This window comes from Camellia sinensis, chromosome 3 (genome assembly GCF_055761805.1).
Source record: "Camellia sinensis isolate YWXY chromosome 3, ASM5576180v1, whole genome shotgun sequence".
NCBI classification, from domain to species: Eukaryota; Viridiplantae; Streptophyta; class Magnoliopsida; order Ericales; family Theaceae; genus Camellia; species Camellia sinensis.
The window spans coordinates 29,257,955-29,330,043 of record NC_138963.1 but is presented as its reverse complement, the minus strand read 5'-3'; the positions used below and the strand labels follow the sequence as shown (position 1 = coordinate 29,330,043).

Sequence of the window (72,089 nt, the reverse complement as noted above, 5' to 3'; positions counted from 1 at the left end):
TTATATGTTTTTTAATATCAGACATCTTATGTTTTTAATTTATTTTTATTTTCCACAACCTATTAATATAGTGGCTTGATTTTTTGATTATTTTAATCTGGAGATAAAAAGTTCGTTTGAGTTGATTTTTTTTATTTTTTTATTTATTTTTATGAGAGAAAAAGTGAAAGGGAAATGTTAATTTATAGAAAAAAGGAATCGAGGCCTCTATTTGCTATAAATGATTTTCCCATTTTTCATTTCGAGACAGCCGGTGGAAGCAAAATCAAGGCCAACTATGTCATCATCAGGCACTGCACTTGTTGAAATTGTGAGAACTAGACACAACACTCAATAGAGGAAAAAGAATAAGAAGATGAAGAAAGAGAAAAGAGAGGCACCTGATACCTTAGCAATGGAATAAGGAAGAAAAGAAAATAAAGAAAATACGGAAAAAAAAGGAAAAATGAAAAAGAAAAAGATATGTTCAATGTTAATTCTTGAAGCAAAATGTGTTTTACTTCCAATCTTTGTATAATCTTGATCAAACATAATTATACAAAAAGAGACAACTGTTGATATTCCATTTTGCCCCAAGTCAAAGGAATTTATATAAATGGAAGTCACCGTTGGATCTGAAATGCCCAAAATTATTTGGACACAAATTTATGGTGTTTTTCATCAAAGCAAATCTCAACTACTAATTTGAGTTGTCATATGTCTCCATCACACATGATTATTCTTCATCAACAACTTGCCACTAGAGGTAAATGGGTTTTTATTCCATGTGTTTGAAGATTCCTCCCATTCATGTCCAACCAATGGAGAATTGCCACATGGCGTCCATCAAATCAACATTTATTTTAACTACCCAGATCAAGGAATTCGTGTGCCTCCGCTACACTGAATAAATTCTACAAAGCTTTATAATATATATATATATATATATAATAAAAAAAATAATGAAAACGATGAGATAATTTCCACCCGACATCATCATCATTATTCCATTTTTATTTTTATTTTTTTTGTAGCCAACATCATCATCATCATTTCATTTTTAATTTTTTTTATACCCAAAATCATCATCATCATCATTTCATTTATTTTTTTTATTCCATTCAAGTTAATATACTTTATTTCATTTTTTTTTACGTTTACATTATTACTATATTATTTATACATATGTGTATATATTTTGGGTGAAATTGACCTCTATATATATATATATATATAAATAAAAAATAAATAAATGATCTTTACCATAACATTCGTGTATATATATATATATATATTTTGACAGAATTGATCTCTATATCTATATATACATGTATGTGTAAAATAAATATTATTATCATAATATGTATATATATGTTTTGGTGAAATTGATCCTTACATATATATACATATACTTATACACATACATATGTAAAAATAATATCTGAATAAATATACATTTGATGGAATTAATCCAATATATATATATATATATATATATGTATGTATTTATTCATTTACATGTAATCACTTTACTAGGGCTTGTTTGGTAACCATTCTATTTTCAATTTTTAGTTTATATTTACAAAAAATTTTAAAACTGTCACAAAAACTTGTTTGATAATTTTTTTGGTTTATAAATGGTTGTCTCGGTTTATAAATGGTTGTTTCAGTTTATGAATTTAAGGAAAAAACGTAAAATCAAAAAATGAGTTTACGTTTTCAGTTTTCAATTTTTTTTTTCAATTAATTTTTTTTTTCAAATATTTTTTTCCCAATTAAAGTTTTTTTCAATTATTTTTTTTATTAATTTTTTTTTCAATTAATTTTTTTTTCAATTAATCTTTTTTTCAATTATTTTTTTTTCAAATATTTTTTTCCTAATTAAATTTGTTTTCGATTATTTTTTTAATTAATTTTTTTTTCAATTATAATGTGTGTGATCTCATTGTCATAAATAATAAAAATAAATATAAAAATTTTATGCATGAGCAAACATATTTTTTAGTTTATTTTGTTAAAATTTTTTAAACATTTTATTCAAACCAAACGCGTTTGTAATTTATGTTTTTCTAAAAATAAACAAAAATCAGTTTATAAATTTTTGTAAACATAAACAAAAAACATAAACATTACCAAACGCTACCTTAAATTTTACTTTTACCGTTATAAATATTTTTCAAAGGTGGATCCCTCAGCAAAGAAATCAATAGATTTGGAAACACAGTACCATAAAGGCGATGTAGGGTGCCTAACACCTATCCTACCCGTAACAATAAACCCCCAAGCTCATCACTAATTTTTCTAAGACCAAAATGGAAGTTACTATCAAATTCAATTTTTTATAAAAACATGTTTTACAAAATAAGATTGAGAAATTTTGACAGTTTTAGGAGACCTAGCACACATGAATTTTATGTTAGGTGGCAACTCCAAATTTTTCTTTAAAATCCTACAGTTTGAGTTCCACCTATTGATCGTATTCCTTTCACTACATAAAGTCCTAATTCATTTTGAATAGGATGGACAAAATCCGAGTGCGACAGTTGGCAACTCCGCTGGGGACTATAGAGGGTTTTGGCTGTATCCAATTTCCTCTATTGATTTGTGGAGTGGATCTACCTTGATTTCTAGATAGCATATCTATTTTTTTTTTTAATGGATGATAAATTCTTTTACGCATGATTCATTCGTTTGAGCTACCCAGCCACCCACAGGCAACATCGGTCCCGAATGCAAGAAGAAGCAACTAGCCAATCCTCCACCACAGAGGATGATCATAACCTGATCCATATCCCGCTTGCAAGAGATGGATCATGATCCAATCGAATCACATTTTCAAGCAGATCCAGATATGATCTCACAATTCGAGTTCAATGAACTAAAGCACCAAATTAAGGATCTCCGTTCGATGATACAACTTTTCATATCCTTGCAAGCTTCATTAGCTCTCTGTGTTCCTCCAACAATTACTCATTCCAACAACCATGCTCAAGCCAGATCCACAGTGCTCCCAATTGGATAACCACCTGTTGTTCCGCCTATCACTACAACTCAAGTCATTTCTGCTGCACAATTTAACATTCCAACAATACCTCATCAAGTTTTCCATACGGTCCCACCGATGCAAGGCCATCCCCTTCATGGCGATATGAAAGCAACGATCCCAAGCCACCTCATCCTCATAATGTACCAACTCTTACCCTAGTCATCGACTGAACTGTTACCTATAAAATCCAAAATATAAAGGAAGCATTGAAAACCCTCTTAGGCACCGACGTATATGGAAGCACTGACTTCAGCGAATTATGCTTCTTTTCAGATTTCTAGCTCTCATCTAAATTCAAGATACCACGGGAAATCCAATCACTCATTTGCAGCTCTATGTCGGGTCGCTTTGTGGCTATGCAAGTAATGATAAAATTCTCATCCAATCGTTCTAACACAGTTTAACGGGGCTTGCACTTCAATGGTTCGCAAGGCCGGAAATGCACTGAATTTGGTCTTGGATAGAATTGGCTCATGCCTTTATTAAGCAATATAAGCACAATTGTGATTTGTGCATTGATCAAAGCTTATTGACGAGAATGACTAAGAAATCGAAAGAATCTTTCAAAGATCATGCCCTCAAATGGAGAGAAGCAGCTACACAAGTGAACCCACCATTATCAGATTCAGAATCTGTCTCACTTTTTATCCAAACATGCAAAGGGATCTATTTTGATAAACTTTGTGCCAGTATTGGTAAAAGCTTTGCGGACGTCATGATTCAAGGTGAGTTAATCGAAGATGGAATAAAGATAGGATGCCTTATAGATCCTTACACCAAGAATGAAGAAGCATCTTTATCCAACAAAAGACCCTCGGTAAAAAAAACCCGAAAGAAAAGATAGAGAATTCGCATATCGAAACAAAAACACGAACATATATTTCTACCATGAACAAATAGACTCAAATAACGCGTAGAATGCAAAAGTAATTCGCAATTTCATCTTAATTCCTTTTTAAGCATTCTTAATTAAGGATTATAGGTTAATCACAGGTCGGGATTGTTACACTTACGTCATTACTATATTATTTATACATATGTGTATGTTTATCATAATATATATGTGTATATGTTTTGGATGGAATTGACCCCTATATATATATATATATATACATACATATAAAAAAAATGAATAAATGATATTTATCATAACATACATGTATATATTCTTTGGTGGAATTGACCTCTCAATGTATATATATACATATATGTATAGAATAAATATTATTTATCATAATATGTATATATATGTTTTGGTGAAATTGACCCTTACATATATATATATATATATATACATATACTTATATACACACATATGTAAAAATAATATATGAATATATATATTTGATGGAATACCCCAATATATGTATATATATGTACATGAGTATGTATACATATATATATATATATATATATATATATATATATTTATTTACATGTAAACACTTTACCACTAATAACACTAATCATTTATCATATTAAATTCTTAAATTTTACTTTTACCATTATAAATATTTTTCAAAGGTAAATCCCTCAGCAAAAAATCAACAGATTTGGAAACACAGTACCGTAAGGGCGGTGTATGGTACCTAACACCTTCCCTACCCATAACAATAAACCCTCGAGCTCATCTTTGATTTTTCTAATACCAAAATGGAAGTCACTATCAAATTCAAATTTTTATAAAAGCATGTTTTCCAAAATAAGATTAAGAAATTTTGACAGTTTTAGGTGACCTAGCACACCTGAATTTTATGTTAGATGGCGACTCAAATTTTTCTTTAAAATCTTACAGTTTGAGTTTCAACTATTGGTCATATTCCTTTCGCTGCATAAAGTCCTAATTCATTTTGAATAGAATAGACAAAATTCGGGTGCGACAATAATCTAATTTCATTAATAACATGCAGAGGTTATATACATTAACGTCCACGGATAAATGGAAATTCTCTCATTCATATATACTAAGGGTGCTTGTGGTTCGGTTGCGGCCTAAGAACATTCAATCTATCATTCATCAAAAACTAGGCAAATTAGAGAAAATCAATCTCCAATCGTCTGCCGGATTAGCAGATGTGGATTGAGAGATTGGCAGATTGGCAAAATGGATGCGAATTGGTTTATCGGTTTATATCTTACAAACTTTCAACATAGTAAAACCTATAATTTTTTATTTTTTATTTTTTGGAATAACAATCAAATTTGTCTATTAATAATGACTACAAACATAGATAATAATCCAATAAACCTCTATCTTAACAATGACTACAAACTAGGGGTGTTCGCGGTTCAGTTCCGGCTTGGAAACCTCTAATCTGCCATCCATCCAAAACTAGGTGGATTGGAGAAAATCAATCTGTATTCATCCGCTTGTCATCGCACATCCGTCCAAAATGCAGTGGATCAGATCAGATCGGTTCGGTCAATTTGGGTGGATCGGTATATCCACTGAGCACCTCTAGTATATACATTGAAGGCAAAATGAATTATAATTAAAAGAAATGCCTGCAGGCTTACATTAATTCAATAAAAAAAAAAGGGATTAACCCTTTTACAACAATGGTGTTTTGCCAACAAGTATAAGGCCCATTGGCTAACAATTAAAAAAAAAGATCCTTCGACCTTGAACCACTTCTCAACGAATACTTGAAAAATGATTAACAACATGTGATGAACATAAAATCCGTTAAAGATCCAAAATGATCCTAGACAATAATAATATACAGATAGTTATGATCATGAATGCACTATATCATACTATATACATAATGTGACAATTGTATATCAAAAAAAACATATATATATACAGTTTCGTATCAAAAATTCATCTTTTCACCTCACCAATTATGATTCAAAAGAAATTCTTTGGATTATCTTTACTCAAGAGAAAAGTTTTAAAACAATCAATCATTCACTCATTCTAATCTTCATCTAAAATGATAATCACACGCTCTAGTCATAATCTAGTCTTACACCATAACTCATTACACATACAAACCCATCATCACGTCCACCACCTTCCCTCGCCTTAGGCATAAGGGCAAAAGAACACCTCCAACAACATAACACAACACATCTATGTGCATACAAATATATAAACATGAATAACGGAAAGCAATAGATACTTGCATTTTTACAGGCCTAAAGCAAGAATGCCTAAGTACACTATTGAGATGGAGGGAGTAAGTTTTTTTTTTTTTTGTAATGTTGTAATTATGGCAGTAACTTCATTAGGTCAAGAAAAAAAAACTAGTAGGTATTTTTGGAGTAATACTCTATACCAATGGTCAATTAATATATATTGATATTGATGGGCACCCAAGAGGGCCCAGCCCACAGCTCAAGGCCCAAGTGTTAAAGCCCAGTCAACCCAATAACTCTAAAAAGCCAATGTTGACCCAGGACCAATAGTATTCAAACACTTGTTAGGTAGGGAATCAACCACGTAAGCAGACAAAGATCTTGTAAAGTTATTGCACCCACGCATCAACCATTTAATCAGGCGACTGTAGAATTAAATGCAGCAAGACCCCTCACGCCGAAATATATAGAATCACCATGAATGATGTTAACTAGGCCATAGACTTTCAGCCAACAAGACAGCTTAGAATGGACAAGGAAATGATAAGCAAAGAATATAAGGAAGCTTTCGAAATACATTAGAGATTAAGTCTTCACCCCCTTGTTTCTCTCTTTCTCTCTCTCTAAAATCAATCTATCCTATCCTAACTTGATCGTCGGAGTGTCCATCGAGGGTCTATCTCCCCCTTTGGACCTTTTTTACAGGCACATTTTGAGGACACCAAGGCTAGCAGACCCGTTAGAAGTGTAGATTAGTCCGACCCGTCCTCCATTAAAGTTATTGCTTTATCAGTTGGCGCCATCTGTGGGAATTTTCCTCTAGTCAACAGTTGTGTTCATTGTCGCTAGAAGGAACCCCATTAACACCCATCTTCTACGTCAGGGTGAATGGTCACGACCAGGTCCATGGCCTCACAACACAATGCTGGTAACCTGGAAGCCAAGTCCTCTAACCCAAATAACCCACCTCCATATTTCACAGAACTCACCAACAGCATCAACCAGCTGACCAAACAAAACCAAACCCTGATCAACACTTTGCTCCAGCGCGACTTACCTATCCCTCCTCTACCACCACCGTGAATAGTCCCCTTAACCCAGAACAAACCCATAATCATCACCAATTCCAGCCACATGTGTACCAAGGAATATTCCCTCTTTTGTCCCACTACCTTAGCCGTTGCACCTTGACGATCTATGCACCCCTCCTCTAGGCTCGTAGCCCCATCAGGAGGGACCACTGTTGTTCCATAACTAACTGCCACTACACCACGCCACCATCCATAAAGGCGAGGCTAGCAGTGTTCAACCCCCAGTTCATGCTTGTGAAGATAATGCCCCCATTTGGGATGAAGAATTACGGGCTATGAAGCTTCAGCTATAAGGGGTTATGCAGAACATGCAACATAAACCTTCTTCCATCATTGACTCCCCTTTTATCGTTTCCATCAGAGATAAAGCTCTACCCTCTAAGTTCAAAATGCCATCGATTAACACCTTCGATGGTACCATGAATCTGGTCAACCATGTGGAAGCATATTAGACACTTATGATCCTCCACGCCTTTTCAGACAAAATCATGTGTTGTGCTTTCCCTGTCACGTTGAAGGGGTCGGCACAACTCTAGTTCGGCTAACTTCCCCCAAACTCTGTCACTTCCTTTCACCAGCTCAGCGAGTCTTTGCTGAGCCATTTCATCGGTGTGCAACGTTAACGACACCCGGCGACTCAACTGCTAAACATCCGGCAGACCGAAAGGGAATCGCTATGCAGCTTTGTCACCTACTTCAACACAGAGGCCTTACAAGTGGAGAAAAACAATGACAAAGTCATTCTCACAGCCTTCATGGTCAGTTTGTGCCCATCGAATTTTCTCTTTTCCTTCTCCAAAAACCCTCAATCGCAATAGCCACTATTCTCACCAAAACTCAAAAATACATAAATGCTGAAGACTCCTTGGCGGCTCGCCAAGACTCCAAATTCAAAAAGCCCAAGGAAAATAGAAAATAACTTGAACCTAGGCACTCGCAATACACTCACCAACCTTCGCAGCATACAGACTGACCCCCACACTTAGACCGACCAGCTCCTACTCGACCACCTAGTTGGTTTAAATGATACAAACCTCTCAACTCACCTATAGAGCAAGTCTTGCACCAAATCTAGCGTGACTATGACCTCAAGTGGCCCCAACACTCGAAATCTCCCTCCACCAAGTGAGACCAGACCAAGTATTTGCTTTTCAATTGTGACCACGACCATACCACTAAAGAATGTATTAACCTCAAGGACCAAGTCGAGGGTTTGATCCACTAAGGGTGCCTCAACAGGTTCACAGCAGCCCGCCCCCACCATAAACCTAGGACTGACCCCCCGAGGTGCAACGACTGACACACTCCTCCTAGACAGCCTGAACCACCTAGGCGGTATGACGACCAGACGCCACAACAACTCCACGTGCAAGGCGCTCATGCCCCCTTAGTCAGCAAAATCAGGGTCATCGCCAGAGGGCTCGCGTGCGGTAGACCATCTCGGTAGGCACAGCGAGTTGAGCTTCGAAAAATCAGGCAAGACTCTGATAAGGCCGTCACGACAGTGAACTGCCCATGCAAACAGCCCAAGCAATGGTCTGAACCGATCACCTTTACGGAGGCAAACTGCACAGGCGTCTGCTACCCCCATGACGACCCTTTGGTCATTTCTACTCTCTTATCGAACTACAAAGTCAGACGAGTACTTGTCGATAATGGCAACTCCTCAGACATCATCTTCCTCAACGCCTACCGATAACTCAAAGTTGAGAAGAAAAGTTGTCTCCTCTGCAAACCCCTCTGGTCAGCTTCACTAGAGATCGGGTGACGTCCATAGTCTCCATTGACCTCCCAATCACCATCGGAGAATATCCATGGCAGTCCACGAAACTACTCACTTTTCTTGTCGTCGATTGCCCTTCCACCTAAAACATCATACTTGGATGCCATGAACCATTTGGCCATAAAATTTCAGATCAATCAGGGGGTCGGCACGATAAGGGGCGAACAGACAGTGGCCAAAGAATGCTATGTCGCCTCATTAAAGGAGGTTAGAATAAGGGAAACCATGATCATAAAAGGCCTCAATGTCAAAGATGAGGAGGAGTTAATCAGAGGAGAACTAGTTAAAGTACCCATTGACCCCACCGACCCGATGAAGACAACCAAAATTGGTAACCAGCTGCCCCCAAGCCAAAGCCAACCTTACAGCCTTCTTAGTCGAGCATAACGATGTCTTTGCTTGAACTCACTCCGACATGCCAGGTATTGATCCCTCTCTCATTACCCATCTCCTCAGTATTAAGCCCCAATTCCAGTCTTTCCGCTAATGGCAGCGCATTTTTCATCCAGAGCACAATAATCTCATCGCTACTAAGGTAGACAAGTTGTTAAAGGCCCAATTCATTAGAAATGTAGACTATCCCAAATGGCTATCCAATGTGGTCTTGGTCCATAAAAACAATGGCAAGTGGAGACTTTGCGTCGACTACTCCAACCTCAACTGAGCTTGTCCTAAAAATAGCTATGCACTACCCAAGATCGATCTATTGGTTGACGCAATGACGGGACACCAGATGCTCAGCTTCATGGATGCATTCTCAGGCTATAATCAGATTTAATGCATGCAGCTGACCATGAGCACATCTCTTTCATTATTGACAGAGGAACTTATCATTACCTTGTGATGTCATTCAGTTTGAAGAATGCGGGAACCACTTAACAACACCTAGTCAATTCCATTTTCAAAAACCAAATAGGTATGAATATGGAAGTCTACATCGACGACATGCTCATCAAAAGCAAGCTCTCCTCTGATCACCTGGCCGACCTGCGGGAGACCTTCCAGGCCCTACCCAAGTATAAGATGAAGCTAAACCTAGAGAAGTGCGCCTTCGGTGTTAGGTCTAGTAAGTTTTTGGGGTTCATGGTCAGCCACAAAGGTATTAAGGCCAATCTAGAGAAGATCAAGGCCTTAATCGAAATGTAATATCCCTGAATAGTAAAGGAAGTCTAACGGCTCACTGACAAAGTTCTGCCCTCAACCGCTTCATTTCACGAGCGACCGACAAATGCCTTCCATTCTTCAAATTTCTTAGACAGGCTTTTGAATGAAACACCAAATCCAAGAAGGCCTTCCAACAACTAAAATGGTGCATGACCAAACCCCCTCTCCTCTCTCAAGTAATGCCAGGAAAGACCCTCTTCCTCTACTTAGCTGTCTCCAACACTGCGGTCAGTGCTGCCCTCATCAGAGAAGAAGACTCAGTCCAACTCCCAGTTTACTACATCAGCCGCGCACTTCGGGGGAAAAACAGAATTACCCCTTGTTAGAAAAGATGGCCCTAGCTCTGGTCATCGCCTCCAGAGTCGTCAGGCAGGCTCATGCAATGGTCCATTTAACTAAGCTAATACAAGATCTCCTACCGATCCCAAACAGCCATCAAAGGCCAGGCTGTTGCAGATTTTATCTTAGAGTTTACTAACCTCACTCCAATAAATGTCATTCCTGACACAGAAGACCCCCATTCCTGGGCTCTTAGCGTTAATGGTTCATCCCATAGAGAAAGTAGTGGAGCTGGCTTGATCTTTACCACCCCCAATGGTGAATCCTTCAAGTGTGCTCTCTAATTTCTGTTCCCCGCAAGTAACAACGAGGCCGAATATAAGGCCCTAATAGCAAGCCCTCGACTGGCCTGGGACATTACGGTCAACCATCTCTATGTGTCTAGTGATTCTCGATTGGTTGTCAGACAGATAACTGGCAAATTCGATGTAAGAGGAAACAATGCGATCATACAGGGACATCACTATTCCCCTCACCCGTCTCTTTAATAGTTTTCATATCAAACATGTCCCCAGGTCAGAGAATTCCCAAGTAGATGAAATGGGCCAATTAGCCCCAGTAAACCAATCCGACCTCAGCCACGGTGTCCACATTGAATACCTGACCCACCTAGCGGTTTCACCAACCCAACGGGAGGTTCACCTGCTCCAAGACAAGCCTATCCCATGGGCCCAAGACATCATCCCATACTTAGAACAGGGCGTCCTACCAGAGAATAAACATGAGACCGACAAGATCAGAGCTTAGTCATCTAATTATGTCTTTATCGATGGGATCTTATACAAACGATTATTCTCAAGCCTATTCCTCAAATGTCTAAATGCTGACCAAACTACCTATGTAATGAAAGAAGTCCACAAAGGGGTTTATGGTAACCATTCTAGAAGACGGTCCTTAGCTCATAAAATCCTTGGCATAACCTACTTTTCGCCCACACTCCACTAGGACGCCACCGACTTTGTACTCAAGTGTGACAAATGCCAATGCTTCGCCAATATCCGCTACGCCCCTCCAGCAAAACTGATCACGCTCAACAACCCATATCCTTTCACCAAGTGGGGTATCGATCTTGTTGGTCCATTGTCGACCGGTAAAGGTCAAATAAAGTTCACTGTGTTCGCCATCGATTATTTTACCAAGTGGGTGGAAGGGGAGCCTCTTGCCAAGATTACCGAGTGGAATACCACCAAGTTCATTTGGCAGTCCATTGTGTGTCGTTTCGGGGTCCCTCAAGCCATCGTCTCCGACAATGGCAAGCAGTGTGACAATGCCAAATTCAGAGAATTCTACACTGGGCTTAACATCAAGACCTGTTTCTCCTCTCCTGGCCACCTCCAAGCTAACGGGCAAGTTGAAGTCACCAATCGCTCCCTGTCAAAAATAATTAAGACCAAGTTAGAAGTCGCCAAAGGACTCTGGGCAGACGAACACCCAAATATGCTCTGGGCCTACCGAACGACAGTAAGAACTCCCATTGGCGAGACCCCTTTCCGCCTAACATACGATGCCGAAGCGTTCATCCCCGTGGAAATCAGTCTTCCAACCCCTCGGATGATACGCCCAAACATAGAACTACACAACGAGTTACAATGGGTCGAACTAGACTTGATTGAAGAACTACGAGAGTCAGCTACTGTTAGGCTAGCCTCTTATCAACAGAGAATGCGAAAACATTATAACCGCAGAGTCAGACCCCAAGAATTTGTAGTGGGAGACCTAGTCTTACGAGAAGCTACTCTCACCACCAAAAACCCGATCGAGGGCAAGCTAGCAGCTAAGTGGGAAGGGACATACATCGTCAAAACTAGACCCCACCCAGGCACTTACCATCTCGAAGATATGGCGGGTAGAGACCTCTCTCATCCATGCAATGCCAAGCACTTGAAGCAATATTTCCAATAAAACGATGTCTTCTATTTGTTGTATGATCCAATTGTTGTATGTTTCACTTTGCTATTCAGAATACTTGTTCATTTTTGCCTTTACCATACAATGTGTAAATTTTTGATCGCAAGGCTGTGCCTTAATGACAAAAATTTTCAATTTGCATTTGTTATGTTGTACCCCTTTTTCTTGAAGAGCTCAACCAGACTGAGTCAAGCAAGTCTCAGCTAGACTGAGCTTAAAGAGCTCAGCCAGGCTAGGTCAAACGAGCCTCAGCCAGACTGAGCATTACAAGTCGTAGCCAGACTGAACCTGAAAAGCTCAGCCAAACTGAATCAAGCAAGTCTCAACCAGACTGAGCCTGAAGAGCTCAGCCAGACTGGATCAAGCAAGCCTCAACTAGACTAAGCATTACAAGTCTCAGCCAGACTAAGCCTGAAGAGCTCAACCAGACTGAGTCAAGCAAGTCTCAGCCAAATTGAGCCTAAAGAGCTTAGCCAGACTAAAGTCGAGCAATTCTCAACCAGACTGAGCCTGAAAAGCTTAGCCAGACTGAGTTAAGCAAGTCTCAGCCAGACTAAGCCTGAAGAGCTTAGCCTAACTGAGTCAAGCAAGCCTCAGCCAAACTGAGCATTACAAGTCTCTGCCAGATTGGGCCTAAAGAGCTCAGCTAGACTAAGTCAAGCAAGTCCCAGCCAGACTGAGTGTCATGACCCGATCCCACCCCTAAGGATTAAGGTCATAACCGACCAATAATCATGAGATTATCTACAGCCTCAAACAATGTCAGAAATATTAAAGGGGCAAAAACAGAAGCAGATTTAAAAACTCTGTCCAATGAGTTGTGCTTACATGGTATAGTAAAATCATTCCAAAGGTATTTCATAAGAACTCACACATATAAATAGAGTTAACATCTTATATACATCCAGGAACATTCAGATATGTAGCCAGCCAAACAAAACTTATATACATAGGTGATCCAATGTGATCACCAAAATAGCAAAGAGTAATAAAAGGGAAAAAAGGACAAAAACAAAGTCTCATGCGTGAGACATTCAGGCTGGCTCCTTAAAAACTTGACTTCCTCTCATAATCTTCACCAAGGCTGGGTTTGATTATCTCTTTGCTCACCTACATATACATGAATGAGAGTGAGCGAAAGCCTAGTGAATAATATCAAATAAGGAAGTTACATGAATGAAAATTTGTTAACAAATATATCAAATGGCCTTAGGCCCATCATGTTTCTATCTAATACATCAAATGGCCTTAGGCCCAAACGTATCAAACGGCCTTAGGCCCAAACGTATCAAACGGCCATAGGCCCAATTCGCTCCTGTCAAACAGCCTTTGGTCCAATCATTCATGTCAAACGGCCTTTGGTCCAATCATTTCTATCAAACGACCTTTGGCCCAATCATTCATGTCAAACAACCTTTGGCCCAATCATTTCTATCAAACGGCCTTTGGCCCAATCATTCGTGTCAAATGGCCTTTGGCCCAATCATTTCTATCAAATGGCCTTTGGCCCAATCATTCTTGTTAAACGGCCTCTGGCCCAATCATTCATGTCAAACGGCCTTTGACCCAATTATTTCTATCAAAAGGCCTTTGGCCCAATCATTCATATGATGCATATCTAATTCAATTTAATAACTCTGTAGAACTCATACATAAGTGAGCATTTGGAAGTATCATATTTCAATACATTCTTATTAAGGTATTACTCATAGTGTTCTGCCGGTGGATTTGCCCTTGTGCTTGGCCCTACACAATATACAACATATCGGGGTCACAAGCGATTCAAGTCGTTCTCAAATTGTTTATTTCTCTTAGGCCTCTTTCTTATCCCTTTAACTCATTTAAAATGTTCAATGTATGCCTAAGAGTGTTTAGAAGTGAAAGAGAACGGAAAACAAAACATAAAGCAACTTTTCAAAATTTCTGAAACAGGGCTCTCCGCTCGAGCGTAACTTTGGTCGCTCAAGCGGACCCCTTTGGTCTGCAAAAGTTCTAGTTGCTTGCAATTTATGCCCGAGCGAGACTATTGATGCCCGAGCAAGGAGTCATGCAAAGCAGGGTATGCTCGAGCGCAGATTCGGCCACTCAAGCCATCGTGCAACCTCTACAAAACTTCTGGGAGTTACAATTTCATGCTCAAGCGAGGCTTTTCTCGCTTAAGTGGACAAGTCGAATTCTGGGTTTTCCAGAATTCTGTTTGAGGCTCAAACTTGATATTCAAAGGTCCAAAGGTCGTGTTTTTGGTACAAAAACATTGGAAGACATTACATAACTTGAGAACATAAGCAATATGAGACCAATTGTTCAAAATCATAGTCCATTTCCAAAATCATTCCCAATTCTCCTCGTCAATTTCAAAACTCATGCATTCAACCTCATATAAACTTCATATCTTCATCAATCATGCATGCATGTTAACTTTTGACTCTAATTCTATTTCAAATGGCACAAGTGATGTTTATAATCATGAAGCTCATGAAAATTATGAATTCTTGTATGACTTGATGCTATATTCTTCATGTTTCAACAATCATCTACTAAATACAAACATGAGTCTTTAGAATAAGCTTCACACCATGATAATTCTTACATGCATGTGTAATTTGACTTGAAATTCATCATGTATAGGTTAATTCTTGTTCTTCATTACTAATTCTCTTTTGAATTCATATAATCACAATTCAAACTCATGAATCAAGGGTTGGGTACCTACCTAGAGGCTCCAATCCCCCAAAATTCAGTCAATTCCTTAAGTCTAGCTTCCAATTCCCAAGCCTTGAGCCAAAATTCACAATCTTGCCTCTATTCTCTCTCTAGAACCCTCCCTCTCCCTCTCCCTCTCCCTAGAGTGTATACCAAATTTTGAGCTCAAAAATGGTGAGCTTATGTGTAAATAGGCTATATATATACACTTGCTTAATCAACTTGTATTAAGGCTAATTAATTGTGCCTATTTCTATCAGTTTAATCCAATCATTTTGATTTGAATAATTTTTTAATTAAACTTCACCGTAGGCTCTAAAAATCATGCTAAGCACAAAAATACAGTCAATTTCGCTTTTTGATGCCTCTATGGTTTATAATTAAATTTCATAACAAAGAATCAAACAAATTTTCCTACGGTGAACAGATAGGAATTCAAACACACACATAATCATATAAGTAGCACTCAAAATCATATTAAGCACATAACCACAATCATAATTAAGATTAATTAACATAACACGGGACAGGGTTATCACACTGAGCTTGAAGAGCTCAGCCAGACTGAGTCAAGCAAGCCTCAGCCAGACTGAGCATCACAAGTCAAAGCCAGACTAAGCTAGAAGAGCTCAGCCAAACTAAGTCAAGCAAATCTCAGCAAGGCTAAACATCATAAGTCTCTGCCAAACTGAGCCTAAAGAGCTCAGCCAGGCTGAGTCAAGCACACCTCACTCCAGTTCACGCATGTTGTATATATTCAATAATAATCACATATTTATTCACAAATCCAATTTTTATATAGTCATATCTTTCCATCACATGCTCGTTCTCATTCACTACAAGGTTCCTTCCCTAAAACTTCATCCTTATTTTTCTTTCTTTCCAATCATCTTCTTTCCCAAACAAAAAATATATATATATATAATAAAATATAAACTTGCCCTTGTAGTTTCAACACAAATAAACCAAGCCGCCACACAAATTTTTAATTCAAACATTAGACAAACAATCATTGTAGTTTCGACACAAATTCTTTACAAAGAACTACTTCAATACAAAGAACCATTTCAATTCACAAAAAGAAAAACAAAACACCCAGGACTGAGGTCCGATCTTTAATCAGCCCCATCTCCACCTCCCTCATCCTCGCTGGACACCAGATCCTCTTCTTCAACCCTCTCATCCAGTGGTGTCTGGGCAACATCCCCCTCTCCTAGCCGCACACCGCTGAAGTCCATACCTTGGAACAGCTCCTCCTCCCTGTATTTGAAGGTCGTCTAGCCACTGTCCTAGTACATGCTCATCTCATGCTTGTAATAATCTGCCTACTAAAAATTCTGGATTATCTCTTATGTGGCCTGACCCCCACTAGCTCAACAGTAGCCGTGTTTGACAACCCACCCTCATCTCCCTCTTCTCTAGCCAAGCTCTACGCCATAGCTGCATCAACATCCATTTGGAACTCAAGAGATAGCTTAAACTGTTCCACCACTATGATGCACAGATTTGGATAGACAGCCCTTTCAGACGCCATCATCCTGGTTAACTCCACTGTCTTGGCATTTTCTTCTCCCAAAGTCTTCTCCAACTCCACAAGTCGCGTATCTGCCTCCTCCTTATCCTTCAAAGCCAGATCACGCAGCTCTTCGTTAGTCATCAGGGCCTCCTCTAACCTCTCGTTGGTTGTGGCACAGGCTTTCTACGCTTCATCAGTCCTTTTCTGCTCACTCGCCAATTCAAACTCTAACGACACCAACTTACGACATGTCGTTTCAAGCTCTGCCTTAACAACTGACAGTTCAGCAGTGACCTCAGCTTGGCCCATTCTGGCACGCTCAGCCAGATAACTCTACACCACTGCCAATACCTCCATCTTTTTCGCCCTCTGAGCGTATGCTAAGCCTTGTGCATATGCGCTTCATGCCATTTTCCTCTAACTCGTCGTTTCCACCCTTACATTTTGCAGCTGCAACCGCACTTCCTCTAGTTGGGCCTTAAGCGGTTTTGCCTCCGCCCTCACCTCTACCCTCTTGCCTAATAAAGTGGCAGTCAAGGTTAACACCTCTATCTACACCGAATAAAACCCTCTCATGAGGTCTATCTCTGTACATTGAGATGCCACTCGCACAACACGTCCTCTATAACCCCCAGCAGGTGGTTTATTGCCGCAAGTGATATGTGGCGGTCCCTAATGACCCTAGCACGGTGCTCATCTCCGCTCCACTTGCCCACTCTCTCTCCAACTTCTGACTTGGGGGCACTTCCCTTATCGGCACGTCTTTGGGGAGCAGGTCTGTCGATTGGTCAGCCTTTGGCAACCCTGTTTACTCGTCTACTCTACCTATCACTTGGGCCACTGGGGGCTCGGTGTAGACACCCCATTTTTTATGGCACTTCAAGACTTGGATGTTCTTATAGGCACATCTGATGTTGAGTTTGTTTGCTCGCCAAGTGCTCGAAGTCCTCAGCGGAACGCCACAGCTTTGAGCCTTTCAAACCTGCATCCATTTTGTCTTATTTTTGGACCGGGCCTTTATCTTTCCAACCTGCAATCTCTGGTGGCCTGCCGGCCAGCACTTCTTGTCTTCCGGCCATTGATGTGCCTTGCCAGCCATCAATGATGCTTCAATGATGGCCAGCTGGCCACCAGTGTTTTCTGCAGATATTTTATGCTAGCTATGCCAGCTGTTTGCACAGATGCTTCCATCTGTCCACACACGGAGTCCTGGATCTCCTCGTATAAATTTCATGTTTTCTATATATAGGGACCCCCTCTTTCATGTTTTGAGGTTAGAAAACTTTGAAGCAAATTTCTCTCTCTCTCTCTTGCAATTTTGTGCACACTTACCTAGTTATATCACTCTTTTGCATACACATCCTTAACCAAAATTGATCATCTTTGAGCTGAGGTCCCTTAAGGTCTTGTTGGAGCTCTTGAAGGTGGTTTTGACTTGTATTTGTGCCTAAAGTTGTGCTTGGCTTCAAGAGGTATAACACTTGTCTTTTAAATTTGTTTTAGTACATTTGGTTCTCTATCTTTTGCCACTGTTTTTGGGCCATTTTTAAGCTGTAAAAATCCTTATTTTAATGGGCTAAAATTGGTGTTTTAAGCCATTTAAGGTTAGGGGGGTGTCTCACCCTTCTTTATTCCTTGCTTCTAAGGCTTTTGCACCTTTGTTTTCCACTTTCAAACCAACCTTTTTTGGGCTTTTAACCACTAAATTTTAGAGTATTTTTAGTGGCAAAAAACATGTTTTGAAGTCCAAAATTAGAGGGGTTAGCCTCCCCTCTTTGTGTCTTGTTTGCTAGCCTGGTTAATTCTTTATGTTAGCATGATTTCCTAGCTTTTTGTAGCTATATTCCAACATGTTTTTGCCTTTGTTTTAGACTACTTTAGCTCTGTTTGGGCTATTTGGGTCAATGAAGTCTTGTTTTGCATGGTTGTAGTATAAAAGTCCTCACAAGGATGGTGTTTTAGGTCATTAGACACCCCTTGTTTGAGTTGATAGCATGTTTTGGTGTCATTTTGCACTTCATTTCAGCACCTAAGGCTCTGCAACCTCCCTCATTTCTTGACTTTTTAATTTTCTTTGAGGGATGTTTCAAACTTGGGATTCTTTAGGCTTGAGATTAAGGTCCATGCTTAATGGTTTAATCCTCTTTTGAGGGTTCATTACCACGGCATGAAGCTTTCTCATGCCTTAAACCACCCCTTGGTTGACACTTCCTTTTCTTTAGAAAACTCTCACCAATGGACTTAATTGGGATTAAAGGATGGTTGATAAGTTAAAATGGGTAACTAACAACTTGGGACTAAAATTGAGCTAGATAATGACTTGTGTATTGTGTGTTCAATTAGACATTAATTGAACACAAGGAAAATTGAGACATTTCATACTCAAAATGATAAAATGTGTCAACTTTCCTAGGTCTCCATTGTCCTTGATCATTCTTGATAGGGTGACGGTTTTTGTGTGTCTTGTGTTGCATTTATTGAGCTTGCACATCTTGAATCACAAGCCATCATGCAATGAAATTGCTTGGATCGGTGGTTTGTAGCTTAAGTTCACAACTCCTTGGATTTGTTCATGAAAATGAGGGGTAAATTGTGCAGAAAATCCTTGGAAATACCCTTTCTTTGCTCTGTTTGTCCTCTGTTGTAGCATGATGATCCAGTGCATCAGTGGCCGCAGGCCACCATCCATGGCCGACAGGTGGCCGGCAGAGCCCTATTGATGGCCGGCAGGCCACTCCTATGGCCGACACCTGGCCAGCAGTCTTTTCCAGTGGCTGACTGGCCACTGATGCAAATATCAGTAAAGAATTGGTAAAGTGGAGCAGAATGGTTCTAGAAATGTTCAACTATGAAATTAGAGGCTTCTAAGAGTAAAACGGAGGTCTTTTCGGGCGAAAACCGAGCATGCACATTCACATCTTTCATTTCTCGAGGCGGAGTAGTAATTAGTTTAGTCTAGTTACTTAATTAAATTATTAGTTGCAATTGCTTTGTAATTATTTAATTAGTTAGTTAGCTAATTAATTCGTTTGTGTTGTAATAAACTAGTTAATTAGTTTAGCTATTTATTTCATTTGGTTTTTAATAAATTAGCTTAACTAGCTTAGCTTAATTAGTTGCTAGTTAGTTTTAGCTTTATTCATTCAGACTCTCCTTCGTGAGAGCAAAATGTAATAATCTGTATGTTTCCAACCCCACGTCTTTCTCCCTTTTATTTAATCGCTTTTGATGGTTAGATTAGGGACATGTTTCAATTAGTATACCTTATGCTTGCATACATTCATTTTGTATCACATGTATCGAGGCTCGGCGCATCATTCAAACTGCATTATTATTTCAATACCTTCTTTGAATACGTGCTTAGACCGCATGTCTTTAATCAATTCATATGCCATGCTTAATAGTCGAGCCTATTCTAGTTGCATTCTTCACACGTGTTGCATTAGACACTTGGCATAGTTAGGGTTCATGTATATTTTTCTAACTCATATCTTTTTCGCTTGGAGTACTAGGTGAGTTTTATGCTTTAGCATACTTGCATAAGTGTGAGTGATTGCCATATCTAGCATGCTTGCCATGAGACTAAATGCTTACTTGTTAAACTGCTTGAATGCCTGTGGATGAAGGCTTGTTGCTTGAATTGGAACGATTCAATAAATGTGCGTTTTAAGCCCACTATGTCTAGTGGAAAATTCGCAAACTTTAAGCCCACTTGAGGTGGCAAATTCAAACCCCTTTTTCGAAAACAAATATGAAATTGAATTGTTCTTACTTGAGCAAACTAGTCTATACTTGCTTATACGCATCACATAATAAAGCTAGCTTAATAATCGGAACAAGAGCACATTTTCTTATAAAAATCATATCATGATTAGTAGAGGCTGATCTTTGATCGGGAAAGCAGGGGTGCTCAATCCATGACCTTCCCCTCTCATACCTAAGTTCTCGAGCCGAGGCAACTTTGGTATTGACGGACACGTGGCCTTTGACACGAGTCATGGGTTTCCTAAATTTTTTCAAAATAAAATATTTAGGTGGCGACTCTGTATCTGGCAAAGCAGTCCAATTATGGCATTTTTGATCCCAAAATCAATTTTCTAAAAGGTTTGCCGAATTTGGACTCTTTGGTATTTATCAATTTCACATTGCACTTGTGAGATTAGATTCAGAACCGCGGGAGTCCAAACTGTAGGGCTTCTTCCGAGCTCCTGAAAGGAGGCATGAAAAAGTCGAGCTACACTCAGTCAAACCTCCCTCCACCTCCACACCAACCCTGGTCTCTTCTCCCTCTACTCTTAGGGGCACTTCTATTGCCCCCTCTTTGGTGTTCTTCAGCAACGGTCATTCTTCATTTCCCTCTGACACCACCTTCTACTTCTTCTTCTTTTTCAACACCAACTCTATCGCTTTCCTACTTCTCTCTCTCAATGGATCCACCGGTGCTCGCAGACGTACAAATGTTGCTAAGTCTTTTTCTCCCAAGGGTTTGGGTCGTGGTCAGACCGACCTCTTTGCCACTAACTTCTGCACTTGGCCTAACTATTTCTCCTTGTATTTGTCAGCCCTGGCAAACACTTGCGCGTCCTCTGCCTCTTGCGCCTTCCTTATTGCCTCCACCTTCTCTGGAGCAAGATCTCCCTCGGTTGGCTTAGGCCCCAACTTCAAGGCAAACAAGGCTGAGGGTTGGACCAGGTTATCCCATTTTAGCCCCTCTTTCTCCCTTCACTCCTTTACTTGCTTGACCCTCCTCTCTATCGCAGCATCCAACCTTGGCTCCAACAACTTGGTTGGCACTTTCCAAGTCATGCGAACTTCCCTCCCACCATCTGCCAACACGAAAAACCATTTTGGCCTCTACCCCTTCACTAAAGAGGGCAACCCCAACACTAGTCCCCTCCCCACTATCGCTTGCAGTGTCACTCAAGTCGCTTGTTGCCCCGAGGCCTTGTAGCACGAAAAAAACTCATCCATCATCATCGCCTCTCCTCCAGTTGCCCTTAGCCATGTGATCACACAGGCAAATAGGATCTTCCACGCATTCGACATTAGTTGCCCTGGCGCTATTTCTAGGCGATTCAATACCTCGACCACCAGTAGGGGGAGTGGCAACCTTAGGACCCTGCGCAACGCCTCCTTGTACAGCGCAAACTCCATTGGCTGCACGTCAGATGCTCTCTCCTTTTCCATGGGCACTCTCAACTATATATCCACTAGAATATGATATATGATATGTAACTCCTCCAAATCCTCTGCCGTTAGCGTGGATTTGTCAGCTTTGGTATGCCAGTGGTCAGACGCTACTTGGCTAATCGGCTAGACCGCTGAGATCATCATCTTTGGAAGGGGACGCACTGGCTGCTCTATAACCTTTTTCCTCAGCCTCTCCACTCTATATCGTTCTGCTAGTGCCACTTCGTCGTCGTCTCCTAACACATCTAATGTCATGGCCGGCGCTTTGTCTTGTGCCATCTCCTTCACATTTCTGTATATCGCTTTGGTTATGGAAGCAAACAAATCTACAATGTGAAATAGGAGAGAGTCCACTGAGATATAGGAGCTGAAGTTTAGAATGTGTTGATTTTTCGCAATAAGGCAAGTAAATCGCACTAGTCCGAATGCCCAAGGTTTGCCTGTGTGTCAAGGATCGTGGTTAAAATTCGCCAGTTTGAAAATTCCACCAAGTTAAAACCCCCGCCTTTCCTACGTCACCTCCTATACAAACCCTTCACTTCCTACTACCACTTCACATCCCTCACATATGGCCCCGATTACCCCACGTGTATAGCCTAGATCCCTCCTTCATCGCACTCCTTCTCTTTCCTCCCCCCAGGTCTATTCCACTTCACATCATCACGTGTTTTCCTATACCTCGAGCCCCACGCACCATAAATACCTCCCACCTCGATCAGCCACCTCCTTCAACGGTTAATCAACACGTTAGTCGGCGACCACATCAGTCGGCCACCTCTCTCAACGGTCAGTCACCACGTTGGTCCACAACTGCGTCGGTCGGCCACCTCCCTTAACGGTCAGTCATCACGTCAATCGGCGACCACATCAGTCGGCCACCTCCCTTAACTGTCGGTCACCACGTCGGTTAATAACTGCATCGGTCAGCCACGTCTCTCACCAGTCCTCATTCGACCACTACGACGGTCGACTACGATCCCCACCTCGACGGTCAATCACATCCTTAATCGCCCACCACCCCTCCTCTCCTTTCCCTGTGCCCCTCTCTTTAGTTCCCCTGGTAGACCATTATCTTCTCTCTTATTCCCTTCATTGAACTAAAGCTGCACTTGGGAATGGGGAACTACTAATACTGATGGGTACCCAAGGTGGCCCAGCCTACGGCTCAAGGCCCAGCTCACGTCCCAAGTGTTAAAGCCCAATCAGCCCAATAACTCTGAGAAGCCAATGCTGGCCCAAGACCAACAGCATTCAAACACTTTTCAGGCAAGAAATCTACCATGTAAGTAGACAAAGATCCTGCAAAGTTATTGCACCCACACATCAGCCATTTAATGAGGCCACTGTAGCATTAAATGCAGCAAGACCGCTCACATCGGAATATACAGAATCACCATGAACGATGTTAACTAGGCTATAGACTTTCGGCTAACAAGACAGCTTAGAATCGACAAGGAAATGATGAACAAAGGATATAAGAAACTTTTCGAGATACATTAGAGGTTAAGTCTTCACCCATTTGTTTCTCTCTCTCTCTAAAATCAATCTACCCTAACCTAATTTGATCATCGGAGTGTCCGTCGAGGGTCTATCTCCCCTTTTGAACCTTTTTTGCAAGTACGTTTTGAGGATAGCAAGGCCAGCAGACCCGTTGGCAGAGTGGATTAGTCCGACCCATCCTCCATTGAAGTTATTGCTTTATCATATATCATAATGCCACAAAATATTAAAAGTAAAAAAAAAAAAAATTTAAAAAAGTGTAATATAAAAACATAAAATCAATACAATAAAATTATAAAAAATGATTTGGTTGGATTTTGATCTATCACTTTATAATATACAATACATTTTTTTTTTATTACAAATGACGCTATCACGTCATTTTAAGGTAAATTTTTGCATAAACAAAAAATGATATGATTATAAGCAAAAAAAGTGAATAATAGTTTGTAGAGAATAGAGTGAGAAATGATTTTTAAAAAAAAAATAAAATGAAAAAAAAAATCATAAGTAACAAGAAAATATTAAAAATAATAATAATAATAATAAATAAATAAATAAATAAAATAAAATAAAAAGCATGAGCATTAATTGGTGTATACCCGATCGTAGCATTGCTCCCTTCAATTCAACCTTTCCTATGCAAAAGAAGAAAAAATAAATCAAAATGAAAAAATAAAAAATGAGCTATCATATCGAGGCCTTAAAATAAAAAATGACTAAAAGGAAGTGTTTGCTTTCCTTCAATTCAATGGAGGTTTTCGCTATGCAAAAAATAAAAAAATAAATAATAAAAAAACAAATTGAGTTGTCATAACCAGGCCTTAAGATTAAATAAAATTAAAAAAAAAGTCTTCGTTGACAATTGTTTCCTCTCTATATTTATTTAAGGTTGAAAGTGGTGAGATGGGAGTAAGGAAAGTTTAGCAAATTCAATTGGTGTATCAGTTTTCTTGGCAACATGAGCTTCAATGATGATGAGTCGATTGTTGTGAGCCAAGATGTCTCAGGTTTATGTTTTCTTCATTTCTCCATTTATACTTTATGAATTTACATAGAAAAGCAACACAATTGGATTGATATGTCTCACTCAAAGATTACAAGAAATAGAGTATTCATCCTCTGTCAAATCTCTCAAAGTCTGAGAGATAGATCTTTCCTCTATCAGCTTATATAAATCTTAGCTAGTAATTGAGCTAATTACAGAAGCTCTTACCAGTGTGAAAGCATGGCTGGAGCTATCTGTAAATCATGGCTGGAGTCTTCTTCTTCTTCTTCATGTCTAAGTCTTTGAGCCTTTGACCCTGGAAGCTCCATTGCAGCAGCCATGCTTTTGCACAATGTATCATGTGTAGCAAGTTCATTTCCAACACTTTCTGCACCTTATCGGCTGTATATACTCCTATAGCATACTAGAATGTTTTGTTGATTGTTAATTTGAGTTTTGGGATGATGGCATATTTCAGCGGAAAAACCTACAGCAATCCTAGCAAGAAAAACAAAGGTGACAATCATCAAGAAGACGACGGCACCACTGGAAGAAAGCAAATTCAAGGTGATGCCGGAGCTCACTGGGGCAGAATCCGGCAGTGACAGATCCGGAGTGGATCTTGTGACGGTCTTAGATGTCAACAATAGCATGAAGGGAGAGAAGTTAGAAAAAATGAAAATTTCCATGCTATTCATGATCAAGGAACTTAGCTCGATTGATCGTTTGTCGGTTGTCACATTCAACGAGGGCTCCCACAGGTTGTGGCCATTGCGGCAGATAACTGAAAATTCTCAAGGAGAGATTGAAAATCTGGTCAATGCTTTAGTTGCTAACGGTAACACAAACATCTCTGCTGGTCTTCAAATGGGCTTCAAAGTGCTCAATGACCGCAGACTTACTAGCGGCCGTACAGTTGGCATTACGCTTATGTCTGACGGTGAGCAAAACGTAGGTGGTGATGCTGCCCAAGTTCTGGTCGGCAATGTGCCCGTATACACATTTGGTTTTGGCGCAGACCACAATCCATGGGTACGTTGTATTGAAAAAAATAATTTCATCCATATTGATTTTACAGGGCACAGGAAGATGTTGATATTATCTGTTTAGCAATCTATTTTGAGTAATTAACAGCTAGCTGTACACTAATCTAGGCTAGCTAGAGTCTTGGGTGATCCATACTTGGAGGATGTTGATATTATCTGTTTAGTAAATTTGGTTATTGTATTGGAGTTTCCTTTAGTAAATTAGGTGATCCCTACACATTCACTCCACATAATCTGCTATATTCACTCCAAACTTTTTTTTTTTTTTTCTTTCCTTCCTTATAACACTGTGATGTGGGAAAACCAGTACACAAAACCTGTGAATTTTGGAGTGATGGTTAACATTTTTCTAAGAAAAAATTGCAAAAGTTGTAGACGCAGGATAAGATTTTAAGAATTTTAATATTTTTTAATTTTAATATTTTTGATATATTATTTTACTAGAATTCTTGTAATTTAGTATAAATATTTTAAAATTATTTTTCTTACAAGTATTAGGTCTAATATAAGACAAGATTTTAAAAAAAAATTAAATCTTATCCTACTTCAATAACTTTAGTAATTCCCGTACGTGTACTCTTTGATATAGGTACTCAATGCCATCGCAAACCACAGCTTGGGAGGAACGTTATCAAATGTTTCAAACCAGAACAACTTGAGTATTGCATTTTCCCAGTGTTTGGTTGGGCTTCTCACCATGGTTGTTCAGGATCTGAAGCTCACTATCACAAAAATTGAATCCACAATCGTTAAGGTGTCTGCCGGAAACTATCCACAATCCAAGGACGATGCTGTCGGCTCTATGACTGTTTCATTTGGCGATCTTTACAACAAAGAGGGACGCAAGGTCATAGTTGACCTTCTTCTCCCTGCTGCTAGTAGTCCGGCGAGCTCGAATATCCTCAACATCACTTACACATACAGGTCAGGTGGTACCAATATTATCAAATCCCTGCCATTACTAGCTAGTAGAATAAATTATGTTTCGTTTGTTCGATCGGATATTTAATTTGACTCGATGATCGATCTGACAAATATAATGTATATGTGCATGCATATAACGTGCGTGCAGCTCTGGTGGGAAATTATTTGAGGCCAGTCCGATAATCGCTACCGTAAGACGCACCGGAGGAGGCAAAGAGGAAGAAGAACCAGAGGGGGAGGAGGTGATGATGGAGGAGAGCCATCTCCGGACTACACAGATGATAAAAAAATCAAGAATCATGGCTGACGACAAGAAGTTGGATGGTGCTCTTGAGAAGCTTGTTGAAGCACAAAGCTTGCAGGAGAACATGGTTAATGATGAGTCTAACCCGTTGATTGGGATGCTGAAATCTGAGCTACAACAGATGTCGAGGTTGATGAAACCATAGGAAATCTACAAAAAGCAAGGGCGTCCTTTTGCACTCTCTTCTGAGACTTCCCATAATCGCCAGCGTTTCGCTGCAAGAGGTGATGATCCGAAAAAACTGCGCTTATTTGCCACTCTACGTATGGACGAATACCTTGAGCAAGCCAAGTCATTTGACAAGGATCCCGGCAAGCCACTTGTAGACGTCCCCGAACGTCCCAGGAGGATAAGTCCCATTCTGTTCATTTGGGCTCACCACAGTTTAGGACTCAAAGTCACAGTCCAGTATCTAATCTCGCAAAGTGCAATGCAAGACCGATGAATCATCAAAGAGTCCAAATCCAGCAAATCGTTTTTGAAAACAGAATTTTTTGAAAGAAGTGCCAAACATGGACTGCTTTGCCAGATACAGAGTTGCCACCTAAATATTTTAGTTTGGGAAATTTAGGAAACCCTGACTCGTTGCCTAAGGCCACGTGTCCATCACCACCAAAGTTGCCTCGGCTCGAGAACTTGGGTACGATTGGGGAAGGTCACTTTGAAAGGACCTAGTCAAGGTCCAAAAAAAGGCAGAAAGGATACAGGGTCCGGGAAGCTCGAACCGGTGACGTTCCGCCGTGACAGTCGAGTACTCAGCGAGCAATCGAACTAGTTGTTGGGTGTACCTGCAAGCACAACCAAGTCTCGAGGACAGTCAAAAATGGGGTGTCTATAGTTGCCCCTCTTTAACAGAACTCGACAGTCACAAAGTGACCGGAGTGAATGTCAAAACCCAGAGACGACCCACTTTTGACAAGGCCGAAGACTTAGACAAAGCATACAAGCAGCAGACAAAGATATGCGCCCGAGGGCAGGGGCAAAATGCAAGACAATGCACAAAGCCGAGCATAACTTATGATCATGCAAGAAACATAGAGACATATCCCGGTGTTTCGGAAAGGTATAAGCATTGGAACGTATTCCAAATGCTCTAAACCAAAAGGGAGAAGCATAGGGATGTATCCCGGTGGTTAGGGACGTATCCCGGTGGTAAGGAAGGAAAGAGGAACATAGGGACGTATCCCAGTGTTTTGGAAAGAGAGAGAAACATAGGGACATATCCCGGTGTTTCGGAAAAGGAGAAGAAATATAGGGACATATCTCGGTGTTTTGGACAAAGAAGGAGAAACATAAGGACGTATCCCAGGGTTTCGGAAAAAGGAAGAGAAACATAGGGACGTATCCCAGGGTTTCGGAAAAAGAAGGAGAAACATAGGGACGTATCCCAGGTGTTTCGAAAAGGAGAAGGAACATAGGGACGTATCCCGGGTGTTTCAGAATGATGAAGAAACATAGGGACGTATCCCGGTGTTTCGGAAAGGAGGAGAAACATAGGGATGTATCCCGGTGTTTCAGAAAGGCGGAAAAGGGCGTGCATAACAATGCAAGTGGAATGTGCGTGACTACGCAAGTGAAGAGGTGCATAACATTGCAACTAGAACCATGCATAACAATGCAAGTTAAGTGTGCATAACAATGCAAGTGAAGTGTGCATAGCAATGCGATTGAAATGTGCATAACAATGCAAGTAGAACGTGCGTGACAGCGCATGTTAGAGATGTGCAAAACAATCCAATACAGGTACGCAAGATAGTGCGAGCGAGGTGCACAAAAGAAGTGCGATAAGATGCATTTTCCATGCAAGTATGGGGGCATTTTCTATGCAATCATGGAAAGCATATTTGATGCAATATTGAAGACATATTCCGTGCATAAGACAGGCATATTCTATGCAACATTAAAAGCAAAGCATATTCTATGCGGAATTGAAAGCAAAGCATATTCTATGCGGAATTGAAAGCAAGCATATTCTATGCATAAATCATAATGATGCGCGGCACGCATGCAACAAAAGCGTATATGAAAGTGCACATCTGTAGACGTCCCCGAACGCCCCGGGAGGGAATCCCCCCCCCCCCCCCCCCGGGGTTCTGTTCATTTTGGGTTCACTACAGTTCAGGACTCTCAAATTGTCACGGTTCTTAATCTGAACCAAAGAGTCCAAATCCGGCAAATCGTTTTGAGAAACAGTTTTGTGAAAGAAGTGCCAAACATGGACTGCTTTGCCAGATACAGAGTCGCCACCTAAATATTTTTTATGGGGGAATTTAGGAAACCCTGACTCGGTGCCAAAGGCCACGTGTCCGTCATCACCAAAGTTGCCACGGCTCGGGAGCTTGGGTACGATTGGGGAAGGTTAGCTATGAGCACCCCCTCTCGCCCAATCCGAAGATCGGCCTCTACTAACCGTGATATCCGATTTTGAAAACGTTATGTGTTCTTATTCCGGTTATTAGCCTAGAATTACTATGTTATGCGCACAGCAAACAAGTATAGACCAAATCGCCTGAATTGGAACGAAGCATTGCATATCCGTTTGTTTGAAAAACAGTTTGAAATTTGCTACTCGCAAGTAGGCTAAAGCACGGATTTCAACGAGTTGTTCCAACTCAAACAATCGAACCTTCACCAACAGGCATTCAAGCCGTTTATATCATATAAGCATCTAGCCTCATGGTAATCATGCTATTATGGCAACACTCACACGCATGCGGTATGCTAAAGCACAAATGCTTACCTAGTACTCCGAGCCAAAACAGAAACATGTTAGCAATCAATGCATGATCCAAGTCCATGTTAAGTGGCTAATGCAACGCATACAGAATGTCACTAGAGTAGGCTCGGCTAGTCTATAAATGACATGTGAAAATGCACAAGTAGCACGTATTCAAGTTAGATTTGAAATACTTACGCAGTTAGTATGATGTACCGAGCCTGGTGCATGCAAGACTAATGAATGATGCACGCATGCATAGCATAAGGTATGCTAAAGTAAACATGTCCTGATATTAACCATCAAAAGCAGGTAAGTAAAAGGGAGAAAGAAGTGGGGGTTGGAAGACATGCACACACGCACCCACACTTATCACAGATTTGCCCTCGCTCGGAGGGACCGAAAGAATAATACAAATTAATTAACCTACAAGCTAATTAAATATTACAGACCAATTAATTAATTAACAAATTAACTAATCTAAGAAAGCAGTAAATAGCCTCGAGAAGAGGGCCCAATGCGATGCGTGCTCGATCCCGCTCGGATGTCACTGCCATGCACAAGCTGCCTCTGCTTTGACTGTTCTGCTTCTCTGAAGACTGCACAAGTCCCAGGGTTGCTTTTCTGAGTTCTGTGGAGCACCACCGGCTGAAAGAATGTGCTACCGGCCATGGAGAATGGTCACCGGCTAAATATTGTGCTCTCGGCCAAACATTCTTTGCCGGTCGGCACTAAACACTGCCGGCCGGCCAAATATTCCTGCTGAAACCTGCAGTTGACAGCAGTAGAGGGAAAAACTTGGCATGGCAGTGCATTTCAAGCAATGTATGCACCAATCACACCCCTTATCATATGCATGACTCAAAGGGATATGATTCTCGATTCTCGGACCACCAATCGCGCATTTCCATGCATGATGGCCCAAGAGACCAAGTATGCATTTTGATTTCAAATGCAATGCACACACACAAACAAAGGCCCAATCCCTATCACTAGATCAAGGGACAAGGCATGCATGCTAGATGGAATGCAACCTAGGCATGCAAACTAGTATGCTATATGGTATGGAGGGGAGCATGCAAACATGCAATGTACACTAGGTACACAACCTAAGAAAACAAGGCAAACAAGCTGTAGACACCCCATTTTTGACCGTCCTCAAGACTTGGACGTCACCATTGGAACACTTGGTGATTACCCTTGTTTGTGTTCGTATTGAGTTCCCGGAGGTCTCGGTTGCGCGCCTTGCCTTAGGATTTCTCGACTCAACCGTGTTGTGTCTGGTTTTGCACCAAACACTTGTGTTTTGCCTTGAAGGGGCAAGGAATGCCTTGTGAGGCATCCCCACGAATCACCGGCCATGGCTTGAGGCCACCGGCCAGTGATTTTGTGCCATCGACAATGTATATTGCCGGTCGGCCATTCATTTTGCCAAAATGGCAATTTTGAATGGCCGATCACTGTTCATCTACTTTTAGTAGATATTTTGTGCCAGCTGTGATAGCTGGCACCCACTCTGTTCTCCTCCATACACGTGTATGGAGGGATTTCTCTCTTGACAAGCTTATTTGACAAGCTTTACAAGAGAGAGTTCTATAAGAGAGAGTCTCCTCTCTTGGATTTAGGGTTAGAAAAGATAGTTAGAGAGCTCTGATATTAGGATTAGGAATTTATATATATTCTATCTCTATACCTCTCTTTCTTGAGTGTTCTAGGTGTGTTTGTTCATAGTATTGTACACAAACACACACTACTACACTTTTTCTTGGTTATTGAGGGCCAAAGGAGTGTTCTTGGAGTTCTTAGATCTGGTTTGGAGCTGAAGAAGCTGTTGGAGCTTCATTTGTGAAGAAAGTCTTCAAGGGTAACAACTTTGCTCCTTTTTACCCCTTTCTTGCATTGTATTTTTGCTTACCTTACAACTATTTTTTTGTTTAGTATATAACATAAAAAATTTCTATTTTTATGCCCTCTAAATAGTTTGTTTAGAGTGTTTTGTGATTTGAGTTTGTTTAACCCCTCTTAAGCCTTGTAAGGCTCCATTTTGTGCCATCTTGGGTGAGCTCCGAGACCTTGGTGTTTGGGCCTCCTCACCACTGAAATCTTGAGGGATTTCAGAGGTGAGGATGGTGCCTTGAGGTCCTAAGAAGGAGAGGGCCACCCCTTCTCCTTGTTGTCCTTGAAAAGGACCATTTTTGGCCTCTTGAGGGAGCACCATGTTTAGGTTCATGTTGACCATGCCTTAGCTGATTTTTGTGTTTATTATGTCATAATATGCCTCTATTTTTAGTTGGTTTTGGTACACCATGCTTGCTTAGCATACATGCCTTGTAATGCCATTTTGTTGCCTTAACATGCCTTAGGTTGTAAACCATTGTTCTAGCATGCTTTAGGCTTAGCTTTGTGAAGCTTTCATGCTTATTTCGCCATGTTTAAGGTCTGTCCTTAGCCATTTTGGTCGACCATGGCATGCATTATATAGCCCCTTTGCATTTTTGGTTTGTTGGCCTTAAGTGTATGAGTGTGTTGCATGCATCACTTGCTTCGATTTAGTGGGTTGGGATCATTTTCCATGTTATTTCAGTCCCTTTGATATGCTTGTATGCTTGCCTTGGACACCTCTTTAATGCTTTGAAAGCTTATGTTGTATGCTCCATGTTTTGGCCTTTGTGCATGCTTTTGAATTTGAGCCACTTAGATGCCATCTAGGAGGTCCCTTTGCATGGTCTAGGTCTGCCTTGGACCTGTTTTAAGTCTTCTTGGCCTTGTGAGGCTTGGTTGGCTTAGCCATGGTTTAAGTCCCCTTTGACTTGCTTTAAATGCTTGGACCATTTGCATGCTAATGTTTGTCTTGTTTAAGTTGGTTTGGCACCTCTTATAGCATGATTTTCAAGGCTTATAATGCATGCCATATGTCCATGATTATTCCCTTTTAAGTGTGCTTAAAAGTTGTCCTTTGATGCTTAAGCGTTAGGCCTTAACATGTGCATGTGTGTATGTGTGTTTGGTCCCATTTTCTTAAGCTTTTGGCCACTGTTTTGGACCTAACTTAGAGCTGTCCAATTAGTGTAAGTCCATCCCTTGCATGCCATTCAAGTGTTGTTACATCATCCCATGTTTGCATGCTTTGGTTGCACATGTTACATGCTTGAAATCACTTGCATTCGCCTTGCATTCCATTGGTCAAGTTGCTAGCATGTTGCGTGATTGGATTACATCTTGCATGCTCTAGTGCTTTGCATAATTATGGCATGCTTGTTTGCTTTGTTGCTTAGTTTGTGTACCTAATGCGCATTGCATGTTTGTATGCTCTCTTTTATGCCATGTTGGATATTAGCTAACATGCTTAGGTTGCATTGCATTGAACACGCATGCCTTGCCTCTTGAAGTCAAGTGATAGAGGTTGGGCCTTTATGTGCTTATTCGGTTTGCATTTCATTTGACATGAAAATGCACAACTTGGTCTCTTGGGCCATCACGCATTGAAATGCACGATTGATGGTCCAAGAACCAAGGACCATGTCCCTTTGAGTCATACACATGATTAGGGATAGGATCGGTGCATACATTGCTTGAATTGTATTGCCATGCTATGCCTTGCCCTCTGCTGCTGTCAATTGCAGATTCTACAGACATTCTTTGCCGACCGGCAGTGTTCAGTGCCGACCGGCAATCCATTGGTGGCCGATAGCTTCACCAACAGCCGATGATCACACACTACTGCCGGTGTACATTCTACTCAGCCGATGGTGTCTCCCAATGTCCAGGGAAGCAATTCTGAGACTTTGGCAGTCTTCAAAGAGGCAGAGCAGGGAAAACAGAGGCAGCCTATGCATGGCAGTGCACTTCCGAGCAAGACCTGAGCACGCGCGCATCGAACCCTCTTCCCGAGGCCCCTTTTTCTTGCTTTTCTAAGCCTAGTTAATTTGTTAATTAATTAGGTAATTTGTAATAATTAATTAGCTTGCGAGTTAGTTAATTTGTATTCTTCTTTCAGTCCCTCCGAGCGGGGGCGAATTTGTAACAAGTGTGGGTGAGTGTGTGCATGTCTTCCAACCCCTACTTCTTTCTCTCTTTTACTTACCTGCTTTGATGGTTAGTAATAAGTCATGTTTAATTTAGCATACCTTTTGCTATGCATGCGTGCATCCACACATTTGTCTTGCATGCACCGGGCTCGGCGCATCATGCTAACTGCATTAGTATTTCAAATCTAACTTGAATACATGCTACTTGTGCATTTTCACATGTCATTCATAGACTAGCCGAGCCTACTCTAGTGACATTCCGTATGTGTTGCATTAGGCATTTAAACATGGACTTGGATCATGCATTGATTGCTAACGAATTCTTTGTTTTGGCACGGAGTACGATGTAAGTATTTATGCTTTAGCATCTCGCATGAGTGTGAATGTTAACATGACAGCATGCTTACCATGTGGCTAGATGCTCATGTGTTATAAATTGCCTGAATGCCTGTGGGTGAAGGTTGGATTGTCTGAGTTGGAATGACTCATTGAAATCCGTGTTTTAGCCTACTTGCGAGTAGCAAATTCCAAAACATTTTTCCAAAACAAATCGGATATGCAATGCTTATTCCCAAATTAGGCAATCTAGTCTGTACTTGTTTGCTGTGCGCATAACATAGTAATTCTAGGCTAATAACCGGAATAAGAACACATAACATTTTCAAAAACGGATATCATGGTTAGTAGAGGCCGATCTTCGGATCGGGCGAGAGGGGGTGCTCATAGATGACCTTCCCCAATCATACCCAAGTTCTCGAGCCGAGGCAACTTTGGTGATGACGGACACATGGCCTTTGGCACCGAGTCAGGGTTTCCTAAATTCCCCCATAAAAAATATTTAGGTGGCGACTCTGTATCTGGCAAAGCAGTCCATGTTTGGCACTTCTTTTCAAAAATCTGTTTCTCAAAACAATTTGCCGGATTTGGACTCTTTGGTTCAGATTAAGAACCGTGACACAAATCGAGTCCGAACTGTAGTGAGGCCCACGGGCACAAGCATGTCACAACTATGCAAGCTAATGAAGCATGCGAGATGTGATCTAATCATGCAAGTGTGCAAGACATGCAAACATGCTAGCAACTTGACCAAGGGAATGCATGCCAAATGCAAGTGATTTCAAGCATGCAACACATGCAACCAAAACATGCAAACGTAGATTAATGCAACAACATTTGAATAGCATGCAAAAGGTGGATTTAAACTGAATTAGGCAGCTCTCAACTAGGCCCAAAACAATGGCTAACGTGCTCAAGAATGGAAGCCAAAACACATACAAATAGGCATGCATGTAAGGTCCAACACTTAGGCACATAGAGACAAATTTTAAGCACACTTAAAAGAGGAACAACATGGGCATATGGCATGCAATGTAAGCTCTGAAAATCATGTTAATGATGGTGCCAAAACAAGCAAACAAGGTAAGCATGGCATGCAACAATGGTCCAAGATTCAAGGCAAACCCAAGGGTGATTGAACTACACTTAATGCAACCACACATGGCATGAATTAAATGACCAAAACCAGAGTTTTAGCATGCTAAAACAAAGCCAAAAGACCACTTAGACGGCATCTAAATGACTTACACATGGAGGCATGCACAAATGCTTAAACATAGAGCATACAACACAACCTCTTGAAGCATCAATGGGGCCATGAAATGCAAGCATACAAGCATGCTAAGATGACTGAAATGATGCTATAAGTGGCGCCAAACCACTTAAATAAATCAAACAATGCATGCTCAACACTTCACATACTTAAAGCCTACAAGCTAACAATGCAAAGGAGCTATGCAATACATGTTATGGTTAACCAAAACAACCAAAAACAGACCTTAAACATGGCAAAACAAGTACAAAAGCTTCACAAAGCTAGGCCAAAAGCATGCTTGAACAAGGGTTAAAACCTACATGCATGTTAAGGCTACAATATGGCATTACAAGGCATGTATGCTAAGCAAGCATGGTGTACCAAAACAACTAAAAACAAAGGCATATTATGACATAATAAGCATGAAAATCAGCTAAGGCATGGCCAACACACACTTAGACTAAATGCTCCCTCAAGAGGCAAAAATGGCCTTTTTCAAGGACAACAAGGAGAGGGGGTGGCCCTCTCCTTCCTAGGACCTCAAGGCACCATCCTCGCCTCTGAAATCCCTCAAGATTTCAGTGGTGAGGAGGTCCAAACACAATGGTCCCGGAGCTCAACCGAAATGGCACAAAACAAGGGCCAAACAAGCCTTAAGAGGGGTCAAACAACCCCAAAGCTTAAAACACCCTCAACAAACTATTTAGAGCACTAAAAATCAGAACTTTTATATGTTATACACAAAGCTTAAAAACAGATATAAGGTAGGAAAAAATGCAATGCAAAAATGGGGAATAAAGGGACAAGTTTCTTACCCTTGTAGACCCTCTTCACCAATGGTGCACCAGCTGGTTCTTCAAGCTCAAACCAGCTCCACAACTCCAAAAACAACCCTCAAGGGCCTCAGCTCCAAGAAAAGGTGTGATGGTGGGTGTTTGTGTGCAAAACTAAGACATAACACACACAAAACACAAGAGAGAGAGAGAGATATAGAGATGGAGGATATATGAACCCTAACCCTAAAACTCAAAACCCTCTGAAAATGCTGTCTAAATTGTCTAACCCCTCAACAAGAGAGAAGAGCCTCTCTTTTGTAGACAAATGGTCTTGTAAAGCTTCCAAAGGAAGCTAACAAGAGGGCAATCCCTCCATACACGTGTATGGAGGGGGTGAAAGTGTATGCCAGCTGCACAAAAATATCTGCAAAAGCAGATGCATAGCAGTCGGCCGGCCAAAAATGCAATCGACCAAAAAAAGATAGTTGGCCGGCCATCTATAGTGCCGGCCGGCCAAACATTTGGCCGGTTGAAAGAAAACACAACTGGTGGCCTCAAGCCATGGCCGGTGGAGTGTGGGGATGGCTCACAAGCCATTCCCTGCCCCTCCAAGGCAAAGCACAAGTGTTTGGTGCAACACCAGACACAAAACAGTTGAGTCGAGAGATCCTGAGGCAAGGCGCGTAGCCGAGACCTCCGGGAACTCAAGACGAACACAAACATGGATGATCACCGAGTGTTCAAGCGGTGATGTCTGAGGACAGTCAAAAATGGGGTGTCTACAGTTGCCCCTCTTTGACAGAACTTGAAAGTCATAACAATGACGGGAGTGAATGTCAAAGCCCAGAGACGACCCATTTTTGACAAGGCCGAAGACTTAGACAAACATGCAAGACAATAAATATATGCGCCCAAAGGCAGGGGCAAAATGCAACTGGCAATGCAAGGAGCCGAACATAACTTATGATCATGCAAAGAAAGCTGTAACGAAGCATAATAATGCAATAGTTTTAAGCTAGCATACACCAAACTACACTACAATGCAGAAAGGATGTAAGAGAATTATGCAATTCTTAATACGTCTCACGCAGAAGATACAATACCTGTCCGGTTCGTCTGGTTGCATCAGCCTCAAATGAACCGTACATACAATATCGTGCTTGAAAAGAAAGCAAACTTAACAGGTACAATATCGTTAGCAACATGCATAACATGCAAAATGAATGTAAAATGATATGCAATATATACAAAACTATGTATAAACAATGCAAATGAAAATGCAATGCAATTGAATCATGATCAAATCCTGAGCGGTTCAAAACCACACAAATGTCAAATAGATTGATGGAGGTAACAAGTCCGTCTACCATAGCAAAGGTCACACAAAACTATGAGTGATGTAGACGGACGCAAGAACAAGTAATTAGGTGGAATGACATTAGTGGGGAATGATCCGCTAACGAAAGAACATGATCCTAATGCAGGATGCAAAAATTACACTACAATGTAATATGTATGATGGATATGGCGTGCGGGCCAAACCAAATCTTGCCTAGGAAAGGCATGGACACAAACAAACCACGTCTAACATAGAACGGTCATACAGAACTATGAGTGTATAGACGTGAAAAGTATGGGCACATACCAGACCAAGCTCAACAAGGAAAGGCACAAACCCTAGATGGAGGTGATGCAGTGAATGCATGCAAGCTACAATGCAATATCTACGATATGCAATGGAATGGAATATAGTGGATTAAGGCCTACGGCCAAACCGTATCTTGCCTAGGAAAGGCATGGACACAAACAAACCACGTTTAACATAGAACGGTCATACAAAACTATGAGTGTATAGACGTGAAAAGTATGGGCACATACCAGACCAAGCTCAACAAGGAAAGGTGCAGACCCTAGATGGAGGTGATGCAATGAATTCATGCAAGCTACAATGCAATATATACAATATGCAATGGAATGGAATATTTACAGTAAAATGCATGACATATGCAATATTTATAGTGATGCATGACATATGCACTATTTACAATGAATGCATGACATATGCATGTTGTTGTTTTTTTGTTATTTTTTGTTTTGTTTGAAATGCATGTTGATGCATGCTGATGTAAATGCGTGACAACGTACGCCTTGTGATATGCATGACAATGCAAATGATCTGGAATGTGCGACCACACATGTCGCTCAAAATGCTTATGAATTCAAATGCGTGACGATGCGCATCGCTTGAAATGCATGATGATGCATGTGAACTTGCCAAAAGTCGTTCGGGCACGACGAACACCGAAGGACTTGCACCTTCAGAGGACTTAAGGTCTCCTAGACCGAGCGTATTTAAGGTCTCGCCAGACCATGACGAATGCATGACAATGCAAGCATGACATGCGCATGACAATGCGAGATAAGTGCGTATGGCAATGCGTGATAGAGAAGATGCATGACAAAGCATATGTATGAATTTGAATGCGCGATGACGCGAGCCGCTTGAAATGCATGACAATGCACATGATCTGTGCATATCAATGCACCAAAGGTCTTGCACCTTCCGAGGATTTAAGGTCTCCTAGACCGAGCGTATTTAAGGTCTCGCCAGACCAAACGTCTTTAAGGTCTCGCCAGACCATAACGAATGCATGATAATGCATGCATAATGACGTATAACTCAACACGTGTTCGCAAAACAATGCGTGTGGGGGCAACTTTCGAATCTTAAGAGAGACAAAAGGATACAAAAAGGATACACCTTGTACATATTCGAGTGCCATGCACAGAAGACACGGTCCGAGGTCAAAAACGGAGGCCGATTGAGCTTCGGAAAGGCACTGTCTTGCACTATCTTGAGAAATAAATACCCCCAAACTATACATCTGACCCAAAATAGGTTGTTGGAAGCTCACCGGCCATCAGGGGAGGTCACCGGCCATCTACCGGCCATCAAAACATATCACCGGCCAAATATTTGGCCGACCGGCCAAATGTTGCTGAGTCGGGACAGTTCGGTCTTTTTGCCTCGGGTCTTTTAAAATAGGGCTTCAAACCCTATTTTTCTCATTTCCTCTTAGCCGAAATTTCTCCCTCTCTCACTCTAGAGTATTTCCCGAGCCTCCATTCTCCGTTTTCCTCGATTTTCGCACCCGTTTCGTCGTTTGATTCGCGAATATCTTTGCGTTTCAAACATTTTGAACCGAACATTTCTTCGTTCCGGTGTCTCCTTTGCTATTTCCACCTCTTGGGGTTTGTTTTCCCCGAGTTTCTCTCAATTTCCGTGCCTCTTCCATTTCTCGGCTTTTTCGGCCATTTTCCGCCCTCTCGGGGTTGACTTTTTGTTGACTCTTTGCATTCTAGGCCGATTTTCTCTCTTCCGGCCATTTTCACACCACTTTTGACGTGGCGGATGATATTCCACGGGGCGGGACTCCTCCAGAGCATGAGATGAATCCAGAGGCCGAGCTCTTCCCCTTGAGCGTCCGCCCGTTCGACCCGGCGACCTACCGGCTAGCGATTTACGTGCTTCCTCCCGACAGACTTCGCCAGTTCGGGGATTTTGCGAGAGGTGTGCCACCAGAGCTTCTCTTGCTTGAGCCCAAGATGCACTTTTGATACGGCGCTTCCGAGGTATATTCTCCCCCGTTTCATTTTCCGCAATGTAGAACACTTAACTGCCATAGTTGATTCTGCTCTTTAATTGCTTAGCCCGGATAAACCGATACACTATATGTTGTAGTTGACTGTGAATACACTTGCACTCGATATCCGTTTGAATCTGAACACGGGCACACACACTACATTTGCCCTGAACCACTCAAACACACTAGTACATCACATGTTGTAGTTCACTGCGAGCATACCGGCACTCGGTACCTATTTGAATCTGAACACGTGCACATACGCTATATCTGTACTGAACCACTTAAACACACTGACACATGATATGCTGTAGCTCCCTGCTAGCACACCGGCACCCGATATTTGTTTGAACCTGAAAACGTGCACACACGCTATATTGCCACCAATTCTGAATACTCTTCAAAACTGTACATTTTATATTCTTCGCATCTATTTGCTTTTGAACAAGGAGATTCCATATACTGTCCGCGGGTATGGGAATGTTGCCACCAGGGATTGGTACATGGAGCTACCTGACGCAGTCCGTCGCATTGTTGACCAGGCCGGATTTGGCACATTCTGCAGGGGACTTTTGCGCCTTACTGCGAGCAGGCCTCTCCTTGTTGCTTTAGTGGAGAGGTGGTGGGACACCACCGACTCTTTCCACTTTTCTGCTACGGGAGACATGACGATGACTCCCTATGATTTCTCGATGCTCACCGGCATCGGGGTAGGGGGTGATCCGATCTCCTTTAATACAGACATGGACGAGTGGGAGGCCGCTCAGGTCTACTTACTTGGCAAGGTGCCGCCTCTCGCGCGTCCTGGGTTCATCAGGTATTCATGGTTCGAGGTCTAGTTCTGAGTTCAGCCGGCCTTAGTTGAGGAGGCTCCAATGACCCAGGAGGCGGTGGAGCGATATGCACGCGGCTTCCTCATGTTTCTGTTAGGGATGACTACCTTCGCCGATCGGGCGAACACCGTGCCCCTCTGTTTGTTGAGCGCACTGGTGGACGTCACACGGATTCTGCGTTTCGACTGGGGTGGCGTTGCTCTAGCCACTCTATATGGATACATGAGCTCAGCCTCCCGTTGTAGCGGGCAGTTACTCGGGAGTTACTGGCGAGCTTGGAAGGTACACCTCTTTCTCTATTTTACATTTCTGCTTTTCATTTTCTGTACTCTGCACACTGCACACACTATGGTCAGCTTCATACTAAACGTACACTGCACACACGGCGCACATATACTCTGCTTTACACTGACTGTACACTACACACACTGTACACTCTGCACAATACACAGTTCTGCAATTTTTGCTTTATTCTGTATTCTGCTTTATCTGATAATCCTGCTAGTATTTGCTCTACAGTTGTGAGTCTACGCCTACTTTTCGAGGCTTGCCCCAGTGCCAGACGTGGAGACCCCTCTTGCCGTTCCGTTCTGGCGCCGCTTTGACGTGAGGTGCGTGCGGAGGCCCCGGGAGACGTTCATCTTTTTCCGTCGCTACTTTGACACTATTACTCCCACAGAGGTATGTTCAACTTTTAGAGTTTTATTTAAGCTTCGTTTTACACTGTATTTTCAAAATCAATAGATAACAAACTGCATGTCATTTACAGATCACTTGGCAGCCTTGGGCTCCATTGCCTGCGACGATTCAAGATCGATTTGCTGGTGCAGAGGAGACTACACGTTTCAGGATTTTGCTGGAGGGCCCGGTCTGTCGGGCTTGGTACCTGGTTGAGCATTTCCTACGTCAGACCTTGGGTTTGCCGGAGCAGATAGTTCCGGGTTCGCCTCCTACCCACATGAGGGACACCGAGAGGTGCACTGCCGAGGAGATGGCCGATTACATGATCGGCTGGGACGCGGAGGGCTTTAGGGGCGAGGGCGACTACTCAGAGTATGTTCGGACGTACATTATGCAGCCTCTGAGTAGTGGCCGCCGAGCTAAGAGAGGGGGACCTGCGGTGCCGATAGTTGGAGCAGGAGCAGGAGTGGGGGTAGGAGCGCCGAGGGTGGCTCGGGGCCGTGGTAGGAGTGGAGTTCAGAGAGGTCGGGGGGTTAGCTGGCCAGCGCTACCCATTTCACTGACATACAGAGGGCAGGGTGGGGTGACCTACCAGATCCCCTTTGCTCCTCCTCCAACTGACCACGAGTTGGTCAGTTTCCATGACTTACCTCCGGTATATACTACTTCATCTTGCATTGTCATTTTATTTCAGTTTATTGATATTCCTCAGAATACTGATACATCTAATACTTTTGCAGGCTTCTTCCGAGTATACCCGGCAGTCCTTGGCGCTGAATGCCTCCATGATGGGGATGTTGCAGCGGACTTTCGACCTCCTGGCCCTCTATAGCATTCCGGTATGTTCTTCTGATCATGGTCTCAAACCATACACATAAGCTGCTTCACATAATCTGGTGCACAACACAACACTTGATAAGCTGCTGAAGGCATTCATACACTGTACTCATACACTGCATTCTGCATTGATAAACTGCTCACGGCATTCGCACAATGTACTCATACACTGCATTATGCACTGATAAACTGCTCACGGCATTCGCACACTATACCCATACACTGCATTCTGCACTGATAAACTGCTCACGGCATACTGATGCGTTTGCCTCTTATACTTTTCAACCTCCTTTCCAGATTCCCACTGTGGGAGGTGTTCCAGCTGGACCTTCTGTTCCTACCGGAGAAGATGGCAGAGTATACCCCCGCACCAAAGCGGGGTGCACCCATGTTGGGAGTAGCTCACGGGCACCCGTCCCTGATGATGATGATGAGTCCGAGGCTGAGGCAGAGGCAGAGGTAGAGGCAGAGTCGTCCGAGGAGGAGACCGGAGACGGCTCGGGCTCAGGCTCAGATGACAGCGCTGACGATGCTCCTGGACCTTCATCCAGGAAGAGGACTAGGACGGACTCCCAGGCCTGAGATCCTTTGTCATTGATCCAGATTTTTGCTGTTTTTCTTTTTCTTTTTCTTTTGTACCTTTTGCTGGTAGCTAGAGTACCTTGTACTGCCGCAGGCAGATTTTTATTTCCAAAACCATGTACTTGAAAAAGATGATGAAATGAAACAAACTTTTTGTCTGAAAAAGTGTTGCATTTGTACATTTTATAGATTGCATTGCATTGTATCATGTTGCACCTCAATGTAAATGAAATTAATCTGTTGTCTGAAAATTGAACACTTGCATCGTAATAATCAGATAACGAACCAGCCAACAACAAAACAACCCATACCAACCACTGCTCATTCTGAACACTCGGCTCATACTCTACCGGGGATTAATCTGCATACAGCTCATAACACAGCGCTTGGTTCGTTTTGCACACAGCGGATCCTGAATAAACAGCCCAAATCTGACAAGACGGACCATGAAGGTTGAATCTACTGAAGTTGAAGCACACTCAGATGCGATCTGAAACCCGGAAGCTTCAAAGAGGCCCAGGTTTTCCTGTTCGCACTTATCAGGGGTGGACCCTGTAGTTGTATGAAAGAACCAAATCATGTTTTTGCACAAATGTGGAGAATGGCACAACATTCTGAGCACAAAACGATTAATCTTTTGGAGATTGAAAAAGGGTTCTTCAAACCAGGGTATTGAGCCTACAACTGAACTCAGCGAGAAAGACTCAGCAGCAAAAATCAAAAGGTAAACTACCTGAACACAATGAGACACACTCGGAAAAGACTCAAAACAAAGGTTGAAGTAAACAAAACAAAAGACACGACATACCAACGTGCATAAAAAAAGAGACTTTAAATCACGAGGAGCCAGTTCCTCCGGGCATTATCTCCCACCCTTTTCTCAATTGTGATTCTCACATCACTCGGCCCTCAGGCTCGGTTATTCTCTCAAAACCCTTTGGCTCGCTTTTTCTCTCAACTTACACCTCTCTAATCTTTATTCTCTCATTTTTATCCCTCCCTGGGGTGTTTAATGGATGAATAGGAAGTTGTGGGTTCACGCCCGACATGGTTACCTCACGGCTGTTTCTTCTGATGGCGCTTGGTCGACGCCCCAGGTAAGGGAACGGAGTACCTTGATTCCTTCAGATTCGTGCTTCGCACTTGGTTTGATACCTCGTTGCTCGGAGGTTAAGAGAGCTTTTAGCCCTTTAATGACAGCTTCAGCTGTGCCCTTTCTGGCGGGTATGTTGACGACAGGAAAAGACAGAACACCTGACTCAGCTGTGCCCCTAGTTCATCATTTTGACCATTTTTTGTTTTCTTCCTAAAACAGTTTTGACCAAAATGAGAGTCGAATTAACACACTTGTTCAATTTTTGATTCAAAATCATGCAAGTCAGGCTATGAGCATTGAAAATTTTCCTTTTTGGGTCCAAAATTGTCTAAGTTTTGGAAAGATGAAATAGTTTTTGAGAAAATAGTCAACCTCAGTAAAAATTTTCAAAAACTATTTTTGGCAAACGGCCGCCGCCCAACGAGTGCGGAACTCACTCTCGAGATGCACAACCTCGGATCGGAGGTAATGGAAAATTGCCCCTTGTTTGAAGGACGCTGCACGGCAACGGAAAGTTGCCCCTGGTTTGAACGGCAACTCATGGCAACGGAAAGTTGCCCCTTGTCTGGATGATGCCGCAGCATATTGTAAGCAGTCCTCACTAGTGATGATCCCGACCGAACTTTCTCGGATACAGAGAAGACAAAGATGGTCAAAACCAATATATGGACACAGTCACTTTGAAGGTGTTGGGGGCTGGACTTCGGGATGAAGTTGCCTACGTATTCCAAACATGGAAATCAAGGATGATTAAAGTCCATTGCATGGACTTAGTCCTTATGAAAGCGTTGGGGGCTGGACTTCAGGACGAAGTTGCCTACGTATCCCAAACGTGGGAATCAAGCCTTACGTAGTTTCGGTTAAGGTACACTCGGGTATTTTAACCTTCACCTTTTAGGCTCTAACTTTTGCCAAGGCGCCCGATGCGGGTTTTCGACCTTGCGAGCTTTTCTTTCCTTTTTCTTTCTTCCTGTCTTTTTTTTTCTCTCTTTTGTATATTTTTTTTTTTCTTCTTCTTTTTTTTCTCTTTTGCTCTAACTTTTGCCTGGGTCGCCCTTCCGGGTTTTCGGCCCAGCGAGCCACTCAAAGGGTAAAAGTGTAACAAGTCCATGCCAAATGGTTTTAGGGTTTTGAAGCCATCCGTATCCAGGAGAGTGGCTGTTGCATTGACTTACTGAAGGACCCATCTTCGGCTCTTCGAGCAAATCGAACATTTTTGCCCCTAGTTTGGAGGGGTGCTTCTGTTCTAGCTTTACAAGCTTCTTCTAATGAGATTTGATCTTTTTGATTTGACTTTGGTGCCTCTTGTTCGAGGGCTGCTTCCAATCTGGCCACACAGGCCTCTCTTGATGGTCGATCGTTGAACACTCCGAATTGTGGTTCAAGGTTTTAAAACAAGGGCTCGAGTCTTGAGGCTGAGAGCGATCCTAAGCTGCACAATCTCAAGAGTGATTCCACACAGGTCTTCGCAGGACCGCGCAAAACATTTTGTTTTTGAAAGTTTTTAAAGAAGCGACAAATCACTCGCGCTGAAGATAGTGTGGGACCAGTCTGGATCAAGCCAGGGTCCTTCTCAGTGCTCACGCTGACAAGCATGATTTCAATCATTAAGGGCTTAGCACGCCTCTCTTTCTCTCAATTTGATCAAAGTTTGCAAAACCCGAGGAATTCCTTCCTCTTTGTTTTCACCGCAATGTTCAAAAAGTTTTGAAAAACTTAGGTCAATGCAATGATTTTCAAGGCATAAGAGAACAGGTGGAATATACTGCTGTTCCGTTCGAGTCCCCTGGCACAACTAATTTAGAATAGTAGTAAGCATGGAAACATGATAGCCGTAGCTGTTTCATTCAGATTCCTTGGTTGTAACTGGCTCCACGACAGAGACAGACTCAAAAGAAAGGAAAAGGGTAATTACAAAACAAAACGGTGTTCGAGGCAACAGCTCCGGAATCACCAGACATTCTATACAAAGGGGACTGACTCGCTACTACAAGACAGACCCATAAGCAAAAAGACTGACTCAAGACAATGAGACAGACTCAAAACAGAACAAAAGACTGACTCGACACCCAAGTCAGAATTTACAAAACTACCATTCGCAGATGCTCCAAAAATGCGTGCCAGACGCCACATCCAAAATACGCCGAGCGCCGTCCGCAGGTGGTTCACTTCCTGATTACATACTCGCAGTATCAGTATCCTCAAAATCCAATAACTGGGTAGTAACAGACTTGGCTGAGGTGGGCGGGAGGATAACTTCGTTGTCGATCAAGTCTTGCACCTCATGACGGAGGCGAAAACAATTGTCAGTAGCATGACCAGTTTGCTGGTGCTACGCACAGTACAAGGCAACATCATGTGTAGTAGGGAGATTCTTTGGGAGAGGCCGAGGCTCCAAGGGTTTAAGATGCCCCCTTTCGGCAAGGATCTGAAGTGCCTTTGAATATGGCATATAGAGAGCGTGAAAGACCCTGCGCCCTCGAGGTAGGTACTTTGAAGGTTGAGTATTCTTGCTAGACGCACTAGCGAAAGGGTCGGCGGGCGCTGCCTTGGCTTTCTGATCTTTCCTAGGTGCAGGGTTGGGAGTGGAAGGAACTGTTCTGGCATGATGAGGCCTATCTCGATTTTCTAACTGGCTTGTACTGCCTTCGGTTGGAGTGGGGAAAACATCATCCACAGCCTTAGCTACGACTGCGAATATCTGTTGTTTACTCATCCCCTCGGCTTTCAAAGCTTCGACTGCCCACAGCAGTTGTTCAATGGGATCGACATCTGCCTTTATTTTGTTCTTGCCTCTGGCCTCATCCTGATCAAGGGTTTGGGTTGATGTTGATACGTCATTATTATAGTTGGAGGCCACCTCAGGTTGGCTAAGTTCGATCACAATCCGTCCCAACAATGGGGGCTCCTGTGGTACAAAATTCCTGGCATACGGTGCGGCTGGTGGCGAAACTGACATTCCGTAAGCAAGATTCGCCACGGACCTATGGAGGTCACCTATCATTCCCATCAATTCGAATGTGGTGGGCTCACGAGCCTGATACAACTGGGGGGTCCAGACCGGGTGCGCGATAGGCGACCTGGGTGGATGCGGTACATCGACATTGGTCTCGCTTTGCAGAGTGATTCCTTAATCTAATGCAGCCGTCATAACCACAATCTCCTCTGAATTCTGCGTCGTGATAAGTCCGTTGTACTGAACGGTGACTGACGGATCAGATATCTATCTTGCCTTAGCAAGGGGGAACACTAGCTATTTTGTATCAACTCTCTGAACTGAAAGGAAAAACAAGCAGCATTTCAGCCCAAATGGATCAAACACAGATGTAGCCGAACAACTGTACTCTACTGCTGACCATTGTTGCCCGAAATCACTGCCCCTAAAATAGTGAATCGGATACCCACAGATATAACTGATTCTCATAAACTAATACTGGTGCCCTCAGGCCTGATACTCAAACTTGCAAACTGATATGTACGTTCCCTGTAGAGTTGCACTCTAAAAGCACATAGTAAGTAAAGAGAGCCAAAACACCTCTATGGAGGGGTAGGGTTTTCCTGTCCTATTTTTGTCAGGAGCTAGGGTTTCACTATGCACGCAGCAGTTTTCAAACAACCTATCATCGGGTAAGCAACCTGTCCTACTTTGGAATGGTCACTATGGATTTCGATATGCACCAGGTCGAATGGTCGAAAAGGGTGCCCTGGTAATACCGGGGTTTGTGTTCCCATACTGTCAGAGCCCACAACCGGTCAGCCTTATGGCATGCTTTGACAAAGTCAAGCCTCTGGCAAACCGTTTAGGAATGGCAGATGGCAAACACGGTGTCCTAGGCGCACCAATGCACATGCAATGCAAAGAGACACATAAATGAAATCAAAACAGGATATCATGAGTTCGAGTCAAGCTCTCTAAATCCCCAGCAGAGTCGCCAAAAACTGTAGACGTCCCCGAACGCCCCGGGAGGGAATCCCCCTCCCGTTCTGTTCGTTTTGGGTTCACTACAGTTCAGGACTCTCAAATTGTCACGGTTCTTAATCTGAACCAAAGAGTCCAAATCCGGCAAATCGTTTTGAGAAACAGATTTTTGAAAGAAGTGCCAAGCATAGACTGCTTTGCCAGATACAGAGTCGCCACCTAAATATTTTTTATGGGGGAATTTAGGAAACCCTGACTCGGTGCCAAAGGCCACGTGTCCGTCATCACCAAAGTTGCCACGGCTCGGGAGCTTGGGTACGATTGGGGAAGGTCAGCTATGAGCACCCCCTCTCGCCCGATCCGAAGATCGGCCTCTACTAACCGTGATATCCGATTTTGAAAACGTTATGTGTTCTTATTCCGGTTATTAGCCTAGAATTACTATGTTATGCGCACAGCAAACAAGTATAGACCAAATCGCCTGAATTGGAACGAAGCATTGCATATCCGTTTGTTTGAAAAACAGTTTGAAATTTGCTACTCGCAAGTAGGCTAAAGCACGGATTTCAACGAGTTGTTCCAACTCAAACAATCGAACCTTCACCAACAGGCATTCAAGCCGTTTATATCATATAAGCATCTAGCCTCATGGTAATCATGCTATTATGGCAACACTCACACGCATGCGGTATGCTAAAGCACAAATGCTTACCTAGTACTCCGAGCCAAAACAGAAACATGTTAGCAATCAATGCATGATCCAAGTCCATGTTAAGTGGCTAATGCAACGCATACAGAATGTCACTAGAGTAGGCTCGGCTAGTCTATAAATGACATGTGAAAATGCACAAGTAGCACGTATTCAAGTTAGATTTGAAATACTTACGCAGTTAGTATGATGTACCGAGCCTGGTGCATGCAAGACTAATGAATGATGCACGCATGCATAGCATAAGGTATGCTAAAGTAAACATGTCCTAATATTAACCATCAAAAGCAGGTAAGTAAAAGGGAGAAAGAAGTGGGGGTTGGAAGACATGCATACATGCACCCACACTTATTACAGATTTGCCCTCGCTCGGAGGGACCGAAAGAATAATACAAGTTAATTAACCTACAAGCTAATTAAATATTACAGACCAATTAATTAATTAGCAAATTAACTAATCTAAGAAAGCAGTAAACAGCCTCGGGAAGAGGGCCCAATGCGATGCGTGCTCGATCCCACTCGGATGTCACTGCCATGCACAAGCTGCCTCTGCTTTGACTGTTCTGCTTCTCTGAAGACTACACAAGTCCCAGGGTTGCTTCTCTGAGTTCTGTGGAGCACCACCGTCTGAAAGAATGTACTACCGGCCATGGAGAATGGTCGTCGGCTAAATATTGTGCTCTCGGCCAAACATTCTTTGCCGGTCGGCACTAAACACTACCGGCCGGCCAAATATTCCTGTTGAAACCTGCAGTTGACAGCAGCAGAGGGCAAAACTTGGCATGACAATGCATTTCAAGCAATGTATGCACCAATCACACCCCTTATCATATGCATGACTCAAAGGGATATGATTCTCGATTCTCGGACCACCAATCACGTATTTCCATGCATGATGGCCCAAGAGACCAAGTATGTATTTTGATTTCAAATGCAATGCACACACACAAACAAAGGCCCAATCCCTATCACTAGATCAAGGGACAAGTATAGACACCCCATTTTTGATCGTCCTCAAGACTTGGACGTCACCGTTTGAACACTCGGTGATTATCCATGTTTGTGTTCGTTTGGAGTTCCCGGAGGTCTCGGCTACGCGCCTTGCCTCAGGATCTCCGAACTTGACTGTTTAGTGTCTGGTTTCACACCAAACACTTGTGTTTTGCCTTGGAAGGGGAGGGAATGCCTTGTGAGACATCCCCACACACCACCGGCAGTGGCTAGGTGTCACCGGCTGGTTTTTGCTTCCATCGGCAATCTTTTATGCCGGTCGGCACATTTTGTTGCCGATCGGCACATTTTGTTGCCGGTCGGCACTCTTTTTGTCAAAATGACATTTTTGGGCAGCCGACCACTGTTCATCTACTTTATGTAGATATTTTGTGCCAGCTGTGATAGCTGGCACCGACTCTGCCTCCCTCCATACACGTGTATGGAGGGATCTCCCTCTAAGCAAGCTTGTTGTATAAGCTTTGCAAGAGGGAGTTCTATAAGAGGACAAGCCTCCTCTTGGCTCTAGGTTAGAAAGTTTGAAGGCAAAAACCAGAGCTTCCATAGATAGATACACCCTATCTCTATATCTCCCTCTCTCTCCTCCTTTGTGTGTGTTTTTTGGCCTAAAAGTGTGCTTTTACCTTACTTTTGCACTAATACACACACTATTACACCTAGCTCCGAGATTGAGGGACTTGGGGGGTTGATTCTTGAGTTTTTGGACTGATTTTGATCAAAAGAAGAGGGCTGGACCATTTGTTCTTCAAAGGATCTTCAAGGGTGAGCACTTTACTTTAGATTCCCCAAACTTGCAATAGTTTTTTACCTATCTTGCTTGCTGATTTAGCTTTTGTGCATAACATAAAAAAGGCTTACATTTTCATGCTTTAGAACTTTCATTAAGGTTGTTTTGTGGTTTGAGTGCAAACTCACCTTATTAGGCTTTATTTGGCCCCTTTTGTGCTTCCCTTGTGAGGCCTTGTTTGCTTGAGTGTGTTAGTCTTTTCACCACTAAAAACCAGCTGATTTTCAGTAATAAGGAAAGTGGTTTGAAGTCTTGCATAGGGGAGGGACACCCCTCTCCCTTCATTGTCTTATTTCCTTGCATTTTTGCTTAAAGGGTAACATGCATGCTTGCTTGATTTTTGCCTTATTTCAGAACTTTTTGGGTGTTTTTAGGTCATATGTAATCTCTGTTTTTGGGCGGATTTATATCTCTTTGCATGCTTAAAGTACTTGCTTTGCATTGCTCCTTTTGGCCTAGAAAGGCACCTTATGTTTAGGCCATGATTCTTGCATGTGTAGGCTTAGTTTCATGAAGGTTTTGGCATTGTCTTACTATGTTTAAGGTCTGTTGGCCCTTCATTTCAACCATGCTTGCATAGTTTCATGTCGTCTCTTTGTGTTTTGGCTTGTAAGCTTTGAGCATTTTCACCTCTAGCATGCATAACTATGATCATCCTCATGATTTGGCATCATTTAGGACCCCATTTCAGTCCACAAATCATGCTTGTATGCTTGCATTTGTGACCTCTTCCATGCCTTGAAGGTGTGCCCTTTTATGCCTAGATATGAGCCTTGGTGCACACACCTCTTTGGAGCCACTTTAGCTGCCATATTAGGAGGGTTTGGAGTCCTATTTTTGCCTGTAAAAATTCAGTTTTTACTTGTCTAAATCATGCCATGATTGGTCTTGTTGTTGGAAGTGAAGTGGCCCTTTTTGTGCCTTAGCCTTGGGACCATTGGATTGCTTGTTGGCATAGGTTTTTGTCCACTCTTTTAGGCACTTTTGGCCGCTGTTTTGGGGTGGATTAAGGTCTGCCCCTTTATGGTTTGAGGCCCCCTTGCATGCTTGTCTCATGACCATTGCATGATTGCTTCATTAAGTGTTGTAATATTTTGGTCCCATTGCTTAAATTGTTCGTATTCGTATTGCATTTCGCATGTCTAGCATTGCATACTTGCCATACTAGTTACATAACATTTGGCATGCCTTGCATTTCCATCTCATTGTTGCATTTTGAGCCATGCTTGCATAACATGCATTGCACTACTTGGTTTGGGGTGTCAAACCAAGTGTTGAAGGTTAAGGGGCGTTCATACCATAAGTGATGTAACGCGCCTTAACTTTCGGTCGCCGGGGCCTTTGACTTCGACATGATAAGGCTTTGGTCCTCATTTGTATGTTGCATGCATCTTTACATCAAGTGGCAAACTTGATCCCTTGGGCTATCATGCACTATTGATGGCTCGAGGGTCGAGGGCCATGCTTCCCTGAATTCAAAGCATGATAGGAAGCATGACCATGCTTACATGTGCCTGAAATCCCATGCCATACTGTCTGTCCTCTGTTTGCTGTCAAAACTGTCTTCTGCAGGAGGTTTTTGCCGACCGGCATGATTCTGCGCCGGCCGGCAATCTATTTACAGCCGATAAATCCAAAAACGGCCGGTGGAAATTGTGCACTGCCGGTGGGAATTCCCCCTAGCCAGTGGTACTCTGCAGCATGCAAGGAACCTGTCCTAGGGCTTTGGAAATTTTTAGAGAAGCAGGGCAGTATAAACAGAGGTGGCAGTGATGTGGTACGGGTTTTTCAGGCGAGCCGGGTTTCGAGCATACATCATTCGCGCATCCCGAGGCAGAGGCTGCGGCCATCCCTTTCCTTTCTTTTTGCATTCTTCCTATTAAGCAAATTAGAAATTCTGTAATAATTTTATTTGCTTATTATTTGGACTGTAATATTTATTTGTATCCTCCGAGCGAGGGCAAATCTGTAATAAGTGTGGGTGAGTGTGTGTATGTCTTCCAATCCCCACTTCTTTTTTCCCTTTTATTTACCTGCTTATGATGGTAGATTAGGGCATTTTTGAAATTAGCATACCTTATGCTATTCATGCGTGCATTCATGCATTTGTATTGCATGCATTAGGCTCAGTACATCATGCTAACTGCATTTGTATTTCAAATTCCAAATTCAATACGTGAATCAATCGATCGCATTTCACATGCAATGTTTAGGGTTAGCCGAGCCTGTCTAGATTGCATTTTTGCATGCGATGCATTAGCCATTCTTAACATGAACTAGGACATGCATGCTTGCTAACTAGTTTATTGTTTTGGCACGGAGTATGATGTAAGTATTTATGTTTTAGCATCCCGCATGCGTGTGAATGTTGTCATGACAGTATGCTTACCATGCGGCTAAATGCTTATATGCTATAAACTATTTGAATGCCTGTAGGTGAAGGTTGGATTGTCTGAGTTGGAAATACTCGTTGAAATCCGTGTTTTAGCCTACTTGCGAGTAGCAAATTCCAAAACATTTTTCCAAAACAAACGGATATGCAATGCTTATTTCCAAATCAGGCGATCTAGTCTATATTTGTTTGCTGTGCGCATAACATAGTAATTCTAGGCTAATAAATGGAATAAGAACACATAATGTTTTCAAAAAACGGATATCACGGTTAGTAGAGGCCGATCTTCGAATCGGGCGAGAGGGGGTGCTCATAGCTGACCTTCCCCAATCGTACCCTAGCTCCCGAGCCGAGACAACTCCGGTGATGACGGACATGTGGCCTTCGGCACCGAGTCAGGGTTTCCTAAAATTCCTCATAAAAAATATTTAGGTGGCGACTCTGTATCTGGCAAAGCAGTCCATGTTTGGCACTTCTTTTTAAAAAATCTGTTTCTCAAAACGATTTGCCGGATTTGGACTCTTTGGTTCAAGATTAAGAACCGTGACACAAAATCGAGTCCGAACTGTGGCGAGGGCCCACGCGGGCGCGTCTACAACAAGGCATGCATGCTAGATGGAATGCAACCTAGGCATGCAAACTAGTATGCTATATGGTGTGGAGGGGAGCATGTAAACATGCGATGTACACTAGGTACACAACCTAAGAAAACAAGGCAAACAAGCATGTCACAACTATGCAAGCTAATGAAGCATGCGAGATGTGATCTAATCATGCAAGTGTGCAAGACATGCAAACATGCTAGCAACTTGACCAAGGGAATGCATGCCAAATGCAAGTGATTTCAAGCATGCAACACATGCAACCAAAACATGCAAACGTGGATTAATGCAACAACATTTGAAAAGCATGCAAAAGGTGGATTTAAACTGAATTAGGCAGCTCTCAACTAGGTCCAAAACAATGGCTAATGTGCTCAAGAATGGAAGCCAAAACACATACAAATAGGCATGCATGTAAGGTCCAACACTTAGGCACATAGAGACAAATTTTAAGCACACTTAAAAGAGGAACAACATGGGCATATGGCATGCAATGTAAGCTCTGAAAATCATGTTAATGATGGTGCCAAAACAAGCAAACAAGGTAAGCATGGCATGCAACAATGGTCCAAGATTCAAGGCAAGCCCAAGGGTGATTGAACTACAATTAATGCAACCACACATGGCATGAATTAAATGACCAAAACCAGAGTTTTAGCATGCTAAAACAAAGCCAAAAGACCACTTAGACGGCATCTAAATGACTTACACATGGAGGCATGCACAAATGCTTAAACATAGAGCATACAACACAACCTCTTGAAACATCAATGGGGCCATGAAATGCAAGCATACAAGCATGCTAAGATGACTGAAATGATGCTATAAGTGGCGTCAAACCACTTAAATAAATCAAACAATGCATGCTCAACACTTCACATACTTAAAGCCTACAAGCTAACAATGCAAAGGAGCTATGCAATACATGTTATGGTTGACCAAAACAACCAAAAACAGACCTTAAACATGGCAAAACAAGCACAAAAGCTTCACAAAGCTAGGCCAAAAGCATGCTTGAACAAGGGTTAAAACCTAGATGCATGTTAAGGCTACAATATGGCATTACAAGGCATGTATGCTAAGCAAGCATGGTGTACCAAAACCAACTAAAAACAGAGGCATATTATGACATAATAAGCATGAAAATCAGCTAAGGCATGGCCAACACACACTTAGACTAGATGCTCCCTCAAGAGGCAAAAATGGCTCATTTCAAGGACAACAAGGAGAGGGGGTGGCCCTCTCCTTCCTAGGACCTCAAGGCACCATCCTCGCCTCTGAAATCCCTCAAGATTTCAGTGGTGAGGAGGTCCAAGCACAATGGTCCTGGTGCTCAACCGAAATGGCACAAAACAAGGGCCAAACAAGCCTTAAGAGGGGTCAAACAACCCCAAAGTTTAAAACACCCTTAACAAACTATTTAGAGCACTAAAAATCAGAACTTTTATAAGTTATACAAAAAGCTTAAAAATAGATGCAAGGTAGGCAAAAATGCAATGCAAAAATGGGAAATAAAGGGGCAAGTTTCTTACCCTTGTAGACCCTCTTCACCAATGGTGAACCAGCTGGTTCTTCAAGCTCAAACCAGCTCCACAACTCCAAAAACAACCCTCAAGGGCCTCAGCTCCAAGAAAAGGTGTGATGGTGGGTGTTTGTGTGCAAAACTAAGACAAAACACACACAAAACACAAGAGAGAGAGAGAGAGATATAGAGATGGAGGATATATGAACCCTAACCCTAAAACTCAAAACCCTCTGAAAATGCTGTCTAAATTGTCTAACCCCTCAACAAGAGAAAAGAGCCTCTCTTTTGTACACAAATAGTCTTGTAAAGCCTCCAAAGGAAGCTAACAAGAGGGCAATCCCTCCATACATGTGTATGAAGGGGGTGAAAGTGTATGCCAGCTGCACAAAAATATCTACAAAAGCAGATGCATAGTAGTCGGCCAGCCAAAAATGCAATCGACCAAAAAAAGATAGCCGGTCGGCCATCTATAGTGCCGGCCGGCCAAACATTTGGCCGGTTGAAAGAAAACACAACTGGTGGCCTCAAGCCATGGCCGGTGGAGTGTGGGGATGGCTCACAAGCCATTCCCTGCCCCTCCAAGGCAAAGCACAAGTGTTTGGTGCAACACCAGACACAAAACAGTTGAGTCGAGAGATCCTGAGGCAAGGCACGTAACCGAGACCTCCGGGAACTCAAGACGAACACAAACATGGATGATCACCGAGTGTTCAAGCGGTGACGTCCAAGTCTTGAGGACGGTCAAAAATGGGATGTCTATAACATCCTACGCAATAAAGGGGCGTGAAACATGTACTTCAGTGCCTCCGATTTTACCTCTCGAAGTACTTTGCAACACGCTCAGCTCAAAAAAGGACACCCTGTCTATATTGGCGAGAGATAACATCTGTTACTACTTTAACTACCATTCTGACTTGAAGCAGGCTTAAGCTTGGAGTAGAGGCACACTCATTCTTCGGAGCACTGACAAGGCCTAAAGAGGTACATCCGGAGTACAATCACGGAATTTGCTGAAGGTGAAACACACTCAGATGCTTCGGTTTTCCCTCTTTTCTTTTTCTTTGTAGTCTGGAACCCATATAGCTTCAAATAGGTCCTTGTTTTACTGTTCTTGCATGACCTGGGTTGAACCCTGCGGTTTTAAGAAAGAACAAATTCTTGTTTTGCACAAATGTGGAGAATGGCACAGCCCTCCGAGCATAAAACGATTTGATTGAAATTGAGAAATGAGTTCTCGATCGGGTATTGAGCCTAAAACTGAACACAGCGCACTATGACTCAACAATGGAAAACAAAAGGTAAACAACCAAAACACATCGAGTCATGCTCGGGACGACTCAAAGCAAGAATCGAGACAAACAAAACAAAAGGCACGACACACAGACGTGTTACAAAGACGAGAGACCTCTCAGTACGCGAGGAGCCAGTTTTTTTTCGGGTATTATTTCCCACCCTTTTTCTCATTTGTGATTCTCACATCACTCGGCCCTCAGGCTCTGTTTTTCTGAAAAAGCCCTTTTTCTCACTTTTTCTCTCAGTGCACATCTCTCTATTCTTCAATCTCTCATTTTTTATCCCTCCCCTGGGTGGTTGATGGATAAGCTGGAAATTGTCGGCTCTTGCCTCTGGTATTCTACCAGATTCTCATTCTTGTTCACAACAGTGAGCTTCTTCCACGGAGGGGCTGCGCTACGACTGGGCGTGTAGCAAATCTACAGCTAACATCGGTTGATGATGCTCTGCTGGGGAGTTTGGACGTGATCAAATCTGTCCAGATAAGGGAGTGGAATATCTTGTCCCATTCCGGTTCGTGCTTCGCACTTGGCTTGACACCTCGTTGCTTGGAGGATGTGAGAGCTTTCTGCCCTTTTGCGGTCAGCTTCAGTGGTGTCCTTTTCTGGCAGGTAGAGTGCCCTTTCTGGCAGATGCATTGACAACGGGGGAAAGACAGGAAGCCTGACTCAACTGTGCCCCTAGTTCATTATTTTGACCATTTTTTGTTTTTGCTTTCTACTAAAACAATTTTGACCAGTATGAGAGTTAGATTAACATACTTGTTCGATTTTTGATTTGAAAATCATGCAAGTTAGGTTATGAGCACTGAAAATTTTCCCTTTTTGGGTCCAAGAAATGGTCCAGTTTTGGAAAAATGGAATAACTTGTCGAGAAAATCAGTCAAACTCAGTAAAAATTCTCAAAAGCTATTTTTGCAAATGGCCAATGCTCAACGAGCACGGAACCTACCCTTAAGATGCACAACCTCGGATCCGAAGAAAAATTGCCCTTTATCTGAAGGACACTGCATGGCAACGGAAAGTTGCCCCTTGTTTGAATGGCACCGCAGCACATTGAATGGCAATGGAAAGTTGCCCCTTGTCTGAATGGCACCGCAACGCATTGTAGTCAGTCCTCAGAGTGACGAACACAACCAAATTCTCGGATACAGAGAAGGCAAAGATGGTCAAAACCATTACATGGACACAATTGATTTGGAAGTGTTTGTGGCTGGACTTCAGAATGAAGTTGCCTATGTATCCCGAAGATAGGAATCAAGCCTTACGTAGTTCGGGGTTAAGGTACACTCGGGTATTAACCTCTCCTTTTGCGCTTCAACTTTTGCCAAGGCCGCCCTTTGCGGGTTTTCAACCTTGCAAGCTGTGTTCTTCAATTCTTTTTCATTTCTTTTCTTCTCTTTTCTTTTTCATCTTTTTTCTTGCTCTAACTTTTGCCTGGGTCGCCCTTCCGGGTTTTTGGCCCAACGAGCCTCTCAAGCGTAAAAGTGTAGCTTTGTCCATGTCAAATGGTTTTGAGATCCCAAAGTCATCTGAATCCAGGAGAATGGTTGCTGTTCGCTGACGATGCAGGAGTCCATCCAATGGGGGGCTGAATTTGCCCTAGTGTTATGGATTGGAACTCAATTTTTCTTCAGCAGAAACTGTCTTCTTTCCTCCCTCTGAGATTTGGCATTCTTGCCGACCTTCTTTGATTTGTGGAATGATCCATCTTCGGCTCTTCAAGCACATTTGAAATTCTTTGCCCCTAGTTCCAGGGGTGCTTCTGATCTAGCTTTGCAAGCTTCTTTTGATGACATCTGGTCTTCTTGATCTAACTTTCTTGCCTCTTGTTCGAGGGCTGCTTTGAATCGGGCCACACAGGCCTCACGTTGTAGTTGACCATTGAACATTCTGAATTTAAGTCTAAGGTTTAACAATGAGGGGTCGAGTCTTGAGGCTGAGAGCGATCCTAGGCTGCACAATCTCAAGAGCGATTCCACACAGGTCTTCGCAGGATCGCGCAAAACATTTTTTTTTTTTAAATCTTTTAAGAAAGCGACAAATCGCTCGCGCTGAAGATGGTGTGGGACCAATCTGGATCAAGCCAGGATCCTTATCAGTACTCACGTTAACAAACATGATTTCATTCATTCAGGGCTTAGCACGCCTCTCTTTCTCTCAATTGATCAAATTTTTACAAATCCCGAGGAATTCCTTCCTCTTCATTTTCATCACAGTGTTCAAAAAAAAGTTTTGAAAAACTCAGGTCAATGTAATGATTTCAAGGCACAGAAAAGGCACAGCTTCTAGTCAAATACTGCTATCTCATTTAGAATTTCTGGCACAACTGGCATATGGCAGAAGCAAACACAAAAGCATGAAAAACCACTACTATTCATTCAAATCTGTTGGCATTGCTAGCTCCAAGGCAGAAACAGACTCAAAAGAAAATGAAAAGACAAACACAAAACAAGCAAGTGGTGTTTGAGGTAACATCCCCGAAATCACCCGACTCTTAACAAAACAGGACTGACTCGATACAACAAGACAAACCTGACTGACTCAATACAACGAGACAGACTCAACAAGACTGACTCGATATGAAAAGACTGACTCAAAACAAAGAGACAGACTCAAAACAACAGAACTGACTCAATACCCAAGCCAGAACGTACAAAACCCAGCATTCACAAATGCTCAAAACAGTGCGTGCCATACGCCACATCCGGAGTAAACTGAGCGCCGCCCACAGGTGGTTCATCCCTCGATCACATCACATTATCCTCCACAAGTTCACTGATCAAGTGTCGATAGACTTTGCAGGACCTCGTGCGGGGATGACCCTGTTGTCAATCAAATTTTGTATCTCGTGGTGAAGACGGATGCAATTGTCGGTGTCATGACCGGTCTGTTGATGAAAAGCACAGTACTTAGTCGGGTCATGCTTTGGAGGGAGAGGATCGGGTAGAGGCCGTTGTTCTAACGGTTTCATATGTCCTTTCCTGAGTAGGACCCCCAGAGCTTTAGACAAAGGCATATAAAGAGGGATGAAAATCCTCTTGCCCCGGGGTAGATAATCTGAGGCTCGGGGGTTTGGATTGGATGTACCAACAAAAGGGGTGGCTGTTTTGGTGGTGATCATTCCAACTTCAGAAGATCTCGCAGCTGCATCACCGCTAGTGGTCGCACTTGAATTGCGGGAAAACGCCCTCCTAGGCTACTCCTTCTCCTGGTCAATAAGGCCCTGCTTCATAGCGTCCTCGATCTGTACTCCCATCTCATGAAAATCTAAAAAGGTAGGGAAGGGGAGCACGATCATTTTCTGCTTTAGTTTGGGCTGGAGGTTGCGCACAACCATCCGTATTTGATCTTTATCCGTTGGCCTAATGGTCATCATTGAGGCCTTGGCCCTCCAGCGGGCCACGAATTCTGAGAAGCTCTCCTTTGGCTCTTGGCGGGTGACTTCAAGATCACGAGTTATGACCTCAATCTGTGCGTTGTAGGAGTATTGATCACTGAAGGCCTCAGCCATCTCTTCCCAATTCTCTTTCACAGAGTTCTCCAATTTTGCATACCAGATTGCGGCTATCCCTGATAGGGTCCGGCCAAACAATGATAGCTTCTGTAATCTGGTGAGGCCCATCGGCCTTAGTATGTCCGAAAACAGCCGCAAATGCACCATGGGATCCCCAGATCCATCAAAGCGGTCGATGTGCGGCATCTTGAATCTGTCTGGCAGCATCACAGCTGCGTCGGTATACCCATCCTCAATATCCGGGATGGACCTGACGCCTTGAGATTTCTTGAACAGCTTTTCAAGCTTGCTCACCTTCAATGCTGTGGGGTCCACCTCGGACTCAAAGGGAGAATCCGACAGGTTGGTGGGTGTTTTGGATAATTGGGGTAGGATTGGGGGTGGGGCCGGTCCTGTCGGAATGTCCGTATCTCCCTGGACATTTGGTGCCTCCTCAGGTGTTGGAACTCCTGGTGAAGGAGGGGCTTGGTGCGAAGCAGATGCTCCGGTTTGCTGTTGCAGCCTGGCGATTAGCTCAGCCTGCTGGGCCATGATCTCGGCCTGCTGTTTGGCAAATTCCGCTTGACGGGCAGCGTCCTGCTGCATGAGTTTCATACTTTCTTGGAGTTGACGCATCATCTCTTCCAGACCCGACATATTGTCCTGATCTAACTGAGCAACCGGTATATCTGTGTCTACAGTAGGCTCGGAAATCTCAACCCAACTGCTCAAAGATCACTGAACTGGTAGTTGTTGTACTGGTGGTCTGTGCCTGACTAGCCTTCTCCGGCCCTGATTATCCCTGAACTGAGTCTTTGACCTGAGAAAGTCTATCAGCATAAATCCAATGTACCCGGGGGATAGTGGAGCCTTCTGAAGCTATGATTCCTGGACTACCAAGCAAAAGAGAAAACAGGAAACATCTGAGCCCATTTTTGCCAAAACAGATATGAGCGTAGCTAAATGACCGTGCTCTCTACCAAATTCTGCCCAAAAGTCCACCTGTAAACTGATACCCTCAGGTAAAACTGATTCCCAAATACTGATGCCCGCAGGCCTGATACCCAGCCTTGCAAACTGTTACATGCATTCCTGTAGGGACACACCCTAAAAGCATATAGCAAGCAAGTGAGAGCCAAAACACTCCTATGTTGGGGTAGGGTTTCCCTCTCCTATTTTGTCAGGAACTAGGGTTTCACTACGCACACAGCAGTTTCAAACAATCTATAATCGGGTAAGCAACCTATCCTAGCTTTGGAATGGTCACTATGGATTTCGAACATGCACTAGGTCAAATGGTCAAAAAGGGTGCCCCGGTAAAACCGGGGTTTGTCTTCCTGTCGTGGCAGAGCCCGCAACCGGTCAGCCTTATGGCACGCTTCTTGAAGCGAGCCGCCGGCAAACCGTTCAGGAATAGCATGTGGCAAACACGATGTCCTAGGCGCACCAATGCACATGCAATGCAAAGAAACACATAAGTGTAGTCAAAACCAGATATCATGAGTTCGAGTCAAATTCTCTAAATCCCCAGTAGAGTCGCCAGAAACTGTAGACGTCGCCGAACGTCCCGGGAGGATGAGTCCCGTTCTGTTCATTTCGGCTCACCACAGTTCAGGACTCAAAATCACGGTCCTGTATCTAATCTCGCAGAGTGCAATGCAAGACCGATGAATCATCAAAGAGTTCAAATCCAGAAAATCATTTTTGAAAATAGATTTTTTTGAAAGAAATGCCAAACATGGACTGCTTTGCCAGATACAGAGTCACCACCTAAATATTTTATTTTGGAAAATTTAGGAAACCCTGACTCGTTGCCTAAGGCCACGTGTTCGTCATCACCAAAGTTGCCTCGGCTCGGGAACTTGGCTACGATTGGGAAAGGTCACTTTGAAAGGACCTAGTTAAGGTCCAAAAAAAGGCAGAAAGGATACAGGGTCCAGGAAGCCCAAACCGGTGACGTTCCGCTGCTACAGTCGAGTACTCAGTGAGCAATCGAACTAGTTGTTGGGTGTACCTGCAAGCACAGCCAAGTCTCAAGGACGGTCAAAAATGGGGTGTCTACACCACTGCCCTCTGTAGACGACGATGAGAAGCAAGAATTCGGGGACGAGCCCCTTCCTCCCATGGTTGGGGGTTAATGTTTTCTTCGTTTCTCCATTTATACTCTATGAATTTACAAAGAAAAGCCACACAATTGTATTGATATATCTCACTCAAAGCTTACAAGAAACAGAGTATTCATCCTCTGTCAAATCTCTCAAAGTCAGGGAGATAGATCTTCCCTCTATCAGCTTCTATAAATCTTAGCTAGTAATTGAGCTATTTACAGAAGCTCTTACCAGTGTGAAAGCATGGCTGGAGCTATCTGCAAATCATGGCTGGAGTCTTCTTCTTCTTCATGTCTAAGTATTTGACCCTTTGACCATGGAAGCTCCATTGAAGCAGCCATGCTTCTGCACAATGTATAATGTGTAGCAAGTTCATTTCCAACACTTTCTGCACCTTATCGGCTGTATATACTCCTATAGCATACTAGAATGTTTTGTTGATTGTTAATTTGAGTTTTGGGATGATGGGATATATATTTCAACGGAAAAACCCGCAGCAATCCTAGAAGGAAAAACAAAGGTAACAATCATCAAGAAGACGACGACACCACTGGAAGAAAACGAATTAAAAGTGATGCCGGAGCTCACTGGGGCAGGACCCGGCAGCGACAGATCCGGAGTGGATCTTGTGACGGTCTTAGATGTCAGCGGTATCATGGAGGGAGAGAAGTTAGAAAAAATGAAAATTGCCATACTATTCATGATCAAGAAACTTAGCCCGATTGATCGTTTGTCGATTGTCACATTCAACAGGGTCTCCGACAGGTTGTACCCATTGCGGCAGACAACTGAAAATTCTCAAGGGGAGATTGAAAATCTGGTCAATGCTTTAGTTGCTTACGGTGGCACAAACATCTCTGCTGGTCTTCAAACGGGCTTAAAAGTGCTCAATGAACGCAGACTTACTAGCGGGCATGTAGTTGGCATTATGCTTATGTTCGACGGCCAGCAAAACATAGGTGGTGATAATGCCCGAGTTTCGGTCGGCAATGTGCCCGTATACACATTTGGTTTTGGCACAGACCACGATCTGAGGGTACGTTGTATTGAAAAAAATAATTTCATTCATATTGATTTTACAGGATACAAGAGGATGTTGATATTATCTGTTTAGCAATCTATTTTATGGAGGAATTAACAGCTAGTTGTACACTAATCTAGGCTAGCTAGAGTCTTGGGTGATCCATACTTGGAGGATGTTGATATTATCTGTTTAGTAAATTTGGTTATTGTATTGGAATTTCCTTTAGTAAATTAGGTGATCCCTACACATTCACTGCACATAGTCTGCTATATTCCCAGACTTTTATTTTTTATTTTTTATTTTTTCCTTTCCTTATAACACTGTGATGTGGGAAAATTAGTATACAAAACCTGTGAATTTTGGAGTGATGGTTAGCATTTTTCTAAGAAAAAATTGTAAAAGTTGTAGTATATAGTATAACTGATGTAGGATAAGATTTTAAGAATTTTTATATTTTTTAGTTTTAATATTTTTGATATATTATTTTATTAAAATTCTTGTAATTTAGTATAAATATTTTAGAATTATTTTTCTTACAAATATTAGCTCTAATGTAGAACAAGATTTTAAAAATTCTTAAAATCTTGTCCTACGTTAATAACTTTAGTAATTCCTGTACGTGTACTCTTTGATATAGGTGCTCAATGCCATCGCAAACCACAACATGGGAGGAACGATCTCAGATGTTCGAAACTAGAACAACTTGAGTATTGCATTTTTCCAGTGTTTGGCTGGGCTTCTCACCATGGTTGTTCGGGATCTGAAGCTCATTGTCACAAAAGCGGAATCCACAATCCTTAAGGTGTCCGCCGGAAACTATCCACTATCCTACGACGATGCTACCGGCTGTAGACACCCCATTTTTGACCGACCTTAAGACTTAGATGTCACCAGTTCAGCGCTTGGTGATGTTGCATAATGTGTTCGTTCAGAAGTTTCAGAGTTGCGACCGTGAGCCCTGCCTCCGGACTTCCGAACCCTTTTTTGTACTTTGCCTCGGTTTGCGAACCAGGCTCGATTTTCTCTGTTTCTTTTCTTGAGGGGAGGGAGAGGTCTAGTAGACCATCTCTCAGTGGCCGTGGGCTACATTTTGTGGCCGTAGGCCATTTTGCCCATTTCGGAGTCCGGTTTCCGGTTTTTCGGGACCGTTGGCCGTGTGCCTCGGTTCGGGACCGCTTAACCATCTCCGTTTGCTCTGATTTTTGGCATACTCCTTATTTTCTCCCTTTTGAGGGACACTGGGGTCTGAGAAACCCACTTCGTGGCCGAATGCCACTTTCGGTGCTTAACAGCCCATTTTCGGGACCCCGAACTGCGTGTTTTGGCCCCCGAACATTCGTTTTGCATCGGTTTTCGTTCATTTTTGGCAGTTACCTCTGTTTTATCACCGGCCAGGTCACTGAAGGGTGAGAGGCCAGTAATTGTTGCAGCAACCAGTTATACATCCTCCGACGCCCTCCGGCGCCCGTTTTTCACACTTCCGGGCTAATGTTGAACACCTTGGGCCCACTTTCTTGAACTTTGAACCACATATTTGTGTTGTGCACACATGGGAGGATCTTAATATCATATGGCCGGCCATTAATTTTACTTGACCCTTTTGACCCCCTCCTTCCGGGCTAATGTTGAACACCCTTGAGCCAATTTCTTGGACTTTTAACCACAGGGTTGTGTTGTACACACATAGGAGGACACCATCAGTTGGTGGCCGGCCACTAAATCAGCTTGACCCTTTTGACCCCTAGCCGGCCGGCTAGGGGGTGTGGCCGGCCGGCCACCTGTAGCAAAAATACCTGGCCGGCCGAAATCCTCGCACTGTGCACTTTACAGCTGTAGGGCTTTATCCCCCAGAAAATATCTTTATCCGGGGGATATTTTGTGGGGGAAAGTTTGTCTCCTTTTCCCCCACCTTTACACCCCATTTTTGGCCCTTATAACCAGCTGGTGGCATCACATATAGGGGTTGGAAAAATTGTTCTTCAAGCCTCAAGATCCATATCTCCCTCCATCCTTCTCATTTGCTTAAAAATCCTTAAGTCCCTAATCACCATTTCTTCATCACCACCAAGCTCTACCATCACCACTTCATTTCCAGAAACAAGGAGAGCTTCTCAAAGGCTAAAGGAGCTGCAAATTGGTCCAAGAAGCAACAAAAGACTTGTCTCCAAGGGTGAGTTACCATTTTCTTTTTTTTGAGCTTTTCTTTGCAATATTTCTTAGCCTCTCCTTCTTATACATTCAAGCTCCGGCCCTAACTGAAAGTGGCCCTCTTTTGAGCTCATTTTCACTTTTCATTAAGGACTCAACCCTGTTTGAGCCCTCCATGATGCACTTGCTTCATTAATCCTCTTATAGGTCATAATCTTGCATGCTATTTTTGGCCCATGAGTAATCTGTTTTTGAGCATGATGTAATCTGTGAATGTGCTTATTTTGGGCCCTTCTTCAACATTGTTGAAGGGCCCCTCACCATTTGATGCCTCCATGTGCCAGTTGTAGTTATATCCCTTATTTGGCCCCATTTTTGCATAAATTGGCAGCCCCCTTTGCTTTTGTTTTTGGCCATTTTACAGTTCTGGAAATAGTCTTCTTTTGGCCTATTCTACATGTTTTATTAAGGGTCTTTGGCCGTTTGTGGAATATTTTGCATACCTCATGTTATAGCCCCTTTTGAGCCCTATTTTGCATTGCATTTCTAGCATATTTGTATACTGTTTTTGGGTTTTTACAGTTCTGTGAATATGCTTATTTTTACTCCCTCTTTCATGTTGTAGAAGGTAATTTTTCAGTTTGGATTTTTCTTATATCACTTGCTTCATTACCCATCTCTTGGCCCCTATTCTTGCATGCCATTTTTACCCTACCTATGCTTGCTGTTTGGCCATGTTTATAACTGTGAAAGTGCCTTTTTTGGGGCTTCCTAGCTTCTGTCTTTGCATTGCATGTCCATATTGTGCATGTTTGGCATAGCTATAGGCCATTTCGGGTGCCTAAATTCGCATTTCGGGACAATTCCATGCATTTGGTGTCATTTCGCCTCATTTCGGGACTGTTTTACCCCATATTTCATTGCTGAAATTCTGTTAGAATGATTGCTTTCCATTTCATGTCATTGCATCGCGTGTGTCATTGCCTCGGTTTGCGTGCCCGTGTGCACGCATTTCGAGACACTTCATTTTTATCCGCCGGCATCCTATGTGAGTGTGGCTGAGGCTCTCTCATGTTGGTATAAGCCCATATCATGTTTTCATGTCATTGCATCGCGTGTGCCATCGCCTCGGTTTGCGTGCCCGTGTGCACGCATTTCGAGGCACTTCATTTTCATCCATCGGCCTCTTATGTGAGTGCGGCTGAGGCTCTCTCATGTTAGTATAAGTCCATGTTGCATTCTATATGCCATTTCCATGCCATTGCATTGCATATGTCATCGCCTCGGTTTGTGTGCCCGTGTGCACGCATTTCGAGGCACTTCATTTTCATCCATCGGCCTCTTATGTGAGTGCGGCTGAGGCTCTCTCATGTTAGTATAAGTCCATGTTGCATTCTATATGCCATTTCCATGCCATTGCATTGCATATGTCATCGCCTCGGTTTGCGTGCCCGTGTGCACGCCTTTCTAGGCACTTCATTTTCATCCATCGGCCTCTTATGTGAGTGCGGCTGAGGCTCTCTCATGTTAGTATAAGTCCATGTTGCATTCTATATGCCATTTCCATGCCATTGCATTGCATATGTCATCGCCTCGGTTTGCGTGCCCGTGTGCACGCATTTCGAGGCACTTCATTTTCATCCATCGGCCTCTTATGTGAGTGCGGCTGAGGCTCTCGTGTGTTAGTATAAGTCCATGTTGCATTTTATATGCCATTTCCATGCCATTGCATTGCGTATGCCATCGCCTCGGTTTGCGTGCCCGTGTGCACGCATTTCGAGACACTTCATTTTCATCCGTCGGCCTCTTACGTGAGTGTGGCTGAGGCTCTCTCATGTTAGTGTAAGCCCATATCGCATTTCATATCATTTGCATTGTGTATGTCATTTTTTCGGTTTGTGTGCCCGTGTGCACGCATTTCGCGGCATCTCATTTTCACAGCATAGTGCATACTAGGTTGTATCTTAGATCGCATTCATGCATTTCCTCGGTTTGCGTGCCTGTGTGCACGCATTTCGAGGCATGTCATTCCATAGCATTGTGTATCTTAGGATTGTATCTTAGTTGCATTTCATGCATGTCATGTATATTGCATCGTGTTCGGGATAGGAGTTAGCCCGGGCACGGGAAACGAGGTACATTCCGTACTCCGAGTGACGAAATGTGTCTCAATTCCCCAGTCACCGACACTCCGGATCATCCATGATGGAGTTAGGTTTTATTGTGTTTTCATGTGCATTCATCCTATATTGAATTGTGCAATTCGACTCCTCGACCATCATGTCTCGGTATGCGTGATTGGTGGCACGAGGATCGAGGCATGCATATATTTGTGAAAATACACTGCTATGCCCCTTTCCTGCTCTCTGTTGCAGCAAAATCAGGAATCAGCAGTCTTCCGGGGCTCGGCGCGCTTTCCAAGAATAAACTGCTAAACAGAGGCTAATTGGGGCATCCCGGTGGATTTCTGCGCAAGGCAGCCTAAATGTACATCATCCATCAAAAGCAAGGCAGTCTCTGGCTTGCATGCAAGTTTTATTTGTTTTCTTAGTTAATTTGTTAATTAATTAAGAATTTGTATATTATTTGGACTGTAATATTTGGACTGTAATATTCTTTTATTTGGGACTGTATATTTATTCGGACCCTCTGCGCAAGGGCACAACTGTAATAAGTGTGCGTGAGTGTGTTGTATGTCTTCCCACCCCACGTCTTGCTCCCTTTTATTTATCCGCTTATGATGGTTAGATTAGGGCATATTTCAATTAGCATACAGTATGATAGCATGTTTGCATTCATTCATCTGTTTTGCATGCACCGGGCTCGGCGCATCATACTAACTGCATTGTACTTTCAATTCCAAATTGAATACATGATTAGTTGTCGCATTTCATATGTCATGTTTAGAATAGCCGAGCCTGCTATAGTTGCATTTTTGCATGTGTTGCATTAGGCATTTCTGTGTACTTAGGATCATGCATGATTTCTAATGTAGTCTCTATTTTTTTGGCTTGGAGTACTCGGTAAGTTTTATGCTTTAGCATACTTGCATGCGTGTGAGTGAATGCCATTAATAGCATACTTACCATGAGGCTATATGCTTATGTGATATAACTGCCTGAATGCCTGTGGGTGAAGGTTGGGTTAGTTGGATTGGGACAATTCATCAAATGTTTGTTTTAAGCCCACTAGATAGTGGCAAAACCATGTTTTCTAAAGCCCACCTGAGGGTGGCAAAATCTGCATTTTAAGCCTACTTGCGAGTAGCAAACCATTTTTCAAACAAACAAACATAAAATGTTTTGTTCCAATCCAGGCGATCCAGTCTATACTTGTATGCTGTGTGCATCACATAGTAACCTAGGCTAATAACCGGAATAAGAGCATACAATGTTTTCAAAAATAGATATCATGGTTAGTAGAGGCCGATCTTTGATCGGGCGAGCGGGGGTGCTCACGAAGTGACCTTCCCCAATCGTACCCAAGTTCCCGAGCCGAGGCAACTTTGGTGATGACGGACACGTGGCCTTTTGGCACTGAGTCAGGGTTTCCTAAATTTCCCAAAATAAAATATTTAGGTGGCGACTCTGTATCTGGCAAAGCAGTCCATGTTTGGCACTTCTTTCAAAATCTGTTTTCTCAAAACGATTTGCCGGATTTGGACTCTTTGGTTCAGACTTAGAACCGTGACGACAAAATCGAGTCCGAGCTGTAGCGAGGTCCCCCCGCGGGCTTGTTACACCGGCTCTGTGACTGTTTCATTTGGCGATCTTTACAACAAAGAGGTACGCAAGGTCATAGTGGACCTTCTTCTCCCTCCTGCTAGTAGTCCGGTAGGCTCGAATGTCCTCAACATCACTTACACATACAGGTCAGGTGGTACCAATATTATCAAATCCCTGCATTTACTAGCTAGTAGAATAAATTATGTTTCATTTGTTCGATCGACTATTTAATTTGACTCGATGATCGATCTGACAAATATAATGGATATGTGTATGCATATAACGCGCGTGCAGCTCTGGTGGGAAAATTGTTTGATGCCAGGCCGATAATCATTATCGTAAGCCGCACAGGCAGGACATCAGTGGAGCCAGAGAGGAAGGAGGTGATGATGGAGGAGAACCGTCTCCAGACTGCACGGATGATAAAAGAATCAAGAGTCATGGCTGACGACAAGAATCTGGACGGTGCTCTTGAGAACCTCGTTGAAGCCCAAAGCTTGCATGAGAACGTGGTTAATGATGAGTTTAACCCGTTGATTGGGATGCTGAGATCTGAGTTGCAACAGATGTCGAGGTTGATGAAACCACATGCAATCTACGAAAAACTAAAAACGAAAAACAAAATAAAACAAAACAAAATTTTGAGGCATCCAAACTTTAAAAATCTCCTTCCGAATATCCAAAACCTGTCTCAACCATTCTGAATCATCCAAACAAAATTCTAAAAACCTTTAATTTCAATTCTCAAAGCAAAAACTAAGAAGTGGATCTCCATATCAATTTTGTCGAGACGACTAGGAATAAATAGAAAAATCAAAAGAACTCTCATTTCGAAATAAGGATTCAGTCTCCATTAGATTGTCCCCCGCTAGATTAAGTGATGTTCCTTGAAGGAAAAAAAAAAATGCATTAGAATAAATTTTTTGGACTAAATTACATTACAAAAGTATATATATCACTTTTTTCATTTGAACTCAAACTTATATATATATTACTTGAGAAGTTTGTGAACTATGTGATACTTGGAAAGACAAAGGTTGTGATAGTGGATATCTTGGTGAATATGAATTAGTATCACATATGACAAGATTATACCCATAATTTATCAATTGTGGCCAATAGGGACTCCCAACATCCTACTCCATAAAACACCGTAAGAAGTAAATACACTAGTACAATATAGTCTAAAAAATAAACAAATAACATAAAACAAGAGCTAACATGCGGTTGGCTTAAAGATGAATTTTGAACATTTATGATACACAATTTATAAAAATAAAGCATGTAAGTAATACATTACTCAAGCCTAGCCCTAACCCAAGGCAAGCAATGCAGCCGCCTTGGGCCCCAAAATTTGTCAAAATTTAAGGGGCCCAAAATATTATTAGTTCATATAATAATAATAATAATAATAATAATAATAATAATAATAATAATAATAGTCAAAATGGAGGCCCGGCCCAAAATTCTTCAAGTCCAGAAACAGTTCAGACAAAAGGCCCCAAAAAAATTGGGGGTTCTAAATTAGAATATGAAAAACATTGGGAAAATGTTGTAAATAATGAGATTCTATCACTTTAGCACTTCCTTTCGTCTCTCCCTTGCTGCAAAGTGTTCGAATCTCTCAAAGAAATTGTGAGAAACCAGAAGCTAACGGCAACAAAGAAACAAGTTCAGACAAATTAGAAACAAATTCAGACAAGTTTACTGGTGACGATTTGACGAAGCAATCGACAAGGCATCAATCATCGAATACTAATAGTCCTCTCTCTCTCTCACTCTCTTTCTTTTTGCCCTAAATCTTATTTACGTGCCCTAATTATTTTTGTGAATTCACCATTTAAAAATAAAAAAAAAAAACATTATTTGAGGACTTGTGTCTTATTAATTTATTTGTTTTCTTTAATTATTGATTTCATTATTTATTTATTCGAGGACTTGCTTAATTTTGGTTTGTGCCCTAAATCTAATTTTCCCTATTTCTTGAATCTAATTTTTGTGAGATAATTTTGTTAATTTCAATTTAATTTAAACTTTGTCATGCTTTTGTTTGGGTTGGATCAGATATTCTCTTCAATTGTTAGTGAATTCTGTTATGTGGGTGTTCTCTTAATTAGTACTTTTGCATCAAAAAAGAGCAATAGTTGATAGTTAATTTGTTTAGTTTTTTTGTAAACTGAGTTTGCTAAAATATAAAACAATAGTGTTATATTTTTATCTTTTTCAGTTCTTATAATGATTTTCCTTTTTTTTTCTTTTTTTCTTTTTTTCTTTTTTTCTTTTTTTCTTTTCTCTGTGTGTGTGCGCGCGTGCGCGCGTGTGTGTAAGTAAATTATAGTAATGTAAGTTCTTTTCATTCCCTACAGTTTTTTTTTTTTGAAGGGCCTCAATTTTAATGATCCGCTTTGAGTTCCGAAAAATTTAAGACCGCCCCTGACTTTACTAAAGCGAGTAGGTTGTGGAATAACTTTTTTTTTCTTATTCATCATCTCATACCAAGGTTTTAATCTACCTCTCCCCTTACGTCCAACATCTTTCTTCTTTATTCTCTTAATGTGTGCAAAGTCGGGGTCATCCACATCTAATTCTTTGGTACCAAAATTTCCAACTCCGTTCATCATATTGTTCACTTTTATATGCAATTCCTTAATCCCTTCATCAACTAATTAAGACAGGTTTGTGCACAAATGATTGAGTTGTTAATTTTACTATTCTTGGACAAAGATCTCTATAATGTACTAATATTAACAACTTCGGATCATCCTTATCCACTATACCATTTTCCTCCTCAACTTTGCAATCTTTTGCATCCAATCTCCATGGGCCTAATATATACTTTTCGAGAATTTTCATAACATTCATTCTATCAAGTGCTTTGATTGCATGACTACATAAAATTCTAAAGCTTTCAAATTTCTTACAAGTACAATTAATGTATTTCTCGACAACATTTTTCTCCTCTTAGCCTAGTAACTTCCACCTTACCCTCCACAATATACTCTGCATCATTACCTTACAAGCCAATCACGCACTTAACTTACACTTCTAACTCATGGAATTACTTCACTTGACAACAAATGGACATATCCAACTCATAATGAAATAAGTCAAAGATAAGAAGGGTGTACAAACTCGCAACCTGAATTAAAATGGGAGACTTTTTCAATTTCATTCTTGGCAACTTTTGTCTAGAATCATATACTGCAGAAACTTCCTCATACCGCTTATCTACAACAATTCGATTGAAGTGAGTAAAGAATTAAAAAATGTTATGATCGGCTTTCAAATATCCCCTGAATGTTCCATCCAAATTTTTACTAAATTGTGTGCTTCGCATTCCTCTAGTAAATACCCGCATCATATACACGTGCGCCCACTGCTCTCTTTTTGTCCAAGTTTTCTTCATCCATTCATTCTCTTGCAAGCTGTATTTATCAATCAAAGAATTCCAAGTTTCAATTAATTCATGCTCATTCTTGTAGTCATAAATGCAAGTTTTTAAATCGCTACTAAATTTTGAACCACTTTTGAACAAGTAATCTAAATGCTTCAAAGTATTTTGCATTAGGTAAAAGTGCACAACCCATAAAAAACCCCAGGTATCATTTGTGAAATTGCCTTAGCCATTACTTGATCTTGGTTTATGAAAAAACTAGTAGGCTTTTTTCCTGACATTGCATCCAAAGAAGTTTCAAATGACTGTACAGTTTCATCATACAATAATGATGCACCAAAATAAAGTGGTTAAAGCCAAAAAATAAAGCAAGCGGACGATACTCCTTATTTGTTCGAAAAGTTGTGTTGAATGACATAACATCACCAAAAAGCCTATAATATGTTTTCATCTAATGATCAGTCCAAAAAATATTAGTAATCATCTCATCTACATCCAACTGAATGGCATAGTAAAAATATGGATTTTCTGCCACTTGTTGCTAGAAATATCTTAACAGACTCCCTACTTCACCATACTGCAAGTTTCTCTGTCTTTTTTTGCACATAAAT

General features: G+C 42.2%; 2 pseudogenes; both read left to right on the top strand.

Moving 5' to 3' along the window:
- Nucleotides 1–24,261: 24,261 nt before the first annotated feature.
- LOC114269982 (uncharacterized) lies at nucleotides 24,262–40,675 on the top strand (annotated as a pseudogene).
- Nucleotides 40,676–61,526: 20,851 nt separating this feature from the next.
- On the top strand, nucleotides 61,527–68,809 carry LOC114316502 (E3 ubiquitin-protein ligase WAV3-like; annotated as a pseudogene).
- Nucleotides 68,810–72,089: the final 3,280 nt, after the last annotated feature.